The sequence below is a fragment of the Hordeum vulgare genome, chromosome 6H, assembly GCF_904849725.1.
Source record: "Hordeum vulgare subsp. vulgare chromosome 6H, MorexV3_pseudomolecules_assembly, whole genome shotgun sequence".
NCBI lineage: Eukaryota > Viridiplantae > Streptophyta > Magnoliopsida > Poales > Poaceae > Hordeum > Hordeum vulgare.
In genome coordinates this window covers 508,096,455-508,168,543 of record NC_058523.1, presented here as the reverse complement: position 1 = coordinate 508,168,543, position 72,089 = coordinate 508,096,455, and the positions used below count along the sequence as shown (strand labels likewise).

The window sequence follows — 72,089 nt, the reverse complement described above, 5'->3', positions numbered from 1 at the left end:
TTTTAGTGAGAGATCACCTCATAATGCTACCATCGTTCTAAGCATAATGAGGTGCAAAAAGGATTAACATCACATGCAATTCATAAGTGACAGATATGGCCATCATCATGCGCTTCTTGATCTCCATGACCAAAGCACCGGCACAATCTTCTTGTCACCAGCGTCACACCATGATCTCCATCATCATGATCTCCATCAACCTGTCGCCATCGGGGTTGTCGTGCTACTCATGCTATTACTACTAAAGCTACGTCCTAGCAATACAGTAAACGCATCTGCAAGCACAAACGTTAGTTTAAAGACAACCCTATGGCTCCTGCCGGTTGCCGTACCATCGACGTTCAAGTCGAGATTAACTATTACAACATGATCATCTCATACATCCAATATATCACATACGTCGTTGGCTATATCACATCACAAGCATACCCTGCAAAAACAAGTTAGACGTCCTCTAATTGTTGTTGCATGTTTTACGTGGTTGCCATGGGTATCTAGTAGGATCGCATCTTACTTACGCAAACACCACAACGGAGATGTATGAATTGCTATTTAACCTCTCTCCAAGGACCTCCTCGGTCAAATCCGATTCAACTAAAGTTGGAGAAACCGACACTCGCCAGTCATCTTTGAGCAACGGGGTTGCTCGTAGCGATGAAACCAGGCTCTCGTAAGCGTACGAGTAATGTCGGTCCGAGCTGCTTCGATCCAACAATACCGCGGAATTAAGAAAAGACTAAGGAGGGCAGCAAATCGCACATCACCGCCCACAAAATTTTTTGTGTTCTACTCGAGATAACATCTACGCATGAACCTAGCTCATGATGCCACTGTTGGTGAACGTTGCATGGGAAGCAAAAATTTCCTACGCGCACGAAGACCTATCATGGTGATGTCCATCTACGAGAGGGGATTTCCGATCTACGTACCCTTGTAGTTTGCACAACAGAAGCGTTAAGAAACGCGGTTGATGTAGTGGAACGTCCTCACGTCCCTCGATCCGTCCCACGAACCGTCCCACGATCCGTCCCACGATCCGCTTCGATCTAGTGCCGAACGGACGGCACCTCCGCGTTCAGCACACGTATAGCTCGACGATGATCTCGGCCTTCTTGATACAGCAAGAGATACGAAGAGGTAGATGAGTTCTTCGGCAGCATGACGACACTCCGGAGGTTGGTGGTGATCTAATCTCAGCAGGGCTCCGCCCGAGCTCCGCAGAAACGCGATCTAGAGGAAAAACCGTGGAGGTATGTGGTCGGGCTGCTGTGGAAAAGTTGTCTCAAATCAGCCCTAAAACCTCCGTATATATAGGGGGGAGGGGAGGGGCCTTGCCTTGGGGCTCAAGGAGACCCAAGGGGTTTGGCCGAAGCAAGGGGGGAAGTCCTCCCCTTCCAATCCTAGTCCAACTAGGATTGGAAGGTGGAGTCCTTCTCCACTTTCCCACTTCCCCTTTTTTTTCTCTTTGATTTTTCTTTCTCCTGCGCATAGGGATTCTTGGGCTGTCCCACCAGCCCACTAAGGGCTGGTGTGACACCCCTAAGGCCTATGGGATTCCCCCGGGTGCGCTTGGCCCCCCGGTGAACATCCGGAACCCATTCGTCATTCCCGGTAACTCCGAAAACCTTCCGGTAATCAAATGAGGTCATCCTATATATCAATCTTCGTCTCCGAACCATTCCGGAAAACCTCGTGACGTCCGTGATCTCATCCTGGACTCCGAACAATATTCGGTAACCAACCATATAACTCAAATACGCATAAAACAACGTCGAACCTTAAGTGTGCAGACCTTGCGGGTTCGAGAACTATGTAGACATGACCCGAGGGACTCCTTGGTCAATATCCAATAGCGGGACCTGGACGCCCATATTGGATCCTACATATTCTACGAAAATCTTATCGTTTGAACCTCAGTGCCAAGGATTCATATAATCTCGTATGTCGTTCCCTTTGTCCTTCGGTATGTTACTTGCCCGAGATTCGATCGTCAGTATCCGCATACCTATTTCAATCTCGTTTAACGACAAGTCTCTTTACTCGTTCCGTAATACAAGATCCCGCAACTTACACTAAGTCACATTGCTTGCAAGGCTTGTGTGTGATGTTGTATTACCGAGTGGGCCCCGAGATACCTCTCCGTCATACGGAGTGACAAATCCCAGTCTTGATCCATACTAACTCAACGGACACCTTCGGAGATACCTGTAGAGCATCTTTATAGTCATCCAGTTACGTTGTGACGTTTGATACACACAAAGCATTCCTCCGGTGTCAGTGAGTTATATGATCTCATGGTCATAGGAATAAATACTTGACACACAGAAAACAGTAGCAACAAAATGACACGATCAACATGCTACGTCTATTAGTTTGGGTCTAGTCCATCACATGATTCTCCTAATGATGTGATACCGTTATCAAGTGACAACACTTCCTATGGTCAGGAAACCTTGACCATCTTTGATCAACGAGCTAGTCAACTAGAGGCTTACTAGGGACAGTGTTTTGTCTATGTATCCACACATGTATTGTGTTTCCAATCAATACAATTATAGCATGGATAATAAACGATTATCATGAACAAAGAGATATAATAATAACTAATTTATTATTGCCTCTAGGGCATATTTCCAACAATCGACAGTGGGGCCTGATGTATGCAGCGTGCTCGCGAGGGGGAGCGATGGATGCGCGGGGCGAGGAGCTTGGTGTTCCATGCGAATCGGGAAGGGGCAAGCGAATCAATGAGACTGGTGAGGGAGTCCTAGACTAAGGGGTCCTTGATGACCCACAAGTATAGGGGATCTATCATATTCCTTTCGATAAGTAAGAGTGTCGAACCCAACGAGGAGGAGAAGGATCTGACAAGTGGTTTTCAGCAAGGTAATATCTGCAAGCACTGAAATTATCGATAACGAGTAGTTGTGTGGTGAGATGATTCGTAGCAAGCAACAAGTAACAAAAGTATCAATGGTGCAACAAAGTGTCCCAATCCCTTTTGTAGCAAGGTACAAGCCTGGACAAAGTCTTATAGGAGGTAAAACGCTCCCGAGGACACATGGGAATTTCTGTCAAGCTGGTTTTCATCATGTTCGTATGATTCGCGTTCGTTACTTTGATAGTTTGATATGTGGGTGGACCGGCGCTTGGGTACTGCCCTTACTTGGACAAGCATGCCACTTATGATTAACCCCTCTCGCAAGCATCCGCAACTATGAAAGAAGAATCAAGACAAAGTCTAACCACAGCATTAAACTAGTGGATCCAAATCAGCCCCTTACGAAGCAACGCATAAACTAGGGTTTAAGCTTGTGTCACTCTAGCAACCCATCATCTACTTACTACTTCCCGATGCCTTCCTCTAGGCCCAAATAATGGTGAAGTGCTATGTAGTCAACGTTCACATAACACCACTAGAGGAAAAACAACATACAACACATCAAATTACCGAAGGAATACCAAATTCACATGACTACTTATAGCATGACTTATCCCCTGTCCTCAGGAACAAAAGTAACTACTCACACAACATAATCATATTCATGACCAGAGAGGTAATGAGTAGCATCAAGGATCTGAACATAAACTCTTCCACCAAGTAATCCAACTAGCATCAACTACAAAGAGTAATTAACACTACTAGCATCCTTACAAGTACCAATCGGAGTCGCGAGACGGAGATTGGTTACAAGAGATGAACTAGGGTTTGGAGATGAGATGGTGCTGATGAAGATGTTGATGGTGACGAGTCCCTCCGATGAGAGGAGTGTTGGTGATGACGATGGCGATGATTTCCCCCTCCGGGAGGGAAGTTTCCCCGGCAGGATCGTCCTGCCGGAGCTCTAGATTGGTTCTGCTCAAGTTCCGCCTCGTGGTGGCGGCGAATCCTCCAAAAAGCCTCTTCTCGATTTTTTTCGGAACGAAACCTTCATATAGCAGAAGAGGGGAGCCAGTGGGCCAACAGGGAGACCACAAGCCCCTAGGTGCAGCCAGGGGTAGGCCGCGCCTACCAGGCTTGTGGCCCCATGGTTGCGCTCCTGTGGCACTTCTTCCGCCCAGTATTTTTTATGTATTCCCAAAAACATCCACGTTGATTTTCACGGCTTTTGGAGTTGCGCAGAATAGGCATCTCAAACTTGCTCCTTTTTTAGGCCAGAATTCCAGCTGCCGGCAATCTCCCTCTTCATGTAAACCTTGCAAAATAAAAGAGAAAAGGCATAAGTATTGTACTGTGAAGTGAAATAACAGCCCAAAAAGCGATAAATATCAACATGAAAGCATGATGCAAAATGGACGTATCAACTCCCCCAAGCTTAGACCTCACTTGTCCTCAAGTGAGAGCCGAGCTCAACAAATATGCCCACATGTTTAGGGAGAGAGGTGTCGACAAAACAAGATACGAACATGCAGGCATCATGATCATGATCAGAACAACAATACCAACATATAATCTCTCATGCTAAAGTGACAAATCCTTCACAAAGTAAAGTATGGATCAAGAACCTTACCGAGAATTAACAACTGATAGCCTTTAGTCATTGAAGCAATTGCAATTTATCACAACATCGGAACGAGTCAAATAAGAGCTTGTAAAGCAAATCCACATACTCAATCATCTTTTCGTTCTCTACAATTGCTACAACTCACGTGGTACTCATGAGATCAAAGTTTCAGCTGAACACAGAGAAAGATAGGGGCTTATAGTTTTGCCTCCCAACTGCTTACCTCAAGGGTAATGTCAATAATAATAATTCATGAATACTTACTTCCAAGTTGACATATGAATATAGATCTTTCCCTAGCATATGACGTTAGCCAAGAAAAAGGCGAAATAAGGAATTGGTGAAGATCACCATGACTCTTTCAAGGGTAAAAATAAAGGTACAAGATAGGCCCTTCATAGAGGGAAGCAGAGGTTGTCATGCACTTTTGAGGTTTGGATGTGTGTCCTCTTAGTGCGGAGGAACGTCACTTTATATTGACTCCTGTGATAAAGAACTTTATTATGCAGTCTGTCGCTTTTATGTCTTCCTCATGACAGGTTCGTACAAAGCTTATTTTCCACACACTAATAGATCATACACATTAGGGAGCAATTTTTATTGCTTGCACCGATGACAACTTACTTGAGGGATCTTATTCAATCCATAGGTAGGTATGGTGGACTCTCATGGCAAAACTGGGTTGAAGGTTTGTGGATGCACAAGTAGTATCTCTACTTGGTGGGAGTTTTGGCTAATATGAGGTGGAAGCAATCGTCACATGCTAAGGGATCTCTAGTCATATAACATTGTTCGGAACCAAGCAAACACAATTCATTATGTTGTCTTCCTTGTGCAACATCTACTTCTAAGCATGCAATAGTTTAGTGAGTATTCACAATCATAGATGGTGTCAAAAATGATATATTTATATGTGAACCTCTCCTTCTTTATCACTTCCTATTAATTTCAACAATGACCAAGGTCTACGTTTGTCTACCATCAACAAGTTTCAATCATCATTCTTTTTATATGTGAAGCCATCCATAAGATCATTACATGATCTTTCATGCTTTTGTTCCTTTCTCACTCTTTTGATCATGGCAAGAGGCAAAGCCCTCAACTAAGACACTCTTTATTATATGGTTCACGAGCTCGAATACATTGGGGGTGACACAAATAAAAACTCAAGCCTAAAACACTAAGACCTTTATTCTACTAGAGGAAGATAAAACCAAAAAGAATGAACTAAAACAATGGTAAAGGCAAAAGATGTGATGGTGATACGATACCGGGGCAACTCCCCCAAGCTTGGCACAAGCCAAGGGGATTGCCCATACCCATGCTTAGTTGTCTTCCTGTGGTGGGGATGGTGGTGGAGTTGTTGCAACCTTTGATTCCAAGAGGGCCATTAATATTTGATTTATACCTTGGAGATCTGTGATTTGTTTCTCCAGCAAAACAACTTCATGAGTGAGATAAGTATTGCGAGCACGAGTTGTTTCACAAAACCTCAAGAGTTCAATCAAGGATGGAGACAGTAGGTGGAGGTAGGGTTGGAGGAAATCCACTTCTTCAACTTCTTCCTTGTTGAGCACAGATTGCACTTCGTCCCATGCCTGATTCTTCTCCTTAGTTTTGCCATTGGTTTCTTTAGGTAGCCTTTCCCTGGCCTTCATGACCTCCATTCTTTTCAGATCAGCATTTACTTCTCCATAGACTTGAGGGAGATTGCTCTCCCCCACAGATTCCTGAGACGACATCTTGCTCTAAATCTGTGGCAGAAAACAGGCTCGAAACGAAAACAGAGGAAATTCGCGTGATACGAGGGTCAGACCTTACGGGAGAATATATAGTGATTTTTTCCAGACCAGAAGGAGTACTCCGCAAGAAAACGGAGTCCGGGAGCCAGACGAGGTGGCCACAAGCCCCCCAGGCACGGCCAGGGGGGTGGCCCGCGCCTGGCAGGCTTGTCGCCTCCTCGTGCGCTTTCCAGACTACTTCAATTTTTCCTATTTTTATAAATTTTCCAAAATGGAGAAAAATTCCTACTGGAAAAGTTTTGGAGTCTGTTTTCTTACCGAATCACATACCTCTTCGTTTTCGGAGTCTAAAACAGGCTGATAAATATCCCTTAGGTATTCTTCCGGAGTTATGGTATTGATGATATTGCTTTCAACATTTATGGGAGTACCTGAGATACAATGCTTGATTCTCTGCCCATTTACAACTCTCGAACAATTACCTTCCGTGTTGTTGATCTTGATAGCACCGGAACGATATACTTCCTCAACAACATAGGGACCTTACCATTTAGAGAGAAGCTTGCCTGCAAAAAATCTTAAACGAGAATTATATATCAAGACATAATCACCTACACTGAACTCATGCTTTTGTATCCTTTTATCATGCCACCTCTTAACCGTTTCTTTGAACAACTTGGCATTTTCATATGCCTGAGTTCTCCATTCATCAAGCGAGCTAATATCAAATAACCTCTTCTCACCAGCAAGTTTGAAATCAAAGTTGAGCTCTTTGATTGCCCAATAAGCTTTATGCTCTAGCTCAAGAGGTAAATGACATGCTTTGTCGTACACCATTTTGTACGGAGACATGCCCATGGGATTCTTATAGGCAGTACTATAAGCCCAGAGTGCATCATCGAGCTTCTTAGACCAATTCTTTCTAGACCCGTTGACAGTCTTTTGCAAAATTAGTTTAATTTCTCTATTGCTTAGCTCTACTTGACCACTGGACAGAGGGTGATAGGGGGACGCAATTCTATGGTTGACATCGTACTTAGCAAGCATTTTACGGAAAACACCATGAATAAAATGTGAACCACCGTCGGTCATCAGATATCTAGGGACTCCAAATCTAGGGAAAATAACTTCTTTAATCATCCTGATAGAGGTGTTGTGATCAACACTACTAGCGGGGATAGCTTCTACCCACTTAGTGACGTAATCAACAGCAACTAGGATATGAGTATACCCATTGGATTTTGGAAAAGGTCCCATATAATCAAAGCCCCAAACATCAAATGGTTTAATGACAAGTGAATATTTCATAGGCATTTCCTGACATTTACCGATATTAGCTATTCTTTGACATTCGTCACAAGACAAGACAAACTTACGGGCATCCTTGAAAAGAGTGGGCCAATAGAAACCTGATTGCAATACCTTGTGTGCAGTTCTATCTCCCGCATGGTGTCCTTCGTAGGCCTCGGAGTGACACTTTTGTAGGATCTGTCCCTGTTCATGTTCAGGTACACAACGTCTAATAACACCATCTACTCCTTCCTTATAAAGGTGAGGATCATCCCAGAAGTAATGTCTCAAGTCAAAGAAGAATTTCTTCTTTTGCTGGTATGTGAAACTAGGTGGTATATATTTGGCGACAATATAGTTTGCATAATCAGCATACCACGATGCACTACGTGAAGAATTGATGACATTCAGTTGCTCATCGGGAAAGCTATCATCAATAGGTTGTGGGTCATCAAGAACATTCTCCAACCTAGACAAGTTATCTGCTACGGGGTTATCAGCACCCTTCCCGTCGACAACATGCAAATCAAACTCTTGTAGCAAGAGAACCCATCTGATAAGTCTAGGTTTAGCGTCTTTCTTCTCCATGAGGTACTTAATAGCAGCGTGATCAGTGTGAATAGTGACTTTGGAATCAACTATGTAAGACCTGAACTTTTCACATGCAAACACGACTGCTGAAAATTCCTTTTCCGTAGTAGCATAGTTTCTTTGGGCACTGTCTAGAGTTTTACTAGCATAGTGAATAACATTCAACTTCTTATCAACTCTTTGCCCTAGGACAACACCAACAGCATAATCACTAGCATCACACATGATTTCAAAAGGTAAGTTCCAATCAGGTGGTTGAACAATAGGTGCAGTTATCAAAGCCTTCTTAAGTATTTCGAAGGCTTCCTCACAATCATCGTCAAAAACAAAAGGAATATACTTTTGCGAGAGATTGGTAAGAGGCCTAGAAATCTTAGAGAAGTCTTTAATGAACCTTCTATAGAAACCAACATGACCAAGGAAACATCTCATACCTCTGATATCTGTGGGGCATGGCATTTTCTCGATTGCATCAACCTTAGCCTTATCGACTTCAATACCTCTTTCAGAAATTTTATGTCCTAAGACGATGCCTTCATTAACCATAAAGTGGCACTTCTCCCAATTCAAGACAAGATTGGTGTCTTTACATCTCTGCAAGACTCGATCAAGGTTGCTGAGGCAATCATCAAAAGAAGACCCATAAACGGAGAAGTCATCCATGAAAACCTGGACAATATTTTCACAAAAGTCAGAGAATATAGCCATCATACATCTTTGAAAGGTGGCAGGTGCATTACATAAGCCAAAAGGCATATGTCTATAAGCAAAGGTACCGAAAGGGTAGGTGAAGGTGGTTTTCTCCTGATCAGATTGTGCAACAGGTATTTGGGAGAAACCAGAATAACCGTCTAGAAAGCAGAAGTGTGTGTGTTTAGACAGTCTTTCTAGCATTTGGTCCATAAAAGGCAAAGGGTAATGATCTTTCATAATGGCTTTATTCAATTTCCTAAAGTCGATCACCATTCTATAGCCAGTAATAATCCTTTGTGGGATGAATTCATCCTTATCATTAGGGACAACGGTAATACCTGCCTTCTTAGGGACGCAATGCACCAGACTCGCCCAATCACTATGAGCAACAGGATAGATAATACTCGCTTCCAGGAGCTTTAGTATTTCTCTTCTTACTACCTCTTTCATCTTAGTATTCAATCTCCTTTGATGATCAGCAACTGGTTTAGAATCAGGATCGGTTTTAATCTTGTGTTGGTATAGAGTGGGACTAATGCCCTTGAGATCATCAAGAGTATATCCAATAGCAGCACGGTGCTTCCTTAGAGTTTTTGGTAACTTCTTTTCTTCATGCTCTGAGAGGCTAGCACTAATTATGACAAGATATATGTTTTTTTCATCAAGATAAGCATACTTAAGAGTATCTGGCAACTGTTTAAGCTCGAACACAGGATCACCCTTTGGCGGGGGTGGATCCCCAAGCAGTTCAACAGGCAAGTTATTCTTAAGGATAGGATATTGTTCTAAGACAACTCTATCTATTTCATCCCTTTCATCCATATGCATATCATTTTCATGCTCAAGCAAGTATTGCTCTAAGGGATCAGTAGGAGGCACGACAATAGAAGCTAAGGAAATAGTTTCATCCTTACCGGGCAACTCTTTTTCATGACGTTGTCTACCAAACTTGGAGAAATTGAACTCATGTGACACGCCTTCAAAGCCAACAGTGACAGTTTGCTTCTCACAGTCAATATGAGCATTGACGGTATTAAGGAAGGGTCTGCCAAATATGATGGGACAAAAGCTATCTTGTGCGGTAGCAAGAATGAGGAAATCAGCAGGATACTTCGTTCTACCACACAAGACTTCAACATCCCTAACAATTCCCACAGGGCAGATAGTATCTCTATTGGCAACCTGAATAGTGACATCAATAGGTTCTTTCTCAAGAGGTGCAACCTCGTCTTTGATTTCATCATATAAGGATTGAGGTATTTCACTAACACTAGCACCCACGTCACATAGACCATGATAACAATGATCTCCTATCTTAACAGAAACAGCAGGCGTGCCAACAGCAGGCCTATGTTTGTCTCTAGCGTGTGGTTTAGCAATTCTAGCAGCATCTTCACAGAAGTGAATATCATGGTCGTCAACATTGTCGGACAGGAGATCTTTGATAATAGCAATGCTAGGTTCAACTCTAATTTCCTCAGGGGGTGTAGGTGTTCTAATGTAGCCTCTACGTATCACAGTTGAAGCTTTAGAATGATCCTTTATCCTAACAGGGAAAGGTGGTTTCTCAATGTAAGCACTGGGAACAATAGGATCATTATAGGCAATGACTTTCTCTTCAACTGGATTGGGTTTAACTACATTGACTTCTAAAGGAGGATGATATTTAAACCACTTCTTTGGGGAGATCAATATGAGCAGCAAAAGATTCACACAATGAAGCTACTATCTCAGAGTCAAGTCCATACTTAGCGCTAAAGTCACAAAAAGTATTTGTTTCAACAAAGTATTTAACGCAATCAAACTTGAAATTCATACCTGACTCCTTACCTTCTTCAAGCTCCCAATCTTGAGAGTTGCGTTTAATTCTTTCCAATAAATTCCATTTGAAGTCAATATCTCTCTTCATAAAAGAACCGGTACAAGAAGTGTCAAGCATGGTGCGATCATCATGAGAAAGCCGAGCATAGAAGTTCTGAATGATAATTTCTCTCGAGAGCTCATGGTTGGGGCATCAATATAACATTGATTTAAGCCTCCCCCAAGCTTGAGCGATGCTTTCTCTGTCACGAGGCAAAAAATTATAAATATAATTCCGATCATGATGTACTAAATGCATAGGATAAAACTTTTGATGAAATTCCAATATCAACCGATTGTAGTTCCATGATCCAATATCATCACATAGCCTATACCATGTCAACGCCTTATCCCTCAAAGATAAGGGAAAGACCTTCTTCTTGACCTCATCCTCGGGCAAACCTGCAAGCTTATATAAACCACAAACTTCATCTACATAGATTAGATGCAAGTCTGGATGTGATGTTCCATCTCCTGAAAAAGGATTAGCCAGCAGTTTCTCAAGCATACCCGAAGGAAATTCAAAGAAAATATTTTCAGTAGGTGCAGAAGGTTGAGGAGAAACTCTTTGTGCTTACGTTCGAGGTGAAGATACCCTGAACAAGCCCCTCAAAGGACTAGTTTCCATAGTGACAAGTGACAATAAATTTCAGCACACTATATGAATGTTTCCTTACCAAGTTCCACTTACCAAAGGCGCTTCACTCCCCGGCAATGGCGCCAGAAAAGACTCTTGATGATCCACAAGTATAGGGGATCTATCGTAGTACTTTCGATAAGTAAGAGTGTCGAACCCAACAAGGAGCACAAGGATCTCACAAGTGGTTTTCAGCAAGGTAATATCTGCAAGCACTGAAATTATCGGTAACGAGTAGTTGTGTGGTGAGATGATTCGTAGCAAGCAACAAGTAAAAAAAGTAGCAACGGTGCACCAAAGTGGCCCAATCCCTTTTATAGCAAGGGACAAGCCTGGACAAAGTCTTATAGGAGGTAAAACGCTCCCGAGTACACATGGGAATTACTATCAAGCTAGTTTTCATCATGTTCATATGATTCGCGTTCGTTACTTTGATAGTTTGATATGTGGGTGGACCGGCGCATGGGGACTTCCCTTACTTGGACAAGCACCCCACTTATGATTAACCCCTCTTGAAAGCATCCGCAACTACTAAATAAGAATTAAGACAAAGCCTAACCATAGCATTAGACTAGTGGATCCAAATCAGCCCCTTACGAAGCAACGCATAAACTAGGGTTTAAGCTTCTGTCACTCTAGCAACCCATCATCTACTTACTACTTCCCAATGCCTTCCTCTAGGCCCAAATAATGGTGAAATGTTATGTAGTCGACGTTCACATAACACCACTAGAGGAAAAACAACATACAACGCATCAAATTACCGAACGAATACCAAATTCACATGACTACTTATAGCATGACTTATCCCCTCTCCTCAGGAACAAAAGTAACTACTCACAAAGCATAATCATATACATGACCAGAGAGGTAATGAGTAGCATCAAGGATCTGAACATAAACTCTTCCACCACGTAATCCAACTAGCATCAACTACAAAGAGTAATTAACACTACTAGCAACCTTACAAGTACCAATCAAAGTCGCGAGACGGAGATTGGTTACAAGAGATGAACTAGGGTTTGGAGATGAGATGGTGCTGATGAAGATGTTGATGGTGGCGAGTCCCCTCCGATGAGAGGAGTGTTGGTGATGACGATGGCGATGATTTCCCCCTCCGGGAGGGAAGTTTCCCCGACAGGATCGTCCCGTCGAAGCTCTAGATTGGTTCTGCTCAAGTTCCACCTCGTGGTGGCGGCGAATCCTCCGAAAAGCCTCTTCTCGATTTTTTTCGGAACGAAACCCTTCATATAGCAGAAGAGGGGAGCTAGTGGGCCAACAGGGAGCCCACAAGCCCCCTAGGCGCGGCTAGGGGGGTAGGCCGCGCCTACCGGGCTTGTGTCCCCCTGGTTGCGCTCCTCTGGCACTTCTTCCGCCCAATATTTTTTATATATTCCCAAAAAATCCACGTTGATTTTCACGGCTTTTGGAGTTGCGTAGAATAGGCATCTCAAACTTGCTCCTTTTTCAGGCCAGAATTCCAGCTGCCGGCATTCTCCCTCTTCATGTAAACATTGCAAAATAAGAGAGAAAAGGCATAAGTATTGTACCGTGAAGTGAAATAACAGCCCAAAAAGCGATAAATATCAACATGAAAGCATGATGCAAAATGGACGTATCAGCCCTCGGGGCGCCGACCCATGGACCGGACCGTCAGAGTCCGGATGGTCAATGACTTCGTACGAAGGAAGAAAGGCACCAAGGATTGACATGGACTCCAAGCTTAGAAGGACTAGGTCGGCTCATCTATTCCCGATTATAGTCGTTATCTTGTAAAACCCTAGGGACTCTAGTTTCTATATAAACCAGGGACCCTTGTCCGTAGAGAGGGGGCTGAATCATCTAGGGTTTAACATATACAATCTCGAGGTAGATCAACTTTGTAATCATCTTCATCAATACAATCAAGCAGGACGTATGGTATTACCTCCATAGGAGGGTCCAAACCCAGCTAAATTGTTGTCTCCCCTCTCTTCCTGCAACCCATCGATCCAAGATCCACACTTCGGGACCCCCTACCTGATATCTGTCGGTTTTGACACCGACATTGGTGTTCTCGTTGAGAGTTCCACCGCAGGATCACCAAAAGGTTCGTTGGCACGTCTAGTGATCAACAAGGAGGTCCGTAACAGGGACTTGTTCGTCCCCGGACGAATCTTCGCGTTCGGAAGCATCGTTCTGCACACCGATCCGGTCGACCACCTCGGTCAGATCGGAAACTCCCCCCAGACAGGTAGTCAAGTTCGAGAGCCTAGAGTTCACCACCAACCCTCGGGGACACCTTGTGTTAACACGGCTTTCCATCCATTGAAGGAGCACGCGTACCTCGACGTTTTGTCCTCAGAGGCCATGAATCCAGATATCAAGACAAAGCTTGTCCCTGATCTGGTCTTAAAGCCTCACAGGGTTGGGGCGTCCGAACTCGCTTTAGTAGATCTCTCCTCGAAGGCGACCTCGTGCACCGTCGAGGGATTAGGGACACTGGTAGCCCCCAAGCATACATGCTTTGCAACCATAGCTGAAACCTCACCATTGTATAAATTCCTCGACCAGATCCAATCCTTGGGCATGACTAACAATCGGGGCACGATCTATGATTAGATCGGGATCAGACCCGACAATAGGGAAATCCACATCCTGCCCATCACACATCTAATCAGGACGGTCGAACTCCGAGTCGAGGGATCCTCACACCGACCATCGTATGTGAGAACGATACTCGTCCGAGTCACGGATGCCCATCTCGACAACCTGGAACCCCCATCCGGCTTCGGGAACAACTCCAGACCGGTGGCTGGTTCGGAACGCATCTCCGTCAAGGACATGGCGACCAAACCCTCAAGGCCACAATCAATGGGAATACAAAATTCAAGCCCACCAGCCAGCCAATCTCAACATACTCCGAAAATAGGCCCCGGCTCCAACCCGCCCATGGTCACTCAAAGATCGGGCGAGTCAGTACACTAGTTTTGGGAAGGATTCCTCCTCCTTCAAAAGAGGAAAGGAAGCCGTGAACACAAGATAATAAGTACCTTCCGGACACATTGTCGGGATGAAGGCATTCTTAACACCCTAGCCCGTCGTCTGGTTCAAACTTTTGCGGAGCTATCGAACGTGGTGCTCAAATATTGCGACATGGAAAGCACCTTGCAAATGCAAAATATGCATGTCGAGCCCAATTACACCGAGCATGGTCGACGATTTTGGATGAGGCTGTCACCGCCGTTTACGGAACAAACTACTTCTGCGCACGCGGAAAACAAAAATAAGTCTAGACCAAGGGGCAAGTCGATCCTCGACACACTACTAGACAAGCCATTCCCCATACACTTCATCCCGCCGGACAACCTTTCCACACACAACCTTCGAGATTGTTGGGTTTTCCGGCAAGTCGGTAAAAGCGGGGAAGAAATCCTCCAGACATCAAGTTGAAAAGAAACCGGGGCACTACCGAGTACCAGTGCAGAGATCCTAACGATCTATGAAACATTCTCCTCGGTGAATCGGCGAAAGAGAGCCTTTCGAGAGCTCAGTCAAGTCAACCATGTAGTGGAAGCACACCCCTGGTCGAACACACCCATCACCTTCAACCAAGATGATGAGCGAGCAACAAACACTGGCCGAGCACCTGCCGCCCTAGTCCAAAGCCCCATTGTAGATGGTTTCTGATCGAGCAAAGTACTCATGGACGGGGGCAATGGACTTAATCTCATTTATGAAGACACGCTGGGCAAAATGCAGTTCGACTGATCTCGGATCGGCCAAAGCTCAACCACCTTCCGAAGCATAGTCCCCGGCAAAGAAGCATGCTACATAGGATACGTTACACTCGACGTCGTATTCGGTACCCCCGATAACTACCGATCTGAGGAGCTCCTGTTGCACATCGTGCCATTCCGTAGTGGCTACCATGCTCTGCTCGGATGGGAGGCCTTCACAAGATTCCAGGCAATACCACATTACGGGTATATGAAGCTAAAAATGCTAGGGCCAGACGGTATAATCACGATAGAAAGTGATCCTCACACGGCGCTTCGGGCCAAAAAAAAAGATGGCATCCCTAGCCTTGGAGGTATTTGCCGAAACCCTGGTCGCACAATAATTAGGAGCCCTACGGGCCGCGGTGGACAAAGACGACGTAATCCTCGATAAATGATCGAAATCTACATCTTTCAAGCCCGCGAACAAAACTATAAAATTCCAGGTACACCCAACGGATACCAATAAAACAGCGTCCAATGGAGCCCACGTGGAACCTGCAACAGAAGAAGCACTACGCGCCTTCTTACGCGAGAACTGGGGCATATTTTCCTGGCACCCTTCAGACATGCCAAGGATCCCCAGGGGGCTGGCCGGACATAGCATGAAGATAACATCGGGCTTCAAGCCGGTCAAGCAAACCCCGCGACGATTTTCTGAACCTAAGCGTCAAGCCATGGGGGAAGAACTGGCCAAGCTATTGGAGGCCGGATTCATCAGGGACATTAAACACCCCGACTGGCTAACAAATTTGGTCATTGTAGCAAAGAAGGATAAGTCTTGGCGGCTTTGCATCGATTTCAAAGACCTTAATAAAGCTTGCCCAAAGGACCCCTTCCCGTTACCTCGAATAGATCAGATCATCAATGCAACAGTCGGACACGACTCCCTGTGTTTTCTCAACGCCTACTCCGGATACCACCAGATCAAAATGAAGGAATCCGACCATGCGACAACTGCCATCATAACACCATACAACCCGTTCTGCTTCAACACAATGCCTTTCGGGTTAAAAAATGCAGGTGCTACATACCAACGCATGATCCAAACATGTTTGGAGAAACAAATCGGCAAAACCTTGGAGGCATACGTGGACGATGTAGTCGTCAAGACCCGCCACGTTAGCCAAATGGTAGACAAACTACGAGAAACATTTGCCAGCCTACGGGAATACGACATAAGGCTTAATCTGGACAAATGCGTCTTCGGAGTCCCAGCCGGGAAAGTCCTTGGGTTTATTGTGTCGCAACGCGGAAATTAGGCCAATCCGGCCAAAATCGAAGCACTGTCTGAACTAGCTATCCCGACAGAGCTACTGCACGTCGAAAATTTGGCAGGCTACGTGGTGGCTTTAAGCCGGTTCATCTCTCGCCTCGGCGAGAAGGCCCTCCCGCTCTACAGGGTTCTGAAGAAGAATAAAAACTTCTAGTGGACCAAGGTGGCCATGCGTGCCTTGGAGGAAATCAAAATGATGCTGGCCAGCAACCCCACACTCGTTGCGCCTTACCCAGCGGAACCGATGTTGCTATACATCGCAACCACTAACCAGGTGGTCAGCACGGTCCTCGTAGTACAACGAGAGTCTGAATGTCACTAGTTACAGGTACAAAGACCCATCTACTATGTATCCGAGGTGCTTACCCCATGCAAGACCAAATACCTACACTACCAGAAAATCGCCTACAAAGTGTTCATGGCGTTGCGCAAACTCAGGCATTACTTTTAGGAGGGTACAGTCACAGTGACATGAGAAGTACCCATGAACGATATAATCAACAACTAGGATGCCAAGGGATAGATTGCCAAGTGGGCCATCAAATTCTTGCCGTTCGAGATCACCTCTAAGCCATGGAGAGCAATCAAATCTCAAGTGATGGCTGACTTCATCCCGGAATGGACGGAGGCCGAACTACCCAAAGAATACAACACCTACGCTTATTGGATCATGTACATCGACGGATCCAAAACCTTGGCCAGTCTAGGAGCCGGAGTAATCCTCACATCTCCCACCAGAGACAATGTGCGATACGTGCTGCAGATTATTTATGACGACTCCAATAATGCAGCTGAATACGAAGCCCTGTTGCATGGTCTTCGGATGGCGGTCTCAATGGGCATACAACGGCTTGAGGTACGGGGCGACTCCAACCTCGCGATATCACAAATTAACGACAATTTTGACGCTAAAAACCTAAAGATGGCAGCATATAGAGATGTCATCCTCAAAATCTCAGCACGATTCGAGGGGCTAGAATTCCATCATGTCTCACGGGATAATAACCAAGCCGCCGACGTCCTCACCCATTTAGGCACAACACGCGAGCCGGTCCCCAACAACATATACCTGGAAAGGCTCTTTAATCCATTTGTGGTATGGAAGGACAATTCGGGAGGCAAGACAACCGATAGGGCGGAGCAAATCACCCCCCCCCCCCCCGCCGCCATAGCATATCCAGACGAAGAAGTCATCAGTGCACCCTCCATTGAGGAAACACCCTCGGCACATGAAGTCATGGCAGTAATCGTTGCATGGACTGAACCATCCCTTGCCTACCTATTACGCAAGGAGCTCCCCGAAGAGCAAACTGAGGCACAACGCATTATCCGCCGATCTAAAGCCTATAAGGTCCTTGAGGGCGAGCTATACAAAAAGAGCACCACCAGAATACTTCAACGGTGCATATCCGAAGAAGAGGGGAAGAAATTATTAGCCAAGGTACACTCCAGCATGGGCGGCCATCACGCAGCAGCCCGGGCCTTGGTCAGCAAGGCCTTCCAAGCTGGTTTATTCTAGCCCATAGCTCAAGAAGACGCCCACGCACTCATTCAACGATGCACGGGATGCCAACTATTCGTGAATCAAAGCCATATGCCTCCTACAGCCCTTCGAACGAATTGGATCACATGGCCCTTCGCAGTCTGGGGTCTGGACATGGTCGACCCACTTAAAAGGGGGACCAAGAAAAAGAAATATCTCCTAGTAATGGTCGATAAATTCACCAAGTGGATCAAGGCAAAGCCGGTCAGTTTCGCCAAGGCCAAACCCGTCATCGATTTTATATCTAGCGTCGTGCACCATTATGGTGTCCCATGCAGTATAATAACTGACAATGGATCCAATTTCACCTCCCAGGAGGTGAAGGATTGGTGTGCAAATCTGGGCATCAAGCTCGATTACGCCTCAGTATACCACCCACAAACCAATGGCCAAGTCATACGAGCCAACAGACTCATCGTGAGTGGTATTAAACCATGCATGGTACGCTCCCTTATAGAATCAGACTGTCATTGGGTGGAGGAACTCGATTCTGTGCTATGGGGCCTGCATACCACCCCAGACCGTTTCACAGGATACACGCCATTTTTATGGTATACGCGGCCGAAGCGGTCCTTCCCTGTGATATCATCCACGACGCACCTCATGTGCATATGTACGAGGAAAAGGAAGCCGATCTAGATTGGCAAGATGATCTAGACACCCTAGAAGGTGAGCAAGACATCGCTCGGGCCCTATTAGCATTTTACTAGCAGCAAGCTCGGCGCTACCAAAGCAGAGAAGTTCGGTCCAAGGCGTACAATGTGGGAAAACTAGTGCTTCACCTCCCAGAAAAATAGAAGCATGAACTTCACCCAAAATTGGAAGGCCCCTTCATAATCGATGTAGTGCGGGAGGGGCTTATCGTTTGTGCAATCCAGGAGACAATCGGCTCGAGCCAAACCCATGGAACGCGGCTCGCCTTCGGCGTTTCTACGGCTTGGCTAGAATTTTTTCTCTTCCCTTTCTTTTTCGAACATGTTTTGTTTCTTCTTTCACTAGGTGAGTTTGGCTTAACCGAGCACTGTTTTTTCTTCTTATGAGTACTCATGTAAAATAATATATCCCAACACAACACCTAGGGGCTTCGTAACAAAGCAACCAGACATGTTTAAACATACCTATCCGACATAAACCTCGACTTATAGTAAATTTGTGCCATGTTATGCCTCAATTGGACTTAAGATCTTTGCAAAGCTGGGTTGCCTTGCTCCTATGCTTATTCTCTACGTTATAGATCTATTCGGCTAGAGAATAAAGGGAGCACATCTGTGATTGATACGGCCAGTTCGCCTAGATTTGTACCTCAGACGGGTGAAACCGAAAGCTAGCATTCTTAATATACAACTTGGTCGGCAACCAACGGGGCCAAACGATCAGCAGTACTAGCTATTGTGCACCTGAGTTAATCGGAGACACATATTAAACACCTATAGACTATGTATCAACCCGGAAAAAGGAACCCATAAACGAACTATTTTTTCTTGAAGAGTTTTCTTACGTTTCATCGTGATATAACATACTCCCCTCATACCGTATTTGTCTGTCCTTACCATATGGACGGATTGCCTTGTTCTCGGAAATAGATTCCTAATATCATCAGGAATAAAAGTACGAAACACTCTCGAGTTCTTTCACACCACGGGAGGTAGAAGCCGATGGCCGATTATGAAAAATGTTACAAACTTTGATGGGAAGTGTCTTGGCACACATAATATATTTATATATACATATATATATAAATTATTATTACACATGTTTACACCCTCGGTTGGTTGAGGTCACCTATTATAGTGTCCAGAGCACAGTCTTCCTACAATAAGCGGGCAGCCGTCATCACTTGATCGTACACTAGATGTAGAGAACCTCCATGCCATGAGGGCATGCCAAACCAACTTGGGCCATGTGTTCGGTATCAAGACGAGTAAAGCGGGTCTTCACCATGGCCCGTGCTTCTCGAGCTCCTTCTCAATATGTTGAAGTCTTCCATAGCTCGAAATAGCTCTGGGCTCTTTTCAAGAGTTTGGATAGTTCAGCCATCCCTTGCGGAGGAGTCTCGTCCGGCCACAGAGCCCGGATCATACTCCGCATGGCTTTTCAAGCCCGCTCATGAATAGCGGAAAGCTCTTGCAGCATGTTATCTTCGACGGAATGAGCTTCTGTCATAGGACGCTCGGTCAAGAGACCTGTTGGAAAAAAAACGGAAGTCTTTCAGTATCCATCGTCATTTAAATGATGTATCAAACAAACAGATCAGTTCCTTACTTACCAAATAAACCGCTCTTTAGCTGTTGCTTTTCTTCGTTGCTCTGTGCCAGTTGAACTTTTAAAGCTTCAATTTCCTCGCTTGATTTTTCTTCTCCTCCCTGAGTTGGTTGTTTTCTTCGCGACACCTTGTCAATACTCGATGATTGGCTTCTAGCTGGGACTCGGCATATCTTCAAGATTCCAGAGCTGTGTCTAGATCCCTCTAAATGTGGTTTATGGATTCTCCTCCTACATCACAAGGTTTTCAGATGAGTAATCGGCCTTTTGTAATACATTACACCATCAACCATTTTAACCTTACCATGAGCTTCCCTTGTAAACTTCTTTACGTCCTCGAGCTCTGCCTTACTGGCTTGAACTTCACTTTGCATTCGTCGGACATCTTCAGACAATTTGTTATTTTCCTCCTTCAAAGTCTGCGAAAAACAAAATCAATAATTAGGTCGAGCATTAACTCGGTCGTTCCTACCAAATTAAGGCTCGGGGGCTACTAGAACTGAACTTCGGTTCAACTTACCAAAGGAGCGGTAAAAACCTGTAGTTTGGCTGACATTTGCAATGCTACTTCTTTTATACTATTCCGCGCAGTGCCAATATAGGCATTCACTGAATTGAGATCATTAAACTGCTGCTCAGAAAAGATAGTGTGTCGTAATTGTTGGGTATCGTAGTAATTTCAAAAAATTTCCTACGCCATAGAAGGATCTATCTATGGTGAAACCAGCAACGAGAGAGGTTGTAGATCATCTTCATACCTTTGAATATCTCTAAGCGCAAGCGCTACTATGAACGCGGTTGATGGAGTCGTACTCGCAGCGATTCAGATCGCGGTGGATTCCGATCTATGTGCCGAACTACGACACCTCCGCGTTCAACACACGTACAGCCTGGTGACGTCGCCCACGCCTTGGTCCAGTAAGGAGGAGGGAGAGGTTGAGGGAGAGCTCCAGAAACACGACGACGTGGTGGCGGTGGAGCTACAGGTTCTCCGGCACAGCTTCGCCAAGCTATGCGGAGGACGAGGAGAGAGAAGGGTAGGGCTGCGCCGAGAGAGAGTTTTCGTCTGTTCTCCAATGGCCAAAACCTCCACTATATATAGGGGGAGAGGGAGGAGGTGCCAACCCTTAGGGTTCCAACCCCTAAGGGGTGCGGCAGCCCCATCTCGGCAGAGGGCGGCGGCCAGGGCAGGGAGAGGAGGGGTGGCGCACCCAGATGGGCCTTGGGCCCCTCCTGCACCTAGGGTTTGCCCCCCTCCACCTCTCCTTGCACCTTGGGCCTAGGTGGGAGGCGCACCAGCCAACTCTGGGCTGGTTCCCTTCCACCTTTTGGCCCATGCTAGCCTTTGGGGCTGGTGGCCCCTCCCGGTGGACCACCGGAACCCTTCTGGTGGTCCCGGTACGTTACCGGTGACGCCCGATACATTTCCGGTGTCCAAAATCTCACTTCTTAGATATAAATATTTAGCCCGGACCATTCCGGAGCTCCTCGTGATGTCCGGGATCTCATCCGGGACTCCGAACAACCTTCGGCACGTACACTATTTCCCTATAACCCTGGCGTCTTCGAACCTTAGGTGTGTAGACCCTACGGGTTTGGGAGACATGCAGACATTACCGAGACATATCTTCGGCCAATAACCAACAACGGGGTCTGGATATCCATGTTTGTTCCCACATGCTCCACGATGATCTCATCAGATGAACAACGATGTCAAGGATTCAATCAATCCCATATGCAATTCCCTTTGTCTATCGGTGTGATACTTGCCCGAGATTCGATCGTCGGTATCCCTATACCTTGTTCAATCTCGTTACCGGCAAGTCTCTTTACTCGTTCCATAACACATCATCCCGTGGCTAACCCCTTAGTCACACTAAGCTTAATATGATGATGGATTACCGAGTGCGCCCAGAGATAGCTGTCCGTCACACGGAGTGACAAATCCTGGTCTCGATTCGCATAATTCAACATACACTTTCGGAGATACCCGTAGTGCACCTTTATAAGCACCTAGTTACGTTGTGACGTTTGGTACACCCAAAGCACTCCTATGGTATCCGGGAGTTGCACAATCTCACGGTCTAAGGTGACATTAGAAAAGCTTTAGCAGATGAACAAAGCGATCTAGTGCTATGCTTAGGATTGGGTCTTGTCCATCACATCATTCCCCAATGATGTGATCCCGTTATCAATGACATCCAATGTCCATGATCAAGAAACCATGATCATCTATTGATCAACGAGCTAGACAACTATAGGTTCACTAGGGACATATTTTGATCTATATATTCACACATGTATTATGGTTTCTGGTTAATACAATTATAACGTGAATAATATACAATTATCATGAACTGGAAATATAATAATAACATATTTATTACTGCCTCTAGGGCATATTTCCAACAGTCTCCCACTTGCACTAGAGTCAATAATCTAGTACATTGTGATGAATCGAACACCCATAGAGTTCTGGTTTTGATCATGCTTTCCCCGTGGAAGAGGATTAGGTAACGGGTGTGCGACATTCAGATCCGTATGTACTTAGAAATATCCATATCTCCATCCTGGATGTATCCACGAATGGAGTTGAAGCAACGCTTGATGTGCTTGGTCTTCTTGTGAAACCTGGGATCCTTTGCAATAGCAATAGCTACAGTGTTGGCACAGAACGGATTCATCAGGCCCCACGCACTTGGAATTACTCCTAGGTCGGTGATGAACTCCTTCATCCAGACTCCTTCTTGTGCTGCTTCCGAAGCAGCTATGTACCTCGCTTCACATGTAGATGCCGCCACAACGCTTTTCTTGCAACTGCACCAGCTAACTGCCCCATTATTCAAAATGTATACGTATCGGTTTGTGACTTGGAGTCATCCGGATCTGTGTCGAAGCTAGCATCAACGTAACCCTTTACATCGAGCTCTTCGGCACCTCCATAGACGAGAAACATATCTTTAGTCCTTTTCAGGTACTTTAGGATATTCTTGACCGCTGTCCAGTGATCCACTCCTGGATCACTCTGGTACCTCCCCACCAAACTTATGGCAAGGTTCACATCAGGTCTGGTACACAGCATGGCATACATGATAGAGCCTATGGCTGAAGCATAGGGGACGGTACTCATCTTTTCTCTATCTTCCGCCGTGGTCGGTCGTTGAGTTGTACTCAACCTCACACCCTGCAATACAAGCAAGAACCCCTTCTTAGCCTTCTCCATATTGAACTTCTTCAATATCTTGTCAAGGTATGTGCTTTGTGAAATACCTATGAGGCGTCTCGATCTATCTCTATAGATGTTGATGCCTAATATGTAAGAAGCTTCTCCAAGGCCCTTCATTGAAAAACTCTTATTCAAATAGGCCCTGATGCTTTCCAATAGTTCTATATCATTTCCCATCAATAATTTGGCATCCACATATAATATGAGAAATGCTACAGAGCTCCCACTCACTTTCTTGTAAATAAAGGCTTCTCCATAAGTCTGTATAAACCCAAATGCTTTGATCACCTCATCAAAGCGAATGTTCCAACTCTGGGATTCTTGCATGAACCCATAGATGGAACGCTGGAGCTTGCATACCTTGTTAGCACTTCTAGGATCGACAAAACCTTTCGGCTATATCATATACAATTCTTCTTTAAGAAAGCCATTCAGGAATGTTGTTTTGACATCCATTTGCCAGATTTCATAACCATAAAATGCGGCAATTGCTAACATGATTCGGACCGACTTCAGCATTGCTACGGGTGAGAAGGTCTCATCGTAGGCAATCCCTTGAACTTGTTGATAACCCTTAGCGACAAGTCGAGCCTTATAGATGGTCACATTACCATCCGCGTCAGTCTTCTTCTTGAAGATCCATTTATTTTCTATGGCTCACCGATCATGGGGCAAGTCCACCGAAGTCCATATTTTGTTCTCATACATGGATCCTATCTTGGATTTCATGGCCTCAAGCCATTTGTTGGAACCCGGGCCCGCCATCGCTTCTTCATAGTTCGAAGGTTCACCGTTGTCTAGCAAGATGATTTCCATGACAGGGTTGTCGTACCACTTTGGTGCGGAGCGTACCCTTGTCGACCTTCGAGGTTCAATAGCAACATGATCCGAAGTGTCATGATCATCATCATTAACTTCATCTCTAGCCGATGCAGGCGCCTCAGAAACATTTTCTTGCGCAGCGCTACTCTCCGGTTCGAGAGGAGGTACAATTACCTCTTCAAGTTCTATTTTCCTCCCACTTACTTCTTTCGAGAGAAACTCTTTCTCTAGAAATGATCCGTTCTTAGCAACAAAGATATTGCCTTTGGATCTAAGATAGAAGGTATACACAATAGTTTCCTGAGGGTATCCTGTGAAGACCCATTTTTCCTCTTTTGGTTTGAGCTTCTCTTGTTGAAGTTTCTTCACGTAAGCATCGCAGCCCCAAACTTTAAGAAACGACAAATTAGTTTCTTGCCAAATCATAATTCATACGGTGTTGTCTCAACGGATTTAGACGGTGCCCTATTTAAAGTGAATGCGGCGGTTTCCAATGCATATCCCCAAAATGATAGCGGTAAATCGGTAAGAGACATCATAGATCGCACCATATCCAATAAAGTGGGATTACGATGTTCAGACACACCGTTACGCTGCGGTGTGCTAGGCAGCGTAAGTTGTGAAACAATTCCACATTTCCGTAGGTGTGTGCCAAATTCATGACTCAAATATTCTCCTCCACAATCACATCGTAGAAACTTTATTTTCTTGTCGCGTTGATTCTCCACCTCACTCTGAAATTACTTGAATTTTTCAAAGGTTTCAGACTTGTGCTTCATTAATTAGACATATCCATATCTACTTAAATCATGAGTGAGGGTGAGAACATAACGATAGCCACCGCGAGCTTCAACGCTCATTGGACCGCATACATCGGTATGTATTATTTCCAACAAGTTAGTTGCTCGCTCTATTATTCTGGAGAACGGAGTCTTGGTCATCTTGCTCATGAGGCAAGGTTCGCATGTGTCAAATGATTCAAAATCAAGTGACTCCAAAAGTCCATCCATATGGAGTTTCTTCATGCGTTTTACACCGATATGACCAAGGCGGCAGTGCCACAAGTATGTGGGACTATAATTATCAACCTTGCATCTTTTAGCACTCACACTATGAATATGTGTAGCATCATGATCAAGATTCATTAGGAATAAACCATTAACTAGCGGGGCATGACCATAAAACATACCACTCATATAAATAGAACAACCTTTATTCTCAGATTTAAATGAGTAGCCATCTTGCATCAAGCGAGATCCGATACAATGTTCATGCTTCAAGCTGGTACTAAATAACAATTATTAAGGTTTATAACTAATCCCCGAAGGTAGATGTAGAGGTAGCGTGCCGACGGCGATCACATCGACCTTGGAACCAGTCCCGACGCGCATCGTCACCTCGTCCTTAGCGAGCCTACGCTTGTTTTGTAGTTCCTGCTTAGAGTTGCAAACGTGAGCAACAACACCAGTATCAAATACCCAGGAGCTACTACGAGCGCTCGTAAGGTACACATCAATAACAAGTATATCATATATACCTTTGACGTTGCCGGCCTTCGTGTCCGCTAAGTACTTGGGGAAATTCCGCTTCGAGTGACTGGTTCCCTTGCAGTAGTAGCACTCAATCAGGCTTAGGTCCTTTCTTTTACTTCTTCCCGGCAACTGTCTTACCGGGCGTGGCAACAGCTTTGCCGTCTTTCTTGAAGCTTTTCTTACCCTTTCCCTTCTTGAAACTGGTGGTCTTATTGACCATCAACACTTGATGCTCTTTCTTGATTTCTACCTCTGTAGATCTCAACATTGAATACAACTAGGGAATAGTCTTATCCATCCCTTGGATGTTGTAATTCATCACAAAGCCTTTGTATCTAGGTGGAAGCGACTAGAGGATTCTGTCAATGACCGCATCATACGTAAGTTCAACTCTCAGCTGAGTCAAGCGGTTGTGCAACCCAGACATTCTCAATATATGCTCACTGACATAACTATTCTCCTCCATCTTACAACTAAAGAACTTGTCAGAGACTTCATATCTCTTGACCCGAGCATGAGCTTGAAAAAAAGTTTCAGATCCACGAACATCTCATATGCTCCGTGTCGTGGGTATAAGTCTGACAGTAGATGTGTAGGGTACGAAAGGATGGGCAGAGCCTTAGCTACGGCGAGGTTGTATGAGTTCAGGCCCCTCTGCGGTGGAGGTAATAGCCCTACATCTTAGTGCTCAGGGAGCTTGTTGTCGAGTGGAATATAGAATACAGTGAATTTCTAACCCCTGCACCAGTGGGGGGAGGGTGGCTTATATAGAGTGCGCTGCCCTCCACAACGGTCCGGTGTACAGGGGTGGAGTAGTGGCGATTAAATGCCTACGTTACAGGTAACGTACGTCTTAAATGCTAATAAAGGCACATGGAAACGTATGACCATTTCCCTCCAGGGGGTTACGATGCACATAGTGGAATCCCGTCGGTTAGTTTGATATACTCCGAATGCTAGTCTCCAACTGGATGGTCGAGGACCTGTTACCGACTGGACAATGGGAACTCCTTAGTTCAGTCGGAACTGACTAAGGGCCTTGTCTCTTATGAGGGGTAGTCCTTGGGTAGGACCTACAGGGCAGGCCTATGACCCTACCCTAGGACTATAACCCCATCATTAGTCCCCGAATGGATTGGGGTTGGAACGACGAAGCGATGCTTGAAGTTTGGATCCGACTGATACGGAAGTAACTTTGGCGTTGCTTGCCCCGATCCATTTTATCTTTTCTGACCAATGATCCGAGTGGAAGTAGTTGCGAAACAAACTGTCGGAAACCGAGTGCTTCCATGGCATCTTCTGACGTGACCAGTCAACAGACAGCGGCGGATTTCCCGGGATCCTCAAATTTCGGTTATAGCGCGCTCAGCGGGGATGACGCCATCGCGCTCGAGTAGCGCCTGACGCCTCGATTCTCGCGCCTTCATCTTCTCCACTGATATCGCCGCGGTCGGTCGATGGATAAGATTTCGGGGCCACTTGCCAGTGACCCAGTCGGAACCTTACTTAAATCCCAACAGCGAGGGTTTTTTCGTTACGCTCGCCGGACATCTCGCTTTTGCTCAGCTTCCTTCGCCATCTTCTGCGCCTTCTAAGCTTCTCCCTTCTCCTTCTCCCTCGTGCATCCGCAGCTTCTGCCATGACCAAGGGGCAGACTAGCAAGCTAGAGGCGCGGAAGAGGAGGGGGAAGGTGGCGGCTCCTGCGCGGAGGCAGCGAACGCTACCGGCGGGGTGGATCCAGGGGACTTCCTCCCCTCCACGGTGACGGAGGAGGACTTGCTGGAGCTGGTGGAGCACGAGATGACCGCGCACAAGTCATGGAGGTTGCCGGAGGAGGGTGAGACCGAGCCGGGGCCCCGGGAGGGGGAGCGCGTCCTGCTACTCAGCCACGTGCATCGAGGTTTCTCCCTGCCCCCGCACCTTTTCTTCAAAGGCATAATGAACCACTTTGGGGCGCAGCTCCACCTCTTTCCCCCGAATGCCATCGCCCATCTCTCTGCTTTCGTAGTCATGTGCGAGTGCTTCATCGGTTGTCCTCCCCATTGCGGGCTTTTCAAACATATCTTCTCTGCTAGGTCCCAAACTATCAAACGACTTAATCAGTCGGATGATAAGACGCACCTTCTCCAGCTCTGTGGGGGTTTAGGCTTCCAAAAGAAGAGCAAAAGTAGTTATCCCGCTCTTCAGCTGAGTGAATCGATTAGGAACTGGCAGTCGACATGGTTCTACTGCCAGGACGTCGCTTGCCCGAATGCCACGACAGGGCTACCTCCTTTTAGCTTAGATCGACCAGCTCCGCCTAAGCAGCTCGCGCTCATGAAGGCGGAGAAGATCCGTATCCAGCCCCTGGTCGACGCACTCGTAGATGTCGTCAGAAAGGGAGTCACCGGCATAGATTTGCTGGAGGTTTTCCTCAGCCGGCGCATCCAACCACTGCAGGCCCGAGACCACGCCATGTGGCATTACACGGGACCCGAAGACTCCACTCGGACCAATGTTGAGTGCGTGACTCGGGAGACAGTGGCGTCGTGGGTGCTCCAGATCACAGGCGCCTGCGAGAACCCCAGAGGGCCCCGGCGAGTGAAGGCTTTCCGCGCGGACAACCCTCCTCCGAACGAGGTGAGTACAACTTGTCGAGCGCACATAACTGTCTTAGATTTATCGCTGTCTTGAATCACCGTCTGACGTCTGATGTCACCGACTGTATTTTATGCAGAAGTGGACCAACTGGTTCTCCCCTGTCTCGAACGGGAACCCGGCCGAGGAGGAGGAAGAGGGCAGCCAGGAGGGCAGCGTGGAGAGCGTCGAGTACGTCTCCGACAGTGGGGAGACGGAGGAGGAGTCTGGTGAAGAAGTGGAGGAAGACGAAGAGTAGGACTCGCCACCCCCGCCGACAGAGCACCGAACCAAGCGTCGACATGAACCTGCAGCTCCCTCGGCCCTTCCAGCATCCTTGAGTGCTCTGCCAACTGCTCCCGTGGTCCCGAGTGCTCGGAGCGCCAAGAGGACCAGGGACGCTGCTGCTGAACCTGTGGGTCAGCCTTCCAAGGTGGCCAAACCGAGCGGATCTAAACCTCGGAAGGCTTTGCCGCGGATGAGGGTCATCGTTCCCGTCACCTCAACGTAAGTGCATTGTTCTTTTAAATTCTTTTGATATTCGATTTAAACTCCTGTTTGATGGTCGAATGAATTTCACTCGACAGGGTTGCCACCTCTGCCACCTCTCCGGCGTGCCAGGGGGATGATCCCATGGACACGGACAATGTTGTCTCGTCCCAGCTAGGTGCGTCATAACGATTCCGAGAGTTTACATTACTGCACCACGAATTCTGTCTTCGGTCTTGCCCTTTTTCTGTGATCTCACGCCGTTCCGTCGGGTTTCTCTCAGGGGCGATTTATGTGGATGAGGTTGACCAGGGAAGGTCTGAGCAAGCTGCGGTGCCTGTCCTTGAGGCTGCTCCGCCAGTTACTGCTCTCGTCGCGGACGTGCCGCCGACTGAGGCGATGTCGTCGACTGAAACGGCGCTGGTTGCTGCTGAATCGACTGGAGCAGGCCTTGGGATGCCAAAGGAGCCTTCAATGATGCCAGGCCCGTCGAACGTCGAGTACAACGTCCAGCACCTCCCAGAAGACCAGGTGGGAGCAGCCAAGGGGGCCATGGTGCAGGCGGAGCTAATGGCGGGAGAAGCCAAGAAGGCGTACGACTCCATCGCGTCCGTGTACCAGCGAAGCTTGGAACTGCGGGATGATATCCGAGTAACTGGGCTAGTAAGTATTTACGTTTCCCTTGTAACCCACTGGTGTGTTCGGATATCGTATGATTTTTGCAATGGGTTCACTCTTAGTGAACCCAGTGGGTGTAGTCCCCGAGACTTCTGTTGAGTGCTTGCACCGGCAGTTGTCTTTATACACATTGTCTTTGACTTGATCAGATCACAAATTAATCTGTTCGAATGCTGATAGTTGGGGCACTCGGAGTGTACCTACTGGATGAGTTCCCGAGAGTAATTTTACTCCGGTCGGGTAGTAGTAGCCTCACAGGCTTAGGTGTTGTCATGTAGCTCAATAGGGCGGACCTGTTTGAGTTTCATGCCAGTGGGGTCACTCTCAGTGAACCCACTGGGTGTAGTCCCCAAGACCGCTGTCGACTGCTTGCGTCGGCAGGGGTCTGAGGAACTTAGACTTGTTATTGTTGGATTTGTCTGATCGTCTCTTGGCGCCGGCTGGTAGAAAACTTGCGAGATGGAGACGACGTACGAGACTCTCAGGGCTGAAAAGGTTCAGTTTGCTGGTGAGCTGGATGCGGCACTGGTTGCAATGGCTGGTATGAAGGATGTTCTGGCAGAACGAGAGAAATCTTTGGAGCAGGCCCGTGAAGCGAACAAGGCGTTGACTGTTGAAGTGGAGAAAATGAAAGCACAGAGGTCCGGGCTGATGGGACAAATGGATGTGCTGAACAAGCGGTGTACAGCGCAGGAAAAATACGTCAGTGACTGGGCCCGGCAGATGATAACGCGTCTGGGTGGTAAGTCCTGTTTTTCCGAGTGCCTGTGGTATGAGATTTTCACTCGACGCTTATTATTTGCTCGTCCTGTGTTTGCAGATTTTTGCATGGACGCTGAGGCTGAAGCAGCTGACGTGGAGCGGTCGATGCGTGAGAACATTCCACTCGGGGAGGATGCCAATCGAGATCTGCTCCGAGCGCACATTCGCCTGGGCAAAGTTGGGCCTTTCATCGGTCGGCTGAGAGAAGTCGTCGGTCGGATTGACAAGGAGCTTTGGCCTGAGGACGAGTCTCGGCATGAGATGGAAGGCTTGATGACTCGGCTGGAGGAGGTCCCAGACCGAGTGCAGTCATGGAAGAAATCTGCGGCTCGCTGTGGCGCGGACGTTGCTCTGTCTCTTGTCCGAGTGTATTGCAAGGAGGTGCGCGAAGAGAAGCTGAAAGTGTTGCAGGTCGCCAACACGAAGAAACTTCGGTTCGAAGACTTCATGGAAACCTTCCTTGAGAGCGCCACTCGCATCGCCGACGGGATCGACCTGGACACATTCGTAGAGCCTGCCAGTCCCGGCGCCAGTCCTGACGTTGTTTGAGAAAACCTTATCCTCGGTATGCCGAGTGTTGATTTGTATGAAACTTTGGCCACTGTTGTTGGCCGTCACATTCTTGGTTCGGTGTGGGTAAGCTTGATCCACACCGAGCCAACTATCTTTATGTGAACTTGGAATTTGAATTGAATCTTTTGCTCTTCTTTTGCCAAAGAGTTGTTGAGACGATTTTGGCTCGTGTTTTTGTTTGGCGTTTCTTGATGAAGCCAAAGGCAAACATGCGGAGTATGTCAGTTGTCTTGACATCTGCATGAGCCTCACCGAGGGTCTTGTAGAATCTCCGAGTGGATCTGTAGGACACACTCGAAGGTCATAGAGTACTTGGGCGATACAGGATCGCAGCTGAGTTGTCGAGTGCGACTATCAGGTCGCACTCGGGGCGAGTTGTTACTCATGTAGTTGTTAGTTGTTTTGACATCCACATGAGCCTCAATGAGGTTCTGCTACTCATGTAATTGTCAGTTGTTTTGACATCCACATGAGTCTCAATGAGGTTTTGTTGAGTCCCCGAGTGTATCTGTAGGATACAGTCGAAGGCATCTGAGTACTTAGGCGATTCGTTATCGCGGCTAAGTCTCCGAGTGTGACGTTAAGTGCACACTCGGAGAAAGTTAATACTTAGGCGATTCTGGATCGCAGCTAAGTCACCGAGTGTAACGTTAAGTGCACACTCGAAAAAAGTTAATACTTAGGCGATTCTGGATCGCAGCTAAGTCCCCGGGTGCGACGTGAAGTGCACACTCGGAGAAAGTTAATACTTAGGCGATTCTGGATCGCAGCTAAGTCCCCGAGTGTGACGTTGAGTGTACACTCGGAGAAAGTTAATGCTTAGGCGATTCTGGACCGCAGCTAAGTCCCCGAGAGTGACGTTAAGTGCGCACTCGGAGAAAGGTAATGCTTAGGTGATTCTGGATCGCAGCTAAGTCCACGAGTGTGACGTTAAGTGTACACTCGGAGAAAGTTAATGCTTAGGCGATTCTGGACCGTAGCTAAGTCCCCGAGTGTGATGCTAAGTGCGGACTCGGAGAAAGGTAATGCTTAGGCGATTCTGGATCATAGCTAAGTCCCCGAGTGTGACCTTTAGTGCACACTCGGATAAAGTTAATACTTAGGCGATTCTGGATCGCAGCTAAGTCCCCGAGTGTGACGTTAAGTGCGCACTTGGAGAAAGGTAATGCTTAGGCGATTCTGGATCGCAGCTAAGTCTCCGAGTGTGACGTTTAGTGCACACTCGGAGAAAATTAATACTTAGGCGATTCTGGATCGCAGCTAAGTCCCCGAGTGTGACGTTTAGTGCACACTCGGAGAAAATTAATACTTAGGTGATTCTGGATCGCAGCTAAGTCCCCGAGTGTGACGTTAAGTGCGCACTCGGAGAAAGGTAATGCTTAGGCGATTCGGGATCACAGCTAAGTCTCCGAGTGTGACGTTTAGTGCACACTCGGAGAAAATTAATACTTAGGCGATTCTGGATCGCAGCTAAGTCCCCGAGTGTGACGTTAAGTGCACACTCGGAGAAAGGTAATGCTTAGGCGATTCTGGACCGCAGCTAAGTCCCCGAGTGTGACGTTAAGTGCACACTCGAAGAAAGTTAATACTTAGGCGATTCTGGATCGCAGCTAAGTCTCCGAGTGTGACGTTTAGTGCACACTCGGAGAAATTTAATACTTAGGCGATTCTGGATCGCAGCTAAGTCCCCGAGTGTGACGTTTAGTGCACACTCGGAGAAAGTTAATACTTAGGCGATTTTGGATCGCAGCTAAGTTTTTTTTAAGACCGGAGTCTGCGACCGCGGAAGAACTTTGGATCTGCAAAAGCTCAATCTGCTTTATATTATTTCACCAATACTTGTTCTTTACATTGCTTCAGTCGACGGTCATGTGTAGAAGCGCTTCAGGAGATCTCCGTTCCATGCTCGCGGCTCGTCTATCTCCCTGTCGATGTTGTAGAGTCTATATGCTCCGTTGTTCAGCACCTTGGAGATGATGAAGGGTCCTTCCTAGGCAGGAGACAACTTGTGAGGTCTTTGATGATCCACTCGGAGCACCAGGTCGCCTGCTTGGAACGTGCGACTCCTGACGTGTCGTGCGTGAAAACGTCGTAGATCTTGTTGATAAATGGTTGAGCGAGTCAGTGCCATCTCGCGCTCCTCCTCTAGAAGGTCCACTCCGTCTTGCCTTGCTTGTTCTGCTTCAGCTTCGGAGAACAGTTCGACTCGTGGAGCATTGTGAAGCAAGTCACTCGGAAGGACTGCTTCTGCTCCGTAAACGAGGAAGAACGGTGATCGCCCTGTAGATCTGTTCGGGGTTGTGCGAAGACCCCAAAGCACTGAAGGTAGCTCGGTGACCCATGCGCCAGCGGCATGTCCCACCTCTCGCAGGAGTCGGGGATTCAAACCTTGCAGAATAAGTCCATTCGCCCGCTCTGCTTGTCCATTGGATTGAGGATGCGCCACGGATGCAAAATCCACTCGGATACCTTGGCTTGCACAGAAACCATTGAATCTGTCCGAGTCAAGGTTTGTCCCGTTGTCCGTGATTATGCTGTGAGGTACACCGAACCTGGAGATGATGTCCCTGACAAACTTGATGGTTGTTAGGGCGTCGAGCTTCTTGATGGGCTTGGCTTCAATCCATTTTGTGAACTTGTCGACTGCCACCAACAAATGTGTGTATCCTCCTTGGCCTGTCCTGAATGGACCGACTGTATCTAATCCCCATACTGCAAACGACCACACAAGAGGGATTGTCTTCAACGCAGATGTTGGCTTGTGGGACTTGTTGGAGTAGAACTAACAGCCTTCACATCGGTCGACCATATCTTTAGCCATTTCGTTTGCCTGCAACCAGAAGAAACCAGCTCTGAATGCTTTGGCGACGATCGCTCTCGAAGAGGCGTGATGACCGCAGGTTCCCGAGTGAATATCTTCTAGGATTAACTGTCCCTCCTCTGGGGAGATGCATCGTTGAAGAATGCCTGAAACGCTTTCCTTGTACAACTGGCCATCAATGACAGTGAACGACTTCGACCTGCGGACTATCTGCCTGGCCTGGACTTCGTCTTCTGGTAATTCCTGCCTCAGGATATATGCAATGATCGGCACAGTCCAATCGGGGATGACAGCAAGAATCTCCATGATCAGATCAACCACAGCAGGTACGTCGACTTCAGTCGGATCTGTCGAACTCTTTGGTTGTACTGGTTCCTCTGTGAAAGGATCTTCTTTGACTGAGGGAAGGTGGAGGTGCTCGAGGCAGACGTCACTCGGGACTGGTTTCCGAGTGGATCCGAGTTTTGCCAACTCATCAGCTGCTTGGTTCTTCAGTCGCGGAACATGGTGGAGTTCTAGACCTTCAAACTTCTTCTCGAGCTTCCTCACTGCATTGCAGTATGTGGTCATGGTGGGGTTCCTAACGTCCCACTCTTTCATCACTTGATTAACCACCAAATCCAAATCGCCATAGACCATCAGGCGACGGACGCCGAGTGCGATGGCCATACGCAGTCCATAAAGGAGAGCTTCATACTCTGCCTCATTGTTGGAGGAACCAAAGTGTATCTGCAGCACATATTTGAGTTTGTCGCCCTTTGGCGATACGATCACAACGCCAGCGCCGGAGCCATTCAACATCTTGGACCCATCGAAGAACATTGTCCAATGAGCCGAGTAGATGTGGGTCGGTTGCTGCTGTTCTACCCATTTTTCTATGAAGTCAGCCAGGGCTTGAGACTTTATAGCTTTCTTGGCCTCGAACTTGATATCGCAGTACAACATCTCCATTGCCCACTTCGCCACTCGGCCTGATGCATCCCGATTGTGGAGGATTTCCGCCAACGAAGCATCAGAAATGACAGACACCAAGTGGTCTTGGAAATAATGGGCTACCTTCTTCGCAGTCATGTAAATCTTGTAGATAAGTTTTTGATAGTGGGGATACCTCTGCTTGGAAGGAGTCAGGACTTCGGAGACGTAATACACTAGCCGCTAAACTTTGTATGCTTTGCCTTCTTCTTCTCGTTCGACTGTAAGAACAATGATGACGACCTGATTTGTAGCCGTGATATACAGAAGAAGGGGCTCTTTACTGAGCGGAGCAGTAAGAACCGGCTGGGTGGAAAGTAGGACTTTGAGGTCGTCGAATGCGACTTGGGCTTCGTCTGTCCACTCGAAAGTATCTGATTTCTTCATGAGTCGGTACAGAGGAAGTGCTTTCTCGCCGAGTCGACTGATGAACCTGCTCAAAGCCGCTAGGCAACCTATGAGACGTTGAACATCGTGTATTCTGACCGGCCTCTCCATTCGGACGAAGGTCCCGATCTTTTCGGGGTTGACATCGATCCCTCGTTCGGAAACGAAGAAACCGAGTAACTTTCCGTTGGGAACGCCAAATGAACACTTGGCGGGGTTGAGCTTGATATCGTACCTACGAAGGTTGGCGAATGTTTCTGCCAAGTCAGTCAGCAGGTCGAAACCTTTGCGTGACTTGACTACGATATCATCCATATACGCCTCCACATTCTGACCGATCTGGTCGAGGAGGCATTTTTGGATCATGCGCATGAAGGTAGCTCCTGCATTCTTCAAACCGAATGGCATAGTGATGTAGCAGAAGCACCCGAATGGGGTGATGAAGGTTGTTTTTAATTCATCGGGGCCATACAGACGGATCTGATGATAGCCCGGGTAGGCATCAAGAAATGACAAACGCTCGCAACCCGCAGTCGAATCGACAATTTGATCGATGCGGGGAGCGGAAAATGGTCTTTCGGGCAGACCTTATTGAGGTTCTTGAAGTCATGCACATTCGGAGCGACTTGTCCTTCTTGGGAACCATGACAACATTGGCGAGCCACTCGGAGTGGTGAACCTCGCGAATGAAGTTGGCTACCAAAAGCTTGGCTACCTCTTCTCCGATTGCCTTCCTCTTATGCACGGCGGACCGACGCACGCGTTCTCGGACAGGCCGAGCGGTGGGATCCACATGCAGTCGTTGCTCAGCCAACTCCCTGGGTACACCTGGCATGTCAGAGGGTTTCCATGCGAAGATGTCCCGGTTCTCACGGAGGAATTGGGTGAGCTCGGCTTCCTATTTAGGATCGAGGGTGGTGGAGATGTTCGTCGGGGCAACAGTGTCGTCCGTCGGGTGGATGCTGACCTTCTTCGTCTCTCCCGTCGACTGGAATGCAGACTCCGAAGCTGGCTTCTTCGAACGCATCAAGTCAGCGGGGTCGACTGTTTTCTTGTACTCGTCAAGCTCGAGGACGGCCATCTGCTGGTCGACGATTCTTGATCCCTGCTGCAGACACTCTTCGGCCCGCTGTCGATTGCCCGTGATGGTGATCACACCTTTCGGGCCTGGCATCTTCAGCTTCAGGTATACGTAACACAGACGGGCCATGAAACGCGCATACGCTGGGCGGCCCAGAATTGCGTGGTAAGCGCTCTGGAAGTCCACCACTTCGAACGTCAGCTTTTCCTTGCGGAAGTTCTTGTCGGAGCCGAAAACGACGTCCAACGCGATCTGGCCGAGTGACTTGGCCTTCCGTCCAGGGACGACTCCATGGAACTGCATGCTGCTCTCGCTGAGTTTGGACATCGGAGTGCCCATCCCCTTGAGAGTGTCGGCGTACATGATGTTCAAGCTACTGCCACCGTCCATGAGGATTTTGCGCAGTCGGACTCCTTCCACCACTGGATCGACGAGCAGAGCCTGTCTCCCTGGGGTGGGTACGTGCGCCGGATGATCTGACTGGTCAAAGGTGATCGCAGTCTGAGACCATTTGAGGAACTTGGGGTTGGTAGGGGTGGCCATGTTCACCTCTCTGTTCACCAGCTTCAATCGACTCTTGCTCTCAACGTCAGCAAAAATCATCAGTGTTGCATGGACTTGGGGGAATGGATCCTCCTTATCTTCCTCATCCTGTTCATTGTCCTTTTCACTCGGTTGCCCTTCGCCGAACCCCTGGATCAGGAGGCGACACTTTCGAGTGGTATGCTTCGGATATATGGGGTTGCCCTCTTCATCCACCTTCGTATGAACCAGACATGGCTGGTCCAGGATGGGATTATTGAACTGCTTCTTCTTGGGGGTGAACTGAGCCTTCCCTTTGCCCTTGAACTTGGCATTGGTTACGGCTGCAGCTTCTGCCTGCGGAGTGGACGGAGCTTTTTGCTTCTGCTTCCGAGTGTTACTCCCATCTCCATCGGCGACTGTTTTGTGCTTGCCCTTTCGGATGCGGTCCTCTTCTTCGCCATTTGCATAGCGTGCTGCTATCTCCATCATCTTGCTCATGGAGATGTCACCTATTCGGCTGAACTTCAGGTACAGATCCCTGTACCGCACACCTGCCTTGAAGGCGCAGACTGCTTGATGCTCTGTGACGTTCTCCACCGTGTGGTAGAGAGTTGTCCAACGCTGAATGAAATCACACAGGGGCTCATTCTGCTTCTGGACGCAGTGCTGGAGCTCCACGAGGCCAGTAGGGCGCTTGCACGTCCCTTTGAAGGTCCTGATGAACACTCGGGCCAGATCTGCCCAGCTGTAGATGCTTGAGGGGGCCAACTGGTTCAGCCACGCTCGCGCCAAGCCGTCGAGCATCAGAGGGAGGTGCTTCATGGCGACATGGTCGTCTCCTCCTCCGATGTGGACTGCCACTCGGTAATCATCCAGCCACATTTCTGGCTTGGACTCTCCTGTAAACTTGCTAATTCCCGTCGCCAATCGGAAGTTGGGAGGGATGTCAGCCGAACGGATGGCTCGACTAAAACACTCGGGACCAGAAACGATGGTCCTGCTTCCACTCGGACGGTCAATATCGTAACCATCGCGGTGGGCTCGGCCCCTGTCGACCCTCCGCTGGGCGATATGCCCTCTCGCGTCGGGCCTTGGGTCGTAAGTGTCACCGACTGAACGCCGATCATCATGATGTCGGGGCCCGTAGGGCCCACCCCGCGGAGGGGTGCGTGAACGGTGACGATCTTCGGGATTTATAGAACGGCTGCCTCCCCTGTGTCGCTGACGAGAACCAGGGTTGTGAACTGACCGATGCGTATTCGCACGAACAGAACTATTGTGGATCTTGTTGTGCGACTGGGAGACAGCCGAATTTTGCTGCTGCGCCGTGTGCAACAGGGCACGGATTTGCTCGATCCCCCTGCCAGCTTCTGAATCAGTCGGCTGAAGGGAATCGGTTATCTTGGCAGCCGCAGCCAAGTTGAGGAGGGGTGTGCGGAACAACTCCACGTTGCTCCGCCGAGTGTGCCGACTGGCAGAACGGCGAGGCGGACGACGCGCGCCGGACGTTTCGCCAATCTCGTGCTCGTTCCGGCCAGCTTGACGGGGATCTTCATGGGAGTTGGCCATGTGTACTTCTGCTGCAGGCCCGCGACCCGCGTACTCGGAAGGAAACTCAGTCGGAACCGAGTCCGAGCGCTGGGACGGCGGGGCAACCACAACCGACTCTAGAACCGCCACTTGTGAAGACGCGTTCTGGCGCGCCTCGGCGTGTTGCACCCAACGCTGGAGCCGTGGACGGCGGGACCGCTTGTTGCGGCGCGTGACGGCGGTGTAGGTCGACACCGGAGCCGACTGCTGGAGAAGAAGAATGCCACGGGCACCGGCACGGAAGTGCGTAGCCCCGCGGCGGGGAAGCGCCTCGACGTCGAGAGGGGCGTCCCAAAGCCATGCCGAATCATCGATGATGAAGGAGAAAACGCCGAAGAAGATCTCGTGACCCATGCTCGAATCTCCACCGGACGACATGACGAAATGATGTACTCGCAAACTCGCCGGAAGTCGCTTAGACGCCTGCCCCACGGTGGGCGCCAACTGTCGTGGGTATAAGTATGACAGTAGATGTGTAGGGTACGAAAGGATGGGCAGAGCTTTAGCTACGGCGAGGTTGTATGAGTTCAGGCCCCTCTGCGGTGGAGGTAATAGCCCTACGTCTCAGTGCTCAGGGAGCTTGTTGTCGAGTGGAATATAGAATACAGTGAATTGCTAACCCCTGCACCAGTGGGGGGAGGGTGGCTTATATAGAGTGCGCTGCCCTCCACAACGGTCCGGTGTACAGGGGTGGAGTAGTGGCGATTAAATGCCTACGTTACAGGTAACGTACGTCTTAAATGCTAATAAAGGCACATGGAAACGTATGACCGTTTCCCTCCAGGGGGGTACGATGCACAGAGTGGAATCCAGTCGGTTAGTCTGATATACTCCGAATGCTAGTCTCCGACTGGATGGTCAAGGACCTGTTACCGACTGGACGATGGGAACTCCTTAGTTCAGTCGGAACTGACTAAGGGCCTTGTCTCTTATGAGGGGTAGTCCTTGGGTAGGACCTACAGGGCAGGCCTATGACCCTACCCTAGGACTATAACCCCATCACTCCGTGTTGCTCAAAACACCTTTGGTGCCCCGGTTCTAAACTGTAAAGCATGCCGCACTGAACGAGAGAGTAGTCATCACTCCGCGACTGCCAAACGTTCCTAACATCCTGGGTTGCCGCGGGAACGGGAGGATCACCTAGAGGTGCATCAAGGACATATGCCTTCTTGGAAGCCATGAGGATGAGCTTTAAGTTACGAGCCCAGTCCGCATAGTTGCTCCCATCATCTTTCAGCTTGGTTTTCTCTAGGAACGCATTGAAGTTGAATGAGACATTTGCGTTGGCCATTGGATCTACAATATTTGTAAAGACAATTTTAGACTAAGTTCATCTAATCAAATTACTAATGAGCTCCCACTTAGATCGACATCCCTCTAGTCATCCAAGTGTTACATGATCCACGTGGACTAGCCCGTGTCCGATCATTGCGTTAGACGGACTAGTCATCAATGGTGAGCATCTCCATGCTGATCGTATCAACCATACGACTCATGTTCGACCTTTTGGTCTCCCGTATTTGACGCCATGTATGTACATGCTAGTCTCGTCCAGTCAACCTAAGTGTTTTGCGTGTGTAAACTGGCTTACACCCGTTGTATGCGAACGTTAGAATCTATCACACCCGATCATCACGTGGTGCTTTGAGACAACGAACCTTCGCAACGGTACACACTTAGGGGAATAGTTATCTCGAAATTTTAATGAGGGATCATCTTATATTTGCAACCGTCATTCTAAGTAATAAGACGTAAAACATGATGAACATCACATGCAATCATATAGTGACATGATATGGCCAATATCATCTTGCTCCTTTGATCACCATCTTCGGGGCACCATGATCATCATCGTCACCGGCATGACACCATGATCTCCATCATTGTGTCTCCGTGAAGTTGTCACACCAACTATTACTTCTACTACTATAGCTAATCGTTAGCGATAAAGTAAAGTAATCAACATGGCGTTGCATCTCATACAATAAATTAAGACAACTCCTATGGCTCATGCCGGTTGTCATACTCATCGACATGCAAGTCGTGAATCCTATTACAAGAACATGATCAATCTCATACATCACATATGTAAAATCACATATGTAACATCACATCCTTTTGGCCATATCACATCACATAGCATACCCTGCAAAAACAAGTTAGACGTCCTCTAATTATTGTTGCAAGTTTTACGTGGCTGGTTTGGGTTTCTAGCAAGAACGTTTCTCACCTACGTGACAGCCACAATATTGATATGCCAATGCTATTTACCCTTCATAAGGACCCTTTTCATCGAATCCAATTCGACTAAATTGGGAGAAACAGACACCTGCTAGCCACCTTATGCACCAAGTGCATGTCTGTCGGTGGAACCAGTCTCACGTAAGCGTACGTGTAAAGTCGGTCCGGGCCTCTTCATCCCACAATACCGCCGAAAAAAGATAAGACTAGTAACGGCAAGCAAGTTGACAAATCAGCGCCCACAACTTTTGTGTTCTACTCGTGCATAGAATCTACGCATAGAACCTTGGCTCAGATGCCACTGTTGGGTATCGTAGTAATTTCAAAAAAATTCCTATGCCATACAAGGATCTATCTATGGAGAAACTAGCAACGAGAGAGGTTGTAGAGCATCTTCATACCTTTGAAGATCGCTAAGTGGAAGCGTTACTATGAACGGGTTGATGGAGTCGTACTCGCAGCGATTCGGATTGCGGTGGATTCCGATCTATGTGCCAAACTACGACACCTCCGCGTTCAACACACGTACAGCCTGATGACGTCTCCCATGCCTTGATCCAGCAAGGAGGAGGGAGAGGTTGAGGGAGAGCTCCAGCAGCACGACGGCGTGGTGGCGGTGGAGCTACGAGGTTCTCCGATAGAGCTTCGCCAAGCTATGCGGAGGACAAGGAGAGAGAGGGGTAGGGCTGCGCCGAGAGAGAGTTTTCGTGTGTTCTCCAAAGGCCAAAACCTCCACTATATATAGGGGGAGAGGGAGGAGGTGCCAACCCTTAGGGTTCCCACCCCTAAGGGGTGCAGAAGCCCCATCTGGGCAGAGGGTGGCGGCCAGGGCAGGGAGAGGAGGGGTGGCGCACCCACATGGGCCTTGGGCCCCTCCTATGCCTAGGGTTTGCCCCCCTCCACCTCTCCTTGCGCCTTGGGCCTAGGTGGGAGGCGCACCAGCCCACTCTGGGCTGGTTCCCTTCCACATTTTGGCCCATGCTAGCCGTTGGGGCTGGTGGCCCCTCCCGGTGGACCACCGGAACCCTTCCGGTGGTCCCGGTATGTTACCGGTGACGCCCGAAACATTTATGATGTCCAAAATCTGACTTCCTATATATAAATATTTACCCCGGACCATTCCGGAGCTCCTCGTGACGTCCGGGATCTCATTCGGGACTCCGAACAACCTTCGGTAACCACATACACTATTTCCCTATAACCCTGGCATCATCGAACGTTAAGTGTGTAGACCCTACGGGTTCGGGAGACATGCAGACATGACCGAGACATCTCTCCGGACAATAGCCAACATCGGGGTCTGGATATCCATGTTGGTTCCCACATGCTCCACGATGATCTCATCGTATGAACCACGATGTCAAGGATTCAATCAATCCCGTATGCAATTCCTTTTGTCTATCAGTATGATACTTGCCCGAGATTCGATCGTCGATATCCCTATACCTTGTTCAATCTCGTTACGGGCAAGTCTCTTTACTCGTTCCGTACCACATCATCCATGTCTAACCCCTTAGTCACACTGAGCTCAATATGACGATGGATTACCGAGTGGGCCCAGAGATACCTCTCCATCACACGGAGTGATAAATCTCGGTCTCGATTTGCACAATTCAACAAACACTTTCGGAGATACCCGTAGTGCACCTTTATAATCACCCAGTTACGTTGTGACGTTTGGTACACCCAAAGCACTCCTAGTATATCTGGGAGTTGCACAATCTCACGATCTAAGGAAATGATACTTGACATTAGAAAAGCTTTAGCACACGAACAACACGATCTAGTGCTATGCTTAGGATTGGGTCTTGTCCATCACATCATTCCCCAATGATGTGATGCTGTTATCAATGACATCCAATGTCCATGATCGAGGAACCATGATCACCATTGATCAACGAGCTAGCCAACTAGAGGCTCACTAGGGACACATTGTGATCTATATATTCACACATGTATTATGGTTTCTGGTTAATACAATTATAGCATGAATAATAGACAATTATCATGAACTGGAAATATAATAATAACATATTTATTATTGCCTCTAGGGCATATTTCCAACAGTAATGACTCCTTGGAATGTCCCTGGTTCATAGCACTGTTAATTTCGGAATTCATCGTTGAAACATCATCAGTAGGACCGGGCATGGGGCAAGTGTTCGGAGCCCCAGCGTTGGGTGAAGATTGTGGGTTCGGCTGGTCCTCCAATTCCTCATCCCCATTTTCGTGCAAGGAGGTTCGCGTTCGTTTCCTGCAGTTACCGGCAAAAAGGGTTGTAAATACACCAAGGAAGCCAATGTTATTGTAAAAATAATTGGTGGATATCGGTACCTGGATGAAGGGACGGACGCAATATGGCCTGCCACCGCCCGTGCGGGAAGATGTACCTCAGCCGACACGACCTCGACCGAAGGAATGCGGGATGATGTTCGGCGCGTGCTCCGACGATGTTTCAGAGCGGTCCCACGGCGAGTGGCCACCTTTCGCTTGCTCGCCGAAGGTGGAAGAGATATTGGGTTATCGGCCAAAAGGGCCACTACCAGTCCATCAAGACTCTCCGGATAAAATACCCCATCTTCAAAGATGATGCAGACTTCTTGATCTTCGTGGGATTGAGGGTCGTCGTCTCAAGCGTAGTTCACGGGCTGGGGAGCGGGGCAGCTCACTGTATCTATCCAGCGTTTCCAATCCTACAGACACAGGATCATGAGTTTTACGTTTATTGATAACACAGTCAGGAAAGGTAACCGTAGACATGTCTGTACTTACCCACGGGATGGGGTTTTACGATGCGAAGCCTTATCGAAAGGCGAGATGGGCGAAGTCTTCCTTTTCCCCCTTGAAAAAGGCAGCCAGAATGGCTGCCAAGTCATCGCGGGTGTCCAGACCTTGCTGCTTGCAACGCGTCGAATCATATGTCATGTTGTACTCCCATAAAGGATGTATGCGCTGCTGGAGTGGTTGAACACACCTACTGATGTTGGTGGACATCACTTGTACGATGGTTAGACCACCGTGAGCCAGTATTTTTACCTTTGTGTCTAGGCGCTGTTGGGGAACGTAGCATGGGAAACAAAAAATTTCCTACGCACACGCAAGACCTATCCATGGTGATGATCATCTACTAGAGGGGAGAGTGAATCTACATACCCTTGTAGATCGCTAAGCGGAAGCATATATAACGTGGTTGATGTAGTGGAACATCTTCGCGGTTCAAATCGCAGCCTGTCCCGCTATCTCATCACGATCCGTCCCGCGATCCCATCCCGATCCATCCCGATCTAGTGCCGAACGAACGACACCTTCACGTTCAGCACACGTACAGCTCGATGATGACCCCCGCCTTTTCGATCCAGCAAGAGAGACGCGGAAGTAGATGAGTTCTCCGACAGCGTGATGGAGCGTCGATGATGGTGGTGATCTATTCCTGCAGGGCTTCGCCTAAGAACCGTAGAAATCCGATCTAGAGGAAGAACTACAAACTAGAGGAGAGGGTAGCACGTGGGTGAAATTGTGTGTATTAAAAACCCTCAATAACTCTAGTATATATAGGAGGGAGGGAGGGGAGGAGGCAGCCTCAAACCCTCAAGGTTTGGCCAAAATTGGAGGTGGAGGAGTCCTACTCCAATCCTACTAGGAGTAGGATTCCTCCTTTCCACTTGGAAACCCTTTCCACCTTTTCCACCTTTGGGTTTTTGCCTCTCAAACCTCATGGGCCTTAGTGGGAGCTTATGTCAGCCCACTAGGGGCTGGTTTGTATCCTCCCATAGCCCGTAAGGCCCCTCGGGGCGTGACACCCCTCCCGATGACCCCCGGTACCCTCCCGACACTCCCCGTACACTACCGATGAGCCCGAAACTTTTTCGGTGACCAAAACAAGACTTACTATATATCAATCTTTACCACCGGACCATTTGAGAGCTCCTCTTGACGTCTAGAATCTCATCCAGGACTCTGAACAACTTTCGGTTATCAACATCTATAACTCAACTATATCAAAATGTCACAGAACCTTAAGTGTGCAGACCCTGCGGGTTCGAGAACTATGGAGACATGACCTGAGACATTCTCTGGTCAATAACCAATAGCAGGACCTGGATGTCCATATTAGCTCCTGCATATTCTACGGAGATCTTTATCGGTTGAACCTCTATGTCAAGGATTTAGGTAACCCCGTATGCTATTCCCTTTGTACTTCGGTATGTTACTTGCCCGGCATTCGATCGTCGGTATCTCCATACCTAGTTCAATCTCGTTACCGGCAAGTCTCTTTGCTTGTTCCGTAATACAAGATCCCATAACTAACTCCTTAGTCACATTGCTTGCAGTGCTTGTTGTGAGGTTGTATTACCGAGTGGGCCCGGAGATACCTCTCCGTCACACAGAGTGACAAATCCCAGTCTTGATCCATGCCAACCCAACAGACACCTTTGGAGATACCTGTAGAGCACCTTTATAGTCACCCAGTAACGTTGCGACGTTTGATACACACAAGGTATTCCTCCGGTGTCCGGGAGTTGCATGATCTCATGGTCATAGGAACAAATACATTGACATGCAAAAAAATAGTAGCAATAAAGTCACACGATCATATGCTACGTTTATTGTTTGGGTCTTGTCCATCACATCATTCTCCTAATCATGTGATCCCGTTATCAAGTGACAACACTTGCCTATGGCCGAGAAACCTTGACCATCTTTGATCAACGATCTAGTCAACTAGAGGCTCACTAGGGACAGTGTGTTGTCTATGTATCCACACATGTATTTTGAGTTTCCAATCAATACAATTCTAGCATGGATAATAAAAGATTATCATGAACAAGGAAATATAATAATAACCAATTTATTATTGCCTCTAGGGCATATTTCCAACAGGCGCCTCACTTCCGAGCTCTCTTCCTCGGACTTACTTTTCGGACACCAGCTGAATCGCTTTTTCAAGGGGGCCGCTGAGTATTCGGAAAGGCCTCGCTGAACTGGCTCGAATAAAGGGACGTCGTTGATATAGAATCACTCTCAAAACCATTCGTCAGTCTCTTCATTCGGTGTACCGACTAGGTATCCGGTGGCCGCTATGCGCCACACCTCATCTCCACCTACTTCTCGGATGGAGGCTCCATTAGTCCGGGGGACAATGCAAAATACTTCCTCCATAAATCAAAATGAGGTTCGCAACCTAAGAACATCTCACAAAGGGCTACAAAACCTGAGATGTGCAGGATGGAACCCGGGGATAGGTTGTGGAGCTGCAGCTCGTAAAACTCTAGCAGACCTCTCAGAAAGGGATGGATGGGAAATCCCAACCCACGCAGTAGGAAGGAGGTAAAGCAGACACTTTCGCCTTTTTGTGGAATGGGGGATTTTTCTGCGAAGGCCTTGCCATTGTTGGCGGTTAAGCCGGCACGCGTGGGTTCGAGGTCGGAGGGGGAAGATACCCTTGGATTTCAAGGTCCCGCAACCAAAGCTGAGAAACAGAGCAACTGGCCCAGTCACCCGGTTGAGAGCCGAAGGGACGAGAGGATGAACTCGCCATGAATCTCGATGCTAGGATTTTAGGGTTTCCTTGGCTGCGCTTACGGAGGAAGGAATGGAGGATATTAAAGTGCAGGGACAAGATCGAAGGTTACGGGTCCCGCGACGCTTCGACATTTGAAGATTCGCCAAAGACTAGTTCGTCACACTACAAATCGAAAAAGGAACTCGCCTTTCAAGCCGATTACCAAATATGTGAAAAGCTGTCAAAGACTCTACATAAGGGCACTCAAGGTTAGTTCGGGGGATACCGAGGGAGTCCTGGACTAAGGGGTCCTCGGGGCGCCAACCCATGGACCAGACCATCAGAGTCCGGATGGTCGATGACTTTGTACGAAGGAAGGAAGACACCGAGGATTGACATGGGCTCCAAGCTTAGAAGGACTAGGTCGGCTCATTTATTCCCGATTATAGTCGGTATCTTGTAAAACCCTAGGGGACCCTCGTGTCTATATAAACTAGGGACCCTTGTCCGTAGGGAGGGCGCTGAATCATCTAGGGTTTAGCATATACGAACTCGAGGTAGATTAACTATGTAATCATGTTCGTCAATACAATCAAGTAGGACGTAGGATATTACCTCCATAGGAGGCCCCGAACCTGGGTAAACTGATGTCTCCCCTCTCTTCCTGCAACCCATCGATCCAAAGGTCCACAGTTCGAGACCCCCTACCCGAGATCTGTTAGTTTTGACACCGACAGCTCGTTTATCGGGTGTGCGCGACATGCTGGGAGTGGTCAGGAGTGACGCGGTAGTGGAGTCGGCCAGCAGGTTGGGCGAGTAAGTGGCGGGTGGGATATGCACAGATCCCGAAGAGAGAAGCTGTCGCCGCAGATACGAAGGAAGACGTGCGTTATTTTCTGGACAAATTTGCGCGCCTGGATCGTTTGTGGGTAGAGGAATAGCGGACGAGCGAGGGGAGATGATAGGAAAGTTGGGAAAAGTGCGCTCGTGATTTCAAAACCGCCGCCCACGACCCCCCCGATATAAATAAACCACCCACGATCCCGCGATGGTACCAATTCCGACCAGGTGGCACCTACAGGGACGAACCTACGTTGAGGTGAGTGGGGGCCTAGGCCCCCACTCAAAATTTAAAACTACAACAATATTTGCTTATGTTATTTGAAAAATATGCATGAATTCGTTGACTTTTTAAAAAACATTGCCCCCACTCAAATAATTTGCCCCACTCAAAATACTCTCTGGTCCGTCACTAGGCACTTGAACCACGTCGGAGATGATCGTTGCACGATCGTGCGGGCAGTCCGTTCTCTCCAATAAGTGCGCGTGCACTTTTCAGATTTTAGGTTGTTCTTATATAAATTATTTATGATTAGTTTTATAAATTAAATTGAACGTGGAATTTAAAAGACCGGTCGGTTAGGGATCCGAGTCGAGTCGAGTCTTCTTATTTATATGCACGCTTCTCTCCCACCATCCAGCATCCAGCATCCAACCGCTGAAAAAAACATCAGCATCGAGGAAGGCAGGAATTAAGGACAGTAAAACTGGACCTAATCCCTGCCCTCTCAGCGATTAGACATTTTTGACCGTTCGATTTCGCAAATTAGGAGTTTCTGGCCGTTGGATTACGTCCTTCCTCAAGCTAATTCGCGCAGTCTTTTTTATTTAGCCCGTCTGTCCTCTGGGCTGCTGCTCCAGGGGCCAAAGCGGTCCCCTGTGGTTAACTGGGACAGTAAAACTACACCTAATCCCTGCCCTCTCACCGATTAGACGTTTTTGACCGTTCAATTTTGCAAATTAGGAGTTTCTGGCCGTTGGATTACGTCCTTCCTGAAGCTGCGCAATCTTCTTATTTAGCCCGTCTGTCCTGTGGGCTGTTGCTCCAGGGGCCAAAACAGTCCCCTGTGGTTAACTGGGCCTTAAGACAGCCCATTCCAGCCATGCGGTTCGGTGAATGAGGTCGAGTGGTGCGGTTCTCTATCCATCGACTAGGGAGGGTTAGAGAGGAGCGACCGTGAGCATTCATCTATCCAGTCCCGATGCGAGGAGGTCGATTGGATCGGCCGGAGGAGGTGCGGGATCGAGGTGCCATTCGGTTCGGTGAAGGGGATCGACCGGATGAGTAGGTTCCGGGCCCAGCCGACCGAGTTGCACGAGGGGGATCAGTGGAGGCGTAGGATGCTGGTGGAGAAAGTCGTTGCTCGGTCTTCCAGATCTAGCCGAGAGGGTCTCAATTTAGGGCCCAGGGCAGCAGACCGTCATGTCAATTCGACTCCGTCGATTCAGTAATTGAATCATGGTTACAAGAGGCCAGTTAATGGAAATCGATGTGTTCAGGTCAGTTTCGCTCTCGATTCACGCTGTTCCTTTAATCTCGCATCCATATAATCTCCATCGTCTTTGCTTTCCTTCCTCATTCCCCTCATCGCTCCCGCAAAACATTTTATAGGATGACCATGGTGGACAGTTCACTCTGGTCGTTGATTCGTCTTTCCTCTTCTGCCAATGGCCTCTCCACGATTCCCGCAATTCTGCATCGAGTTATAGGTTTTTTATGTATATTGTTCTTTGTGCTGTCAAATAAATGCAGGTTCTCTTTCTTGGTCAATCAGACCTCGGTTCCAACAGGTTGGCTGATTCTGCTGCATTGCAAGGTGAGTCCCTACTTTCACATTCAATGATTTCTTGCCTGAGATTAATATGCTTAAACACAACATCTTCCAATTGCTCATAGTGCTAATTGTTACAGTGTGAGAGTTTTTGTTCGGGTCCAATATTCTTTCACACAGTGCAGAGTTGACTTTGAGTAACCCTGTTCTATTCAGCTTTTCTATTCTAAATAAACGACATGAGGACGGTGCATATCAGCGTCTTCTATTTGAAGGTACTTCTTATACATAGATAAACTCTTATTTGTCCTGTAATTTTCAAGTCCACTCTGTATTTCCCACGCCTCACTTTCTATGGATGCAAAGGTGTTTGAACTTAGTTCTCATTTGGTGCATGTATTTGGATTGCTTGTAGAGTGATTTTTAAAATTGAATTACTCATCAGAACTAAAGGATAAGCCCATCGGTCAAAACGAGGGAATAGAAAAACATAGAGCCAAGCACTTGTTAATGGTATTTGTGTTGGTAAACTTGTACAACACCATTTCCTCTTTGTTCATGTTCATTGTAATCCAGAGACCTCATCTTTGGTGTTGGAGCCTGATTCAGGTGGATTGATTTGGGGAATTGCAATGGCTGTCGAACCAGGTTAGTATGTATCCACTGCAATACGTCATCTTCCTACTTCAAGATCTCTCAGTGCGTGAATGGATTTAGTTAGTTAAAATTTATGATGTCGTCTATGTGTGGTCCACACCATGCTTTGTTGGATCGCAACTTCGGTTCCTATTTGTCAGTAACGTTGTTATGTGGCCAAAGCACATCATGATTTCCTTTTGTTGGATCAATGACTATATATGTGAGTTTGAAGGAAAGCTCTCTAACTTTGAGTGTGTGTGTGAGTGTGTTTTAGTTTTATTACCTTCATTTGATTAGAAATTATGTAGGCGTTCACCAACATTTTTTAAAATTATTTTCTCACTAACTTTATGCATATTTTACTTGCTTCAGGTGTAGAAAAAAAATCCAAATTTCTTCATCCAACAAAAAGGCTCGTGCATGTAATGTGGTACTCAGGATGATCGTTTGTCTTACCTAGCTACCTTTTCCTTTTATTTTTATTTTTATCGGGCCATGTGTATTTTAAATGTAACGTGTGTTTTCTTTCTTGTTCTCCGACATAATGAAAATTTGAATCCCTAATTGAATTGTCTATGTACCCACGTGCACGTGTTAGGATCTTCAACCTACACTCTCTTACTATTTTATCATTTTTGTTTCATGCATCAGCTGGCCATGACAAGTGTTCTAACTATCTGCGCAACGTCCATGTCAATAGGGCAGATAAAATAAAGTTATCGGATTAACGGATATGTGAACAGATTCAGTACAGATGTTCGTCAAAGATTTAAATTTATAATTGGTCTATAGCCAAGTAGTACCTGTAGGCAAACTGAGAGATAGTGCAAAAGGAATCAACAAATAATTCGTGTACTGAAATTTACCTGTAGATAAAGGGTTATCAATTCATTTGTCCTGAACGAATTTATTCAATTTGAAGCACTGCTTTCGATTCGGCTGGTTGCATGTGCAACGCACACAAAAAGACCCATGCCAGCCAAACTGAAACAATGTAACCTTTATTATGTCAAGAAATAAAACCAACTACTTCCTGTGTTTTAAAATATAAGACTTTTAAGAGTGAATGTACACTTTAAAATATGTCTATATACATTCGTATGTAGTTTATAATGCAATCTTTAAAAGGTCTCATATTTAGGAACGGAGGAAGGAGTACATGTTTTTAACATTGCAACCCTCTTTCATTTAAGATTGATAATAAACTGGCGCCGCAACGCGCGCCATTCATTCACGATCTAGTAAAATATGAAGTCGGCGACTTGCCCATCGAATCCGGAGCGCGAGGATGGTGCAGCGACGGCGCGTCCTTTCCGTCGTCGTGGACGACGGCGTCCACGGGTACCTCCTTTTCAAGATCAACGTCAATCACCTCTTCTCCTCCTCCCAGTCCCAGGAAACCAAGATGCGGTGTCTCCCCGCTCCCATCACGCGGTTCGCCACGATTGCTGACAGGCCCGAGCGCATCGATTTCGCGCTGGCCTGTGGCGGCGCCACCCTGGTCGGCGTAAGCAACCAGTAACGCACCGTCCTGCACGACACCAAGTCCGGAGTCACCTCGGCCGGGCCGGAGCTGGCGCACGACAAGGCCGGTGGCTCTTTCGTCGTCCCGCTCGGCCGTCGCCGGATCTGCGTCGTCAAGCGCCGCAGCGGGCCCGCCTGCCTGGACGAGCCGCTCGGCGAAACCCTGGTCGCCGGAGCCTGGCGCAGGCTCGCCGACCCGCCGCCCGACCTGGTCCACTCCAGTCGCGACAACCCGGCGTGCACTGTCACCGCCTGCTTCGCCGCTGGGACGCGCCTCTGGGTCTCGGCCACGGACAGGGGCACCTACTCCGTCGACACGACCCATGGTTGGCGCAAGGAGGGCGACTGGGAGCTGCCGTTCCAGTGCCGAGGCTTCCTAGTCCCCGACCTCGGCGCCGGCCTCTGCTTCGGCCTCTGCCCCAGGACCACCCGCCTCTGCGCCTGGGACGTTCGGCGCTCGCCGCCGCCGGCCCGGTATGCATGGGACGACACCCGGCCGTGCTGGCCGACGTCCTTCAGTCAAGAGAACGTCCGCGCCGTCGCGCGCTTCCCGGACAGCAGTTTGACTTACCTCGGAGACGGCGAGTTCTGCATCGCCTGGACCATCGGGATCAGCGAGGAGAACTCGAGCATACGGCAGCGTGCGCTCTGGTTGATGGGCGTCAAGATCGGCAAGAACTCACCGTCGGCCCCCCTCCGCCTGCTCCACCACAAGTCCTGCATCTACGAGTAGCCGGACCGTGCTCTAATGGCCAACGCTCTTCATGTTGATTGATTCCTAGCAGGAGCATTAGCTTTTCTTCTAAAGAAACACTTTTTATTTCGAAAGTGCTCTTTTGATTCCGAGCTCATATGCTGTCGAATGAACAGTAAAACCTGGAAAATAGTAAAAAAATACAAATTTCTGAAAAAAAAATTCTACAATAAACATTGATAAAAGTTTTAACATTCTGCAAACTTTTTTGTGATGAAATAACATTCGTGAAGACCACGACAAGAAAAACAAAACCAATGCTCCAAAATGCTTCCAACAAAAGTGTTTTGAAAGCATTGTTTTTTTTGGACATTTACATTTGTACCTCTAATTTACGCTCACTCTCAGATCTACCTCTAATTTTCAGCTATGCTCAAATTTGTCCATCTGCCGTCAAGTGTCCTTATAGAAATGCCCTTCTGTGTCGTTACCGTCCGGTCAACAGGCTTAGACTGTGTAGTGAATAGTAACTTGATGAATTGTAAATTCAAAAAAAAACAAACAAATTAAAAAAAAAATCGTGGGATCGAAGATACACGGGTGTGCAATGTACATGCAAATTTTTATGCTATTTGAACATTTCAGGAACTCGTATCAACGGATAAAATTAAAATTGTACGTTTGTGAACAGTAAATACAAAAAAAGCAAAAAATGAAAAAAATATGAAATTTTTTGGCGTCCAACATGCTTTGGTGTGCAAATTATTGTTATGTTTGCACATTGTAGGAGCTCGTGGAGAAAAAAAAACATTTGGTTCGGCAAAAAACTTTGAAAAGTGCACTATTTTTTTTTTGCTAGAGATCCTCGCATGCCATTTAAACACAAAAACTTGCACGCACCTTGCACATCCAAGCATCTTGGACGCCAAAAAAAAAATTCAGATGTTTTAGAATTTCCTTGCTATTTTTCAAAATTTATTGTTCATAGGCGTATAATTTTAATTTGTTTTCTTTGGTATGAGCTCCTGGAATGTTCAAATAGCAAGAAAGTTTGTACGTATATTCGATCCCACAATTTTTTTTTATTTTCTTTGCTATTTTTTTCGAAATTACTGTAATTTGAGTTACTGTTCACCGAGATGGTCAAAGCCCGTTGACCGGACGGTAACGACACAGAAGAGCATTTCTATAAAAGGACTTGACGGGCAGAGGGGCAAATTCAAGCATAACTAAAAATTAGGAACAAATCTAAGTAGGTGGTTCGAGTTAGGGACAGAAATGCAAATTTGCCCAGGCCTACTCAAATGTCATTTCGTCAAAAAAATTTGCAAACAGTCAAAATTTTCATCAATGTTCATCACGAAAAACATTAAGAATTTGTTTAATTGATTTACTATCTTTTCGTCTTTTAATGTTCATCCGGGAGCATATGAGCTCGGATCAAATATTTGTGTATGTAAAAGATAATACTTATTGTTAGCCTTCCTTGATACTTCTTACAACACAAGTTAGAGCATCTACAACCGGACCCCCTCAAATCCTTCTCCAAAACTCGGGCACGCTGCCCGGTCAGTGACCGGTCACGAAAAAGCGACCCAGACACACCCCTCAAACCGGCCTCACCAGCACCCCTCATTTCCAGCCCAAATATGGAGCGAATATGGGGAGCCCGGGCACGCATGCCTGGCCCACACTGGTCAGCATCTATCCCACATATATTCGTCCCCATTTGATTGCCGGACCAAACCCAAGCCACTTCACTTCACTCCCCTTCCCACCTATCCGCCACCCAAGCTCACCTCCGGCATGGCGGGCACAGGATCTGAGTCCTTCACCTCCAGATCCGTCAACCACGAGCTCGTCTCACTCGGCCCCAAGGAGGAGATGGTCGTCCGGCATGCGCTCCGCCGCTCTCGGGAGGCAGCTGCACGACGACGGCGCTCGGACTCGCAACGTCGGTAATCCATTGCGTTCGCACAACCGATGCTTGGATCCAGCGTTGCTGCCTCACCGGAGGCGATGCGGTCCGTGTGGTGCCCGAACGCCGTGGCGGAAGCGCAGCCCCTCCATTTGCGTGCCGAGCATGAAGCATGGCCGTCCTCGAACGATGTCATGGCGTAGCCTGCCCGTTGGGCGACGCAGCGGGCATGGGATGCGGCGGAGGCCTTTGCGGCGGTGGATGTTGGAGAGGCGAAGCCACACTCTTCGGCGCCCTGTATGGTGCACCAATGCGGGCGACGTGACGGCGTCGTGGTGGACATCGGCTCCTCCCAGGACGGTTTTGTCATCGACCTTATGTCGACTCGCATCGTCGAGGTTATGGGCACGACGAGGAAGAGTAGGGCATGGGAGACGGTGGGAGCTCGACTCGTGTGAGCCGGCTAGTATCCCATGTCCTACTCTACCTCGCCGACGACCGGACCGACAGTGTGAGGGGCGTAGCAAGCCACCAGACATGGGCATGGTGGAGCCGGACGAGCCCACTTAATATTAGATTTACGTTGCATGTAATAGTATGGACTTGAGGTTTCTAATTTGAGGTATCCGGATATAAAATGCATTATTTGAGACGTGACCGACCAGTGTTCGCCGACGCGCCTCGACGCGTCCGCAGGCGTTTGAGGGTCCGATTTGCAAGGTCTGATTGTAGATGCTCTTAAGTTCGCATAAACTTTGTACACCCACCAATTAGACATATCGTGAGTTAATCTCAAATGTACATGGGTATGAGCTTTACGATCCAAGGGCATGGCTACCCACGCCGCTGGCCCCTCCTAGCTATTCTCCCAAAAAGGGACCCACCCCCTCTCGCGTTGCCTCTATGCGGCAATGGGGAGGGAAACCTAAATCTTGTTGACGGGCCCACATCTCTCCGTCATTGATGACGAGTTGATGGATATATTTCTTGCCCCTCGTTGGTTACCCCAAGTGGAAGGTGGAGATGTAATCAGCAGCAGATTTCCCTTACACGGGGACTGTAAGGTTTATCGAACCAGGAGGACTCCGAGGATCAACAGGGAGGTGTCCGCTGCTCTAACGCTAGCAGAAGACGTGGACCTGCACACACAGCAAATAACTTTGCTCCCAACGAGTTCAGAGAGGTCGTCAGTCTCTCCAGCCTTGTAGTTTGCAAAGGATCAAAACACAAGCGGGAATAGCGATAGTGATTGCAACGGAAAAGTAAATAAAAATAGTAAATGGTGGAGGTGTAAACAATGGTGGAAATATGGACCAGAGTCCCATGATGTTCACTAGTGATTTGTCTCTCTCAAAAGACGATAAACAAATATGCTGGGTAAACAAATTACTGCTCGGCAATTGATAGAATTATAAACGCACCGCAATGCTAATCATGCTACAAGAAAGTTAGAGGCTCAAAAGTAGTAGACAGTACGCCAAGACAAGTAGACTATTTATCCATCACCATGTACTCTCTAGTCATCCACCTTGAGATATCTATCCAGAACATCTCGCTGGTATTAAGTTGCGAGCCCCACCCAAAGTGTAAACTCAAAGCAACGGACAACTGCATTAACGAACTTTGCGTAAGGTAAACAATCCTTGCAACCGTGGTTACAAGCACCGTTGTTTTCTCCCTGGTGGCAACAACACATCCCCTGGTCTCATGTTTCTGTCACTCAAGCTAGACATCAGGGGGCATGAACCCACAATCAAGCATGACGCTCCCTCTTGGAGTTACAATCTACTACTTGGCCAAAGCAATAAAAACAACGGAAAACATGCATGAATTACATAAGAACATAATATAAAAGGAGATCCAAATATATAACTCATCACAATCTGAACATAATCTCATAATCCATCGGATCCCAGCAAACTCAGCACAGCAACAACAGGTAAATTAGATAGATGCCTTGATCATGTAGGACATCTCACAAGGGCTAAGCATTGAAGCACAAGATTGGAGAGAAGACATCACATAGCTACTGGTCATGGACTCATGGTCCAAGGAGGGCTACTTACGGCACCTCCGGGAAGCGTCCATGGTGGTGGAGAAGCTCCCGGAGGTCAATCCTCCCTTCGGTAGGGTGCCGGGAAGAGGACTTCTGGCGCTCCCGATCTCGGAAGCGCTACGGCGGCGGAACGGTGGAAAAAATCGCGATTCTGGATATATGTTTAGGGTTTTCTGTCCGAGGGGTAAATATAGGCCAAGGAGGGCGACGGGGGGTGGACCACCGCCCAGGCGACCTCGTGGCGCGGCCAGGAGGGGGCCCGCGCCAGGTGGCCGCCTGGGTGAGGCATGGCTCCCCTCTAGCCCACCTTGGTGCTTCGTGAAGCTTCCGTCACGCTGATTTTTATATATTTTTCTCGGGATTTTCAGGGCTCTGAAAAGTGGGGTAAAGTCCTTGCAATTAAAAGACATCAGCAGACAGAAACTGGCACTGGGTGCACTGAGTTAGTAGGTTAGTCCACATATGTGTAAAAAGGTATAAAAGTGTAGGAAAACATATAACAATGTCACCCAAAAGAGCATGGAACAAACATAAATTATAGATATGTTTGGGACGTATCAGTCATCGACACCACGTGGCGTGCCCGACGAAGCCCCTTCGTTGCCATCGGGGCCCATTTTATCTTCTCATACGACAGGCGTGGCATCAGTTGACGCCCCTCGGCTAGGCTTTGGTACTGACTTGAAGCATGCATGGCGGTGCTCGCGCCTGTGTCAACAACACTCCCAGGGTGGAGGTGATGGCTAGTCGCTTCAATAAGTGGATTCGCGCGGGATGGCCTCTGCCAAGTTCCAGCGCGATCTGTTCCCAACAAAATGTGAGGCGGCAAGCACTGTCGTGTATCCCCGTCAGTGATGGTTGCGTGGTTCTGGTGTTGGAGGCGGCAAGCGCTGTTGTGGATCCCCGCCAGTGTTGGTTGCTTAAGTGCTTAGAGGTAGCCACCAAATATACTTAGCCATTCTTCCACAAAGATATCTCTCTCCAAAGCCAAACCAGCAAAATCGGTACAATCAACAATTTCCATTCGACCGTACCGATTTTACACTTGACAGATCCTATGCCAAACCCTACCATCTCGGTACCACCAATTTTCACATCGGTGCCACCGAGATTGAGTGACCAACTTTGTGTTGAGAAGATTTCAAGAATCAAAATTTCCAAGTTTGAAATTGGTCTCACCGAGATTTGGAAACTCGTCTAGGTCATCTTATCGGTACCACCGAGATTCATATATCGATCTCACCGATAATTCAAAAGTTGCCACCGAGTTGGGCAATAATGTTGTAACGGTTGGATTTTGGGGGATGCCTATATATACCCGGCCACCTACCTCTCATTCATAGAGGAAGCACTTAGAACACACTTACACTTGCCAGATCCATTTTTCAGAGAGAGAGTGATAACCCACAAGTATAGGGGATCAATTGTAGCCTTTCTCGATAAGTAAGAGTGTCGAACCCAACGAGGAGCTAAAGGTAGGACAAATATTCCCTCAAGTTCTATCGACCACCGATACAACTCTACGCACACTTTACGTCCGCTTTACCTACAACAAGTATGAAACTAGAAGTACTTTGTAGGTGTGATAGGATAGGTTTGCAAGATAATAAAGAACACGTAAATAAAAATTAGTGGCTGTTTAGATAAAGAAACAATCACATTAGTTTAACGAGTGTGGAAAAGTGATGGTAGGAGTTGTGGAATTGTCCTTTAGCAATTGACTCCGTTACTAGACCGATAGCAAGTTTTAAGTGGGAGAGGCCACTGCTAGCATGTCATCCCTTACTTGGAATTCTATGCACTTATGATTGGAACTATTAGCAAGCATCCACAACTACTAACGTTCATTAAGGTAAAACCCAACCATAGCAATAAGATATATTGGTCCCCCTTCAATCCCATATGCATCAATTTCTATGCTAGGCTGAAGCTTCTGTCACCCTTGCCCTCCAATACATAGTCCTTTCAACATACTACTAACCCTATGGTGTGATCCACGGGCGCGCTCATATGATGGGCACCAAAGAACAACAACATAATCACAAGCAAATTAAACCAATCATAGCAATTCATCAATCACCGATAGGACAATGAAAATCTACTCAGACATCATAGGATGGCGACACATCATTGGATAATAATATGAAGCATAAAGCACCATGTTCAAGTAGAGGGTATAGCAGGTTGTGGGAGAGTGGACCGCTGAATATAGATGGGGGAAGGTGATAGAGGTGTTGGTGAAGATGACGGAGGTGCTGGTGTGGATCGCCGTCACACGATGATGTCCCGGGCGGCGTTCCGGTGCCGCCGGGAGAGAGGGGGAGAGAGCCCCCCTTCTTCTTCTTCTTCCTTGACCTCCTCCCTAGATGGGAGAAGGGTTTCCCCTCTGGTCCATGGTCTCCATGGCTGCGGAGAGGCGAGAGCTCCTCCGAGATTGGATCTCTCTCTGTCCTTCTATTTCTGCGCTCCCCGATTCTGGCCTTTCACCGTTTCTTAAATTCCCGGAGATCCGTTACTCCGATTGAGGTGTCCTTTTAACACGATTTTCTTCCGGATATTAGCTTTCTTGCGGAGAAAGAAGGGCCCCAACCGCCTTAGGGATTGGTCACGAGCCTGACAGGTGCGCTTAGGGGTGTAGAGCGCACCTCCTGGGCTCGTGACCCCCCGGGCATCGTTTCGCGTTGATTCTTCTTCCCAAAAAATCATAAATATTCCAAAAAAATCCCCGTAGGTTTTTTATTGCGTTTGGACTTCGTTTGGTATGGATATTCTGCGAAACAAAAAAACATGCAACAAACATGAACTGGCACTGGGCACTGGATCAATATGTTAGTCCCTAAAAAGTTGTCAAAAGTATATGAAAGTTGTAGAATATTGGCATGAAACAATAAAAAATTATAGATATGACGGAGATGTATCATTATCCCCAAGCTTAATTCCTGCTCGTCCTCGAGTAGGTAAATGATAAAAAAAGACAATTTTTGATGTGGAATGCTACCTAGCATAATCTTGATCATATAATCTAATCATGGCATGAATACTAAAACACGAGTGATTCGAAGCAATAGTCTATCATTTGACATAAAGACAATAATATTTCAAGCATACTAACAAAGCAATCATGTCTTCTCAAAATATCATGGCCAAAGAAAGTTATCCCTACAAAATCATATAGTCTGGCTATGCTCCATCTTCCCCACACAACGTATTTAAATCATTCACAACCCCGATTTTAGCCAAGCAATTGTTTCATACTTTAGTGTTCTCAAACTTTTTCAACTTTCACACAATACATGAGCGTGAGCCATGGACATAACACTATAGGTGGAATAGAATATGATGGTTGCGGAGAAGACAAAAAGGAGGAGATAGTCTCACATCAACTAGGCGTATCAACGGGCTATGGAGATGCCCATCAATAGATATCAATGTGAGTGAGTAGGGATTTCCATGCAACAGATGCACAAGAACTATAACTGCATGAAAGTTCAAAAAGAAACTAGTGGGTGTGCATCCAACTCGCTTTCTCATGAAGACCTAGGGCAATTTGAGGAAGCCCATCATTGGAATATACATGCCAAGTTCTATAATGAAAATTTCCCACTAGTATATGAAAGTGACAACATAGGAGACTCTCTATCATGAAGATCATGGTGCTACTTTGAAGCACAAGTGTGGTAAAGGATAGTAGCATTGTCCCTTATCTCTTTTATCTCATTTATTATTATTATTATTATTTCCCCTTTTTTTGGTGGGCTTCTTCGGCCTCTTTTTTTATTTTTTATTTGGGCTTCATTGGCCTATTTTATTACTTCCTCACATGGGACAATGCTCTAATAATGATGAACAAAATATGACTCTATATGAATGCCTCCAGCGGTGTACCGGGATGTGCAATGATCTAGCGTAGCAATGACATCAAAAAACGGACAAGCCATGAAAACATCATGCTAGCTATCTTACGATCATGCAAAGCAATATGACAATGATGGTGCGTGTCATAATAATCAGAACGATGGAAGTTGCATGGCAATATATCTCGGAATGGCTATGGAAATGCCATAATAGGTAGGTATGGTGGTTGTTTTGAGGAAGGGTATATGGTGGGTGTAATGCACCGGTGAAAGTTGCGCGGTACTAGAGAGGCTAGCAATGGTGGAAGGGTGAGAGTGCGTATAATCCATGGACTCAACATTAGTCATAAAGAACTCACATACTTATTGCAAAAGTCTATTAGTCATCGAAACAAGGTACTACATGCATGCTCCTAGGGGAAGGGTTGGTAGGAGTTAACCGTCGCGTGATCCCGACCTCCACACAAAGGATGACAATCAATAAATAAATCATGCTCTGACTTCGTCACATAACGGTTCACCATACGTGCATGCTACGGGAATCACAAACCTTAACACAAGTATTTCTATGAATACACAATTTCTCACTAGCATGACTCTAATATCACATCTTCATGTCGCAAAACTATTGCAAGGAGTCAAACATATCATATTCAGTGATCTACAAGTTTTATGTAGGATTTTATGACTAACCATGTGAATGACCAACTCCTGTTAACTCTCTAAATAGGTATAAGTGAAGCATGAGAGTTTAATTATTTCTACAAAAGATATGCCCCGCTCTAACAAATATAAGTGAAGCAAAAGAGCATTCTACGAATGGCGGTTTCTATGTGTAGGGAAACAGGCAATCCAAACTTCAAATGATATAAGTGAAGCACATGAAGCATTCTATAAAGCCATACTCAAAAGATATAAGTGAAGTGCGAAGAGCATTCTATAAATCAACCAAGGACTATCTCATACCAGCATGGTGCATAAAAGAAAAAGGAAAAATAAACACAAAAGATGCTCCAAGCATTTGCACATATCATGTGACGAATAAAAATATAGCTCCGAGTAAAATTACCGATAGATTGTAGACGAAACAGGGGATGCCTTTCGGGGCATCCCCAAGCTTAGACGCTTGAGTCTTACTTGAATATTACCTTGGGGTGCCTCGGGCATCCCCAAGCTTAGGCTCTTGCCTCTCCTTATTCCTTCATCCATCGTGGTCTCACCCAAAACATGAAAACTTCAATCACACAAAACTCAACAAAACCTTCGTGAGATCCATTAGTATAATAAAGTAAATCACCACTTTAAGTACTGTTGTGAACTCATTCCAAATTCATATTAGCATTATATCTACTATAATCCAACTTCACCATGGTTCATACCCCCCGATACTACCCATAGATTCATCAAAATAAGAGAACAATGCATAGAAAACAGAATCTGTCGAAAACAGAACAGTCTATAGTACTCTGAACACATACCATACTTATTATACTCCAAAAATTCTGAAACAATTATGATAATTAAGTCAATTTGTATATCAATCATCAGAAAAAAGAATCAACTCAATAGCGCTCTCTGTATAGAAATAAGTAATGATTTCGTGAGTGCAAAGTTTTTGTCTTTTTCAGCATGATCAAACAACTATCACCCAAACTAATCATAAAGGCTTTACTTGTCACATTATTTTTATAATAAAATGGAATTGTACAAGGGGATAATTATTTTTGCAAGAAACTTCCATGAAAAATTCTACATTGTTTCCATGAGCATGAACACAAGTGTTCAAGGTCGACCCTCACTTCCGCAATGCATCACCTTTCAATCGTTTCTCTTTTTGAAAAAGTTTTAAGTTCCCCTCTATATTTTTTTGTTTTTAAACTATATAAAAGCACTCAACAGAAATAAATAACTCTCTAAAACTTCCGGGTTGTCTCCCAGGCAGCGCTTTCTTTAAAGCCATTAAGCTAGGCATAAAGTGCTCAAGTAATGGATCCACACGGATCCCAAGGTATATCAAAGCCAATTTTAATTAACAATGATTTGTAATTTAGTAGTGAGCACAAGGTAACATATATCATGCAATTACGAAGTCTAACTCTCTTCCTATGCATTGGCATGTCATAAAAGAACAATTCATGCACATCAAGTAAAGGCCAATACATAGCATAAGCAGTTTCTTGCAATTTTATCGTATTGGAAACATAGAGAGGTGGAGATGTAGTTCATCTCTCATAATAATTGCAAGTAGGAGCAACAAGCACATGCATATTATATTCATCAAAATCATCATGTGTAATAGTAGAAGGCAACCCATCTATGTAATCCCTAATAAGAGCAAACTTCTCCGATATAGTGTAGTTGGGAGAGTTCAAAAATATAATAGGACTATCAAAAGTGGGTGCGATAGCAACAATTTCATGTTTAACATAAGGAACTATAGAAAGTCATCTTCATAAGCATCATTCATATTGGCATCATGGCCACAAGCATAGCAAGCATCAAGTTCATCAAAAAGGGATATTCCAAACGAATCCAAGGGATCATAGCAATCAACATAGCATTCATCCTTCGTTAAGAATGAAGGGAAATTAAACAATGTATGAGTTGAAGAGTTACTCTCATTAGAAGGTGGGCACGGGTAGCTAGTCCGCTCTTCCTCCTTTTGTTCTTCGCTCTCCTCGTCATCTTTTTCATCTAATGAGCTCACAGTTTCAGCGCAGCGTAGAATTTCTCCATAAATCGATAAATATGGGCATTACATTCATAATTAGTATAACAATAACGAAGCATAACCAAATTTTTAGATCGGTAAACATCATCATTATCATCACACTTTTTAAACAAAGCTTCAATTTCATAAGCACCCATAAAAGCAACAAACTCTTCTATTTGTTCCACATCATAGTAATCATATATACCATTAGCATAAGAAGCCAAGGTTTCATTAGCATTAAATTTACAAGAAAAGGGAAGGTGTTTAGCCTTCATCCTAGAGCAACAAGTAATATCATATCTCAAGCATAGTTCCTAAGAATACCATTTCAACATATGAATTTGATCCCATAATAGTTTCCCTTTTTGAGTCAAGTGATAATCCTTAAAGTATTCACGTTGATCCAACGTGTATCCCATTATATAATTCAATGGGGTTTTCTCAGGATTATTAAAGAAGTGCATAATGAGCATCGAGGGTTTTAGGAGGTTCCCCATCTCCATGAGTAGCAAGTACACCTAATTTTTTTGGTATTTCGTGTTCCATATCCATAACTAGAGATAGAGAACAACTTAGAACAGCAAATAAATCTACTTAGTGATAAAGCAAACAAGCACACACGAGAATATTCACGCCACGCTATTCTCCCCGGCAACGGCGCCAGCAAAAGGTCTTGATAACCCACAAGTATAGGGGATCAATTGTAGCCTTTCTCGATAAGTAAGAGTGTCGAACCCGACGAGGAGCTAAAGGTAGGACAAATATTCCCTCAAGTTCTATCGACCACCGATACAACTCTACGCACACTTTATGTTCGCTTTACCTAGAACAAGTATGAAACTAGAATTACTTTGTAGGTGTGATAGGATAGGTTTGCAAGATAATAAAGAACACGTAAATAAAAACTAGGGGCTGTTTAGATAAAGAAACAATTACGTTAGTTTAACGAGTGTGGAAAATTGGTGGTAGGAGTTGCGGAATTGTCCCTAAGCAATTGACTACGTTACTACACCGATAGCAAGTTTTATGTGGGAGAGGCCACTGCTAGCATGTCATCCCTTACTTGGAATTCTATGCACTTATGATTGGAACTATTAGCAAGCATCCGCAACTACTAACGTTCATTAAGGTAAAACCCAACCATAGCAATAAGATATATTGGTCCCCCTTCAATCCCGTATGCATCAATTTCTATGCTAGGCTGAAGCTTCTGTCACCCTTGACCTCCAATACATAGTCCTATCAACATACTACTAACCCTATGGTGTGATCCACACGCGCGCTCATATGATGGGCACCAAAGGACAACAACATAACCACAAGCAAATTAAACCATTCATAGCAATTCATCAATCACCGATAGGACAACGAAAATCTACTCAGACATCATAGGATGGCAACACATCATTGGATAATAATATGAAGCATAAAGCACCATGTTCAAGTAGAGGGTACAGCAGGTTGCCGGAGAGTCGACTGCTGAATATAGATGGGGGAAGGTGATGGAGGTGTTGGTGAAGATGACAGAGGTATTGGTGTAGATCGTCGTCACACAATGATGTCCCGGGCGGCGTTCCGGCGCCGCTGGGAGAGAGGGGGAGAGAGCCCCCCTTCTTCTTCTTCTTCTTCTTCCTTGACCTCCGCCTAGATGGGAGAAGGGTTTCCCCTCTGGTCCATGGTCTCCATGGCGGCGGAGAGGCGAGAGCCTCTCCGAGATTGGATCTCTCTCTTTGTGTCCTTCTGTTTCTGCGCTCCCCGATTCTGGCCTTTCACCATTTCTTAAATTTCTGGAAATCCGTAACTCCGATTGAGGTGTCCTTTTAACACGATTTTCTTCCGGATATTAGCTTTCTTGCGGCGAAAGAAGGGCCCCAACCGGCTTAGGGATTGGTCACGAGCCTGCCAGGTGCGCCTGGGGGGGGGGGGTAGGGCGCGCCTCCTAGGCTCGTGACCCCCTCGGTCATAGTTTCACGTTGATTCTTCTTCCCAAAAAATCATAAATATTTCAAAAAAAATCCCCGTAGGTTTATTATTGCATTTGGACTTCGTTTGGTATGGATATTCTGCGAAACAAAAAACATGCAACAAACAGGAACTCGCACTCGGCACTGGATCAATATGTTAGTCCCGAAAATAGTATAAAAAGTTGCCAAAAGTATATGAAAGTGGTAGAATATTGGCATAAAACAATCAAAAAATTTAGATACGACGGAGACGTATCATAGGGCCACCTACTCATGTGTTGTGATCAAGAGATTCCATTCCAACCATTTGAACCTTGATTTCTAGCCTCCCCAGGTTGCTTTCCACAAGATCAATCTCTCTACCCCTGCCAAATCTAAGAGAGAGAGAGTGATTGAGTGTTGATGAGACTATCTTTAGAAGCACAAGAGCAAGGAGTTGATCATTCTACCACATCTATTACCTTTTGGAGGGTGGTGCCTCCTAGATTGGTTAGGTTTCGCTCGGGAGCCTCCTACTTCAGGTTGTCGAGTTGAACCAAGATGTTTGTAAGGGCAAGGAGATCACCTACTTTGTGAAGGTCTATCGTGAGTGAGGCTAGTCATGTGCGAGCGGAAGCCATGGTGGAATAGACAAGGCCACTTATTTGTGGACCCCTTGTGGGTGGAGCCGTCCGTGGAATCTCACAGCCTTACCCTCTGTCGGTTGAAGTCTCGACTAACATGGACGTATGATAGCACCACATATCGGAACCATGCCAAAATCGATGTGTCAAGCTTTGCATTTGATCTCCCTACCTTACCCCCTACTTTGCATTTGCATGTCCTACTTTCCGCTGCTATACTCTTAGATGTGCATGTGTAGGGTGTACATGACTAATCATAATTGCTAAAACTGGCCCACACTTAAAATTGGGAAAAAGCTTAGTTTTATCTTTTCAAGTACTCTAAGCACCCCCTATAGACATACTTAAGATCCTACAAATACACTCAATCAAAGAGCAAATATCAAAATTAAGGTTTTTGTAATCCAAAATAGGGTATGCATCACTAGCTAAAGTTTTGACCTCTCCAATCCCACTTTTATCAATCATTTCAATAATATTTTCACCCTCCAAATCATGGAAACGCCTTCTAGAAAAGGTTGAATCTTCTTCAGTTCCCTGATCATTAATTTTAACAATAGTAAACAAGGAATCAATAGAACAAACACCAATCATTTTATTTTCTTCATCATTTTTATGGAAGCAATCGGGAAACACTCTTTAAAAAAATTCTTTTAGCTCTAAGCATAGCGGTTCTTTTCTTACTTTCATCTATGGAAACATATAAAGCTTTAATTGATTCATTAATACCAACCATAGGAAAAAATATTCGTGAGATTTTCTACATCATGCGGAATTCTATCAATGCTTCTAGACATATCATCAATCTTATTCAAATTTTCTTCTATCATAGTATTGAAAGCTTTTTGCGCATTGATAAATTCCTTAATATTACTCTCAAGATCAGGGGGCATCCTAGCATTATTATTACCAGAATTACCATAGCAATTACCATAATTATTTGAAGAACTTCTAGGATACGGCCTTGGATTAAAATGGCCCCTATAAGCATTAATCCCTATTATTAAAGTTGTTTCGCGAGACAAAATTCACATCGACGGGATCATTGCTTTGCTCAATCAAAGTAGACAACGACACATCATTAGGATCAATACAAGCATGTATACTAGCAACCAATTTCATAAGAGCATCACTTTATCACTCAAAGCATCAATTTTTTCAATAGAATTAACCTTTTTACTAGTAGGAGCTCTTTCAGTATGCCATTGTGAATAATTAGCCATAATATTATCAAGCAATTTAGTAGCATCACCCAAAGTAATTTCCATACAATTACCATGTGCGGCGGAATCTAAAATATTTCTAGAAACAAAATTCAATCCCGCATAAAGAATTGTATGATCATCCAAAATTCAAACCATGAGTTGGGTAATTTCTTATCATCAATTTCATCCTTGCCCAAGATTTGACAACATGCACATGCTCAAGTTGTTTAAAATTCATAATCTAATTTCTAAGAGAAATAACTTTTGCGGGAGGAAAATACTTCATGATAAAAGCATCTTCGCACTTGTTCCAAGAATCTATACAATTTCGTGGCAAAGAAGAAAACCAAATTTTAGCATGATCACACAAAGAGAACGGAAATAATTTCAACTTAACAATATCATTGTCCACAACTTTCTTCTTGTGCATATCACAGAATTCTACGAAAGTGTTTAGATGGGACGTGGCATCCTCATTAGGAGTACTCGAAAATTGCTCCTTCATAACAAGATTCGACAAAGCGACATTAATATCATATGACTTCACACTAGTGGCGGGAGGAGCAATCGGAGTGCTGATAAAATCATTATTATTGGTATTGGAAGAATCACACAACTTAGTGTTTTCTTGAGTCATCGTGACTATGCAAACCAGAATGCAAACAAACAACAGGTCCTGCAAGAAAATGGCAAATGGAAAGAAGGCAAATGAAAAGGCAAATTTTGTGAAGTGGGGGAGAGGAAAACAAGAGTCAAATGGCAAATAATGTAATTGAAAGGAGGTGAGAGTTTATGTGTAGGAACCTGATAGATCTTGACTTGATCTTCCCTGGCAGCGACACCAAAAATCTTGACTCCTCGCTGATTGCGTTGAATTCCCTCCAAGTTTAAAGGGTGATGGCACAGCGACGAAAAGTATTTCCCTGAGTTATGAAACCAAGGTATCAATCGAGTAGGAAGATCCACAAGACTATGTAAGCGGCACCTACTCATAAATAACAAATCCTCGCAACCCAACGTGTGTAGGGGTTGTCAATCCCTCGTGGGTAAAATAAAATGGTAAAAGGATAGACTAACAGATGCAAATAAAGTGATGGTAAATAAAATGCAGCAAGGTAATTTTGGGTTTTGATAATATAGATGTGAAAATAAAGGAGCAAATTAAATGGAAACGCGAATGGAAAAATAGACCCCGGGGGGCGTAGGTTTCACTAGTGGCTTCTTATTGGGGAACATTGCATGGGAAACAAAAATTTCCTACGCACACACAATACCTATCCATGGTGATGATCATCTACGAGAGGGGAGAGTGCATCTACATACCCTTGTAGGTTGCTAAGAGGAAGCGTATATAACGCGATTGATGTAGTGGAACATATACGCGATCCAAATCACAGACCGTCCCGCGATCTCATCATGATCCGTCCCGCGATCCCATCACGATCCATCCCGATCTAGTGCCGAACGGACTACACCTCCGCGTTCAGCACAAGTGCAGCTCGATGACAATCCCCACCTTCTTGATCCAGCAAGAGGGGTGGAGAGGTAGATGAGTTCTCCAGCACGGCAGCGTGGTGGTGGTGGTGCTGAACTAATCCAGCAGGGCTTCGCCTAAGCACCGCCGAACTAGACTAGAGGAGAAACAAATCTAGAGAGAAGTAGAGGGAGCACGTGGCAATTAGGGTTAGCTCTCACCTCTAAATCCTCTAGTATATATAGGAGGGATGGAGGGGAGGAGGCAACCAAAAAACCCTCAAAGGGTTCGGCCGAAGTGGAGGAGGTGGAAGAGTCCACCTCCAATCCTACTCCTAGTATGATTCCTCCCTTCCCCACTTGGGTTTCTTTCCTTCCCAACTCCAATCCGCCCTAGGCTTTAGTGGAGGCTTCAGCCAGCCCACTAGGGGATGGTCCTCGTCCTCCCACATCCCATGAGACCCTTTGGGGTGGGTGGGCCCACATGGTGGACCCCCGGAACCCATTCGTCACTCCCGGTACACTACCGAAAATGTACGAAACTTTTCTGGAGTTCAAAAACCACTTTCCTATATATCAATATTTACCTCCGGACCATTCCGGAGCTCCTCGTGATGTCCTTGATCTCATCCAGGACTCTGAACAACTTTCTGTTACCAAACACACGTAACTCAATAATACCGAAACATCACCGAACCAAGTGTGCAGACCCTGCGGCTTCGAGAACTATACAGACATGACCTGAGACACTCCCCGGTCAATAACCAATAGCGTCACATGTATGTCCATAATGGCTCCTACATATTCTACAAAGATCTCTATCGATTGAACCTCTATGTCAAGGATTCCGTTAATCCCGTATGCTGTTCCCTTTGTCCTTTGGTATGTTACTTGCCCAAGATTCGATCGTCGGTATCTCCATACCTAGTTTAATCTCGATACCGGCAAGTCTCTTTACTCATTCCGTAATACAAGATCCCGTGGCTAACTATTTAGTAACATTGCTTGCAAGCCTTGTCTGTGTTGTTGTATTACCGAGTGGGCCCCAAGATACCTCTCCGTCACACGGAGTGACAAATCCCAGTCTTGATCCATGCCAACCCAACAGACACCTTTGGAGATACCTGTAGAGCACCTTTATAGTCACCCAGTTACGTTGCGACGTTTGATAACACATAAGGTATTCCTCCGGTGTCTGGGAGTTGCATGATCTCTTGGTCATAGGAACAAATACATTGACATGCAGAAAATAGTAGCAATAAACTGACACGATCATATGCTATGTTCATAGCTTGGGTCTTGTCCATCACATCATTCTCCTAATGATGTGATCCCATTATCAAGTGACAACACTTGTCTATGCCCAGGAAACCTTGACCATCTTTGATCAACGAGCTAGTCAACTAGAGGCTCACTAGGGACAATGTGTTGTCTATGTATCCACACATGTATTTGAGTTTCCAATCAATACAATTCTAGCATGGATAATAAACGATTATCATGAACAAGGAAATATAATAATAACCAATTTATTATTGCCTCTAGGGCATATTTCCAATAGTCTCCCGCTTGCACCAGAGTCAATAATCTAGTTCACATCACTATGTGATTGCAATGAATCTAACACCCATGCATTTATGGGGTTTGATCATATCTTGCTTGTGAGAGAGGTTTTTAGTTAATGGGTTTGAACCTTTCAGATCCGTGTGTGATTTAGAAATCTCTATGTCATCCTATAGATGTGCTACCACGCACCATTTGGAACTATTCCAACTGACTGCTCCACTATACGAATCTGGTTTACTACTCAAAGTCATCCAAATTAGTGTCAAAGCTTGCATCGACGTAACCCTTTACGAGGAACTCCTAAATCACCTCCATAATCGAGAAAAAATCCTTAGTCCACTAGTTACTAAGGATAACTTTCGACCGCTGTTCAGTGACTCAATCATGGATCATTCGTTATACCCGTTAACATACTCATGGCAAGGCACACATCAGGTGCGGTACACAACATGATATACTTTAGAGCCTACGGCTAAGGCATAGGGGATGACCAAAGTCCTTTCTCTTTCTTCTATCGTGGTCGGGTTTTGAGTCTTACTCAAATTCGCACCTGACAACACAACAAAGAACCCCTTCTTTGCCGATCTATTTTGAACTCCTTCAAAAACTTGTCAAGGCATGCATTTCATTGAAAGTTTTATCAAGCATTTTGATCTATCTCTATAGATCTTGATGCTCAATGTTCAAGTAGCTTAGTCCAGGGTTTCCTTTGAAAAACACTTTTCAAACAACCCTATATGCTTTCCAGAAATTCTACATCATTTTTCGATCAACAATATGTCAACCACATATACTCATTGGAAATTCTATAGTGCTCCCACTCGACGGCTAAGGCATAGGGGACAACCGAAGTCCTTTCTCTTTCTTTTGTCGTGGTCGGGTTTTGAGTCTTACTCAAATTCGCACCTGACAACACAGCCAAGAACCCCTTCTTTGCCGATCTATTTTGAACTCCTTCAAAAACTTGTCAAGGCATGCATTTCATTGAAAGTTTTGTCAAGCGTTTTGATCTATCTCTATAGATCTTGATGCTCAATGTTCAAGTAGCTTAATCCAGGGTTTCCTTTGAAAAACACTTTTCAAACAGCCCTATATGCTTTCCAGAAATTCTACATCATTTTCGATCAACAATATGTCAACCACATATACTCATCGGAAATTCTATAGTGCTCCCACTCGACGGCTAAGGCATAGGGGACGACCGAAGTCCTTTCTCTTTCTTCTGTCGTGGTCGGGTTTTGAGTCTTACTCAAATTCGCACCTGACAACACAGCCAAGAACCCCTTCTTTGCCAATCTATTTTGGACTCCTTCAAAAACTTGTCAAGGCATGCATTTCATTGAAAGTTTTATCAAGCGTCTTGATCTATCTCTATAGATCTTGATGCTCAATGTTGAAGTAGCTTAATCCAGGGTTTCCCTTGAAAAACACTTTTCAAACAGCCCTATATGCTTTCCAGAAATTCTACATCATTTTCGATCAACAATATGTCAACCACATATACTCATCGGAAATTCTATAGTGCTCCCACTCACTTTCTTGGAAATACAAGTTTCTCATAGACTTTGTATAAAACCAAAAGCTTTGATCACTCATCAAAGTACTTATTCCAACTCCAAGATGATTGCTCCAGTCCATAGAAGGATCGCTGGAGCTTTCATACTCGTTAGCATCCTTAGGATCGACAAAACCTTCTGGTTGTATCACATACAACCTTTCCTCAAGAAAACCATCGAGGAACCAATGTTTTGACATCCTATCTGCAAGATTTCATAAATAATGCAGCAATTGCTAACATAATTCCAATAGACTTTTAGCATCGCTACGAGTGAGAAAGTCTCAGCATAGTCAACTCCGTGAACTTGTCAGAAACATCTTTGCGACAAGTTGAGCTTTCTTAATGGTGACACTTATCATCATCGTCCGTCTTTTAAAAAAAAAATCCATCTACACCCAACAGCCTTGCGACCATCAAGTGGTTCTTCCAAAGTCTACACTTTGTTTTCACACATGGATCCTCTCTCGGGTTTCATGACCTTCGGCCATTTTTCAGAATCCAGGCCCACCATCGCTTCTCCATAGCTCGTAGCTTCATTTTTGTCCAGCAACATGACCTCCAAGATAGGGTTACTGTACCACTCTGGAGCAGTACGTGACCTTGTCGACCTACTAGGTTTGTAGTAACTTGATCTGAAGCTTCATGATCACTATCATCAGCTTCCACTTCCACTGGTGTAGGAGCCACACGAACAACTTCCTGCGCCCTCCTACACACTGGTTGAAGTGATGGTTTAATAACCTCATCAAGTTTCCACCATCCTCCCACACAATTCTTTCGAGAGAAACTTTTCCTCGAGAAAGGACCCGTTTCTAGGAACAAACACTCTGCTTCCGGATCAGAGATAGGAGGTATACCCAACTGTTTTGGGTGTCATATGAAGATGCATTTATCCGTTTTGGGTTCAAGCTTATCAGGCTGAAACTTTTTCACATAAGCGTTGCAGCCCCAAACTTTTAAGAAACGACAGCTTAGGTTTTTCCAAACCATAGTTCATACGGTGTCATCTCAACGAAATTGTGTGGTGCCCTATTTTAAGTGAATGCAGTTGTCTCTAATGTCTAACCCAAAAATGATAGTGGTAATTTGATAAGAGATATCATAGTATGCACCATATCCAATAGGGCGCGACTACGATGTTCGGACACACCATCACACTATGATGTTCCAGGTGGCATGATTTGTGAAACAATTTTCACATTGTCTTAATTGAGTACCAAACTCGCAACTCAGATATTAATCTCTATGATCATATCATAGACATTTTATCCTTTTGTCACGATGATCTTCAACTTCACTCTGAAAGAACCTTTCAATAATCCAGACGTGTGTTTCATCAAGCAAATACACTAGTATCTACTCAAATTATCTGTGAAGTAAGAACATAACGATATCCATTGTGTGCCTCAACACTCATTGGATTGCATACATCTAAATGTATTACTTCCAGTAAGTTTCTTTCTTGTTCCATCTCACTTGAAAACGACGCATTCAGTCATCTTGCCCGAGTGGCATGATTTGCATCTCTCAAGTGATTCAAAATCAAGTGAGTCTAAACAATCCATCTGCATGGAGTTTCTTCATGCGTCTACACCAATAGGCATGGTTCACATGTCTCAAACGATTCAAAAACGAGTTAGTCCCAAGATCCATAAGTATGGAGCTTCTTCATGCGTTTTACACCAATATAACTCAAGCGGCAGTGCCACAAGTAA

At 46.2% G+C, this 72,089-nt stretch overlaps 1 long non-coding RNA gene across 5 annotated transcripts; it reads left to right on the top strand.

Annotated features, from left to right (window-relative positions):
* The first annotated feature begins 47,916 nt into the window (after positions 1-47,916).
* Positions 47,917-49,802, top strand: LOC123402740. Of its 5 annotated transcripts, none has more exons than XR_006611344.1 (3): positions 47,917-48,315; positions 48,569-49,235; positions 49,599-49,802. It is a non-coding gene; the product is annotated as an uncharacterized LOC123402740 (long non-coding RNA). The 5 variants fall into 5 exon arrangements; XR_006611341.1 differs by having other exon boundaries at positions 48,428-49,235; XR_006611342.1 differs by having other exon boundaries at positions 47,917-48,632; positions 48,804-49,235.
* The last annotated feature ends 22,287 nt before the right edge of the window (positions 49,803-72,089 follow it).